General features: G+C 41.4%; 1 protein-coding gene across 2 annotated transcripts; it reads left to right on the top strand.

The window, feature by feature from the left end:
• Positions 1-42,261: 42,261 nt before the first annotated feature.
• Positions 42,262-68,867, top strand: EGLN3 (egl-9 family hypoxia inducible factor 3). Of its 2 annotated transcripts, none has more exons than XR_012415702.1 (5): positions 42,262-43,145; positions 62,115-62,234; positions 64,163-64,299; positions 66,624-66,697; positions 67,817-68,867. XR_012415702.1 is itself a non-coding variant. In XM_045396275.2 (5 exons), exons 1-5 carry the CDS (start codon positions 42,589-42,591, stop codon positions 67,846-67,848), a joined length of 720 nt encoding a protein of 239 aa, XP_045252210.1. In that variant the 5' UTR covers positions 42,262-42,588; the 3' UTR covers positions 67,849-68,867. The 2 variants fall into 2 exon arrangements, 1 of the variants encoding a protein (XP_045252210.1); XM_045396275.2 differs by having other exon boundaries at positions 42,262-42,945.
• Positions 68,868-72,089: the final 3,222 nt, after the last annotated feature.

Below are 72,089 nucleotides of genomic sequence, written 5' to 3'. Positions count from 1 at the left end.
TACCTCCTAAAAAGCAAGTAAGTCTACTTAGCTCTACTTACGTGGTCACTGCTCTGGGCCAGACCCTCATCATTGTCTCTTACCTATTTTACTACTACCAGTCTACCTGCTACTGGAAGAGATACAGCTCAAAACACACTAGTGTGAAATTTATGATCAGGAGGTTTATGTTTTTAATATCTACTTAGTAGCATATGCAACTGGTGAGGACATACACACACAGTACAATACCAAAGGCTTGCATTTGCATAGCATATTATGAAACATCTTTACATTCTTACCACAGTTAATCAGCTCCATAGCCATGTGAACCAGGTACTATTATCCTACTTAGTGAGGTTAGACAACTTAGACTCAGGTGATTTTTGTGCTTAGAGACAAGTCTCATTCTGTTGCAGGCTGGAGTGCAATGGTGTAATCATAGCTCACTGCAGCCTTGAACTGCAGACTCAGGTTTGGAAAAAAGGTCTCATTACCTCCTTAAATTAGTCTCCTTCGGAGTTACCTTGTTACAGTGCTCACTGTCATTTCAAATTCCACATGTTCAGAGACAGATCTTCCTATAACTTATTGATCCTGTCATCAGTCTCCTCCCTACCCCCTTCACCCACCTTCAAATTTACTGTTGATTTACTCTATCCCTATCCTCACATCTAGCCAGACACCAAGACTAGTTGAATTTTCTTTTGACCTCCTAGTTCTTGCTGCTGTCCCCACAGTCCCCTGCATAGCCAAAATGTCCTGTTTTATCTCACTGCTAGGTCAGTTCAGCTGCCTTTCCCACATCTTACTTCATCCTATGTATCACTGCCCAAAATAGAGTGTGAAAACCACTTTTATATCATCACTCCCTAGGTCAAAATCCTTTAATGGCTCCTTATTTTCCGTTACATCAACCTGGAGCCTCTCTGTGTGGCTTTAAAGGCCCTCCATAATTTGAGCCCTTCCTGTGAAGTTTACATAATTCCCACAGTTTTCCAGCCTCGTGCTCTGGGTGGGCTGGCTGCCCCACTGACCACCACTCTGGTTATTCCTTCCAGGGCTGTGTCCCTGTAGATGCCTCACTGGGAATGCTTACCATCTCACATCTGCCTTTCCAAACCTTGTTCTCCTTTAACCTGGTTCAATACCGTCATCACTGAATCCTTCAGCCAGTCCTTAGGGTTCCTATTCCTCTCTGAAATTACAGAGCACAGTCAGGGCCTCATAATAAAATGCTCACATTGTAAGTGTTGTTTCATGCACCTCAGTCTTGTCTCCTCCAACTAAACCACAACCAACTTGAGAGCAAAGCTCAAGTTTTCTGTTTTCTTCTTACTAAAAGTAAATAATAAATTCTTCTTGACCGATTTCTTGAATTATTCCCAAATCATGTTTCTTTCTGCATTGGTACATATTATGGCAAGTTTGCATATACAGATTTAAAAGGCAACTGAAGCCAGGAGCAGTGGCTCACACCTGTAATCCTAGAATCTTGGGAGGCCAAGGCAGGTGGATCACTTGAGGTCAGGAGTTTGAGACCAGCCTGGCCAACATGGTGAAACCCCATCTCTACTAAAAATACAAAAATTATCTGGGTATGGTGGAACATGCGTGTAATCCCAGCTACTCGGGTGGCTGAGGCGTGAGGATGGCTTGAACCCAGGAGGAGGAGTTTGCAACAGAGTGAGACTCTGTCTCAAATTAAATAAACAAAGAAGGCAAATGCAAGCGTACTCTCTTAAAGAGAAGCTATCTTCTTTCAGTGAGTGGAAGTGTTTGACAGAGAAACACCTTTGGAAGCAAACATTGAGATGTTACTACAACATATTCTCTTTGCACTGGTGCTTATTATGCCAAGTTTACATTTAAAAAAATGGAGGCTCAATTCTGGTTTGGGAGTAATTTACTGGTTCAATTACCTTTAATTATTTCAAACTACTAAAACATTGAGGTCTGCTTGACAATTCGGGGATTTATATTGATTGACGGATAGCTGGTAACTGAAAACCCCACTTGAAAACCCCAATTTTTGAAGAGATACAGTATAAATAACTAATCTAAACAAAACACAACCATTATGATAGTCAATTAGCACACCATTTAGTGAGGACTTCTTTGTAAATCAAGTGCTAGATGAGACTGTAAATTTGGAGAAGATGGGAGAAAATGGAAGAGGACCTGACCCACACCCTCAATGTCAGGGAACTTGGTAAGTTTAGGGAGGATGGTGTGCCCAACACAGTCAAACAATCAAACCAAGATAACAGACACAAAAGGAAATCAATCACATGAGGACAGGGTGAAAGTAAAATCTTTTGATAAAAAAAAAAAAGAATGTTTGAATGTCACAAAGATATTGTAAAAAAAAAATGGAGGAAAGAAAGAAAGAAAAAAAAGAATGGTTGGTTCACAAGCTGACTAATTGCTGATCTGAAGACAGTAGTCACAGCACTGTTTTGCAAACATAGCAGCATCATCAGAACCAACGTGAAAGCAGGCAGTTCTGCAACCAGAGTTCCTGTGTACAAGAGCAACTAAGAAGCCCTTCCTGTAAAGACTCCTCTCTGCAAACACATTCCAACACTTTATCAATTTGCTAGTTTGGCAACTCAGTGTTACAATCTGGTCAGATAAGAGATTTTCAGATCTTACAGTGAGAGGAAGAGACACATTTTCTATTCACACAGTGACATTGCCTTTCCACCCCCTGAAAATATATTCTCTCTCGATCTCTCTCTCTCTCTCTTACACACACACACACAGAGACTGCAACGTGTCTAAGTCATTAGCTGTTTGTGCCCTAAATGTGGAACAAGGAATTCCCCAGATGATTTTTAAATTCCAGGGCAATTACTACGTACAGTTTCAAGAGCCAGAAGGAAGAATCAATCTGCCAAGCAACGATTAGGGATGGAATTGCTTGTGCTTCAAAGTATATGCTGGATTAACTTCTAAAGTAGTTAATTACTTTCCAGATCATGCTGTGGTGTCACGTGGCCTAAAGAGAAAACTGCAGCCATCCAGACCTAAGGAGGTGGAAGTAAAGGAAGGTCACGATTTCTATCTTTTAGGCTGTGTCTAATGGGACTGGCTTAAAAGCAAAAGAATCAAAAAGCATTTTTTTGTTGTTGTTTTAGCCAAAACAATATTAAATAACAGGGTTTTTAAATCTTTAAATATATTAAGTTGTTTAAGTGAATCCACTGATGGTTGTTTTAAACATTATAAACTTGTAATCTAAAGTGAAGCTGCTTATCAAAGATGCAGTAACTAAATTTTCTTTGCTGAACTACATTTAGATCCAATACCACTTTGACAATGAATTCAATTTTCCTGGTGGAAAGTAGCAGAATACAGAACCACCCAAATTCCTTCAGCTCCAAACTACCTAATAGGCGATAAAGGAAATATTGACCTAAATGAAAAGGTTGGCAACAGGGATGAGGTACAGGACACACATACTGTTTTTCCATCTTTTCAGGCCCAAGACAGTCACCACTTATTTATCATGGCACTATTAACTCCCATCAAGCTTGGTCCTGGCTTCAGAAACCTCAACACAGTGCTTTGGGAGGCTACTACCTGAAAATGAAACTTATTTGCAACCTCTGATCTAGAAGGAATATAAACTCAGAAAAAGATAGTCTAGAAATACACACTCATCCTCAGAGTTTGTCAATATCTGCCACAACTCGAGGAAATAACCCATGAGATATTTGGTTCATTGACACTACTAATGGTTTCAGTCTTGAGACACTTTATCAAGATATTAAAGTTAAAGGGACGAGACTCATCTTGTTCTATGCCCTCATTTTATAGGTCAGGAAACTGCTTCAGACTTATATACATTGTCAAGCTTAGAACCTAGGCTTCCAGGTCTTCCTGCTCCGATGTTCGTCCATGCTGACCCTCTTCTGCTCTACTGATTATACGCTTGGCTCAACAAATCTTTATCATCTTGATTATATCATCTGTGTTTCTGCATATAGACATATGGAGGACTGTATGAAATGTTACTACATGAAAATGATTCACTAGTAAACTAGGACCTTTATCAATATGCAAAATTCAAGTCACAACCTCAGAGGTTAACTTAATGTTCAAAAAATACAAGATGTAGTTGTCTAGAGATTTTTGAATAAAGTAAAATTTAGCATCTGCCTCTAAGAATAAATGCAAGTTTAATAGGGAGGGAAAGAAATTGAACTAGGTTTTGCAATGAATAATACCAGTTTATATAGATGCAAAATATAGCAGAGATGAGTAAATTGTCTGTGACAGTTTTCTAGAATTTCAGCATTTCCTATGCTCACTAAACTTTCTAATTAAAAAGGAAGAATCACTAGTGCTTTCTAAGGATTCAAAAAATAATATTTAAAGTTCTTTTCAGGACCCAGAGACGTGGCAGAGTACAGACCCCTTCTTTTCAACCTTCCCTTTCACTAAAGGAATTATCCTAGCCTTGCCATTCATTTACTTGTTCACTTTTCACCAGGCCATGTAAATTTTTTCCTCTTTATGCTTAAAGCAAAAATAACACCAACCATCTGTCACATAAATAAGAGATGTTATTACTTTAAGCCAATAGTTATTGACCTTGGCTACACATTAAAATCATCTGCTTTCAACACTCTCAAACCCAGGTCAATGGAATCAGAATTGCTGGTGCTGGAACTCAGGGATTGCTAGTTTTTAAAACTACACAGGTGTTTCCAATATGCAGGTAATTTTTCAACCACTGCCTTTAACCAAAAGGATGAAATGTTATTACAAGAGCATCATAGATCAGATGACGGTAAGGCCACAGGGATAGTTCAAAGATCATCAGAGCCATCCCAAACTTTGTCTTTACTGTTCCTGCTGCATCACAGTAAACTTGGCATCCTCCTCTTGGAGTATAACCAAGAGAAGAAATCGGAAGCAGTCCCAGGCTGAGATAGATAGCTAGATCTCAGTGATGTTCGGGAGCTAAATAGTACTAGCTTGCAAGAGGTGATTGTGTACATTTCTTTCCGACTTTGTGTTCAGTGACATATTGCTGGCTGGAAATTGACCAATGGCAGGAGTATTTACACTATAGAAACTGGCAAACAGCACAAATCAGGGCTGGTTTTCCCCTAGAGAGTCAGTTGTTAAACATTCATAGGCACATTACTGGATGGATCCCTAGACCCTGACCCTGGTTGAACTTGAGAGAGGAAAATGTAAAATCGCACTTGGCTCATTAGCAAGTCTGAACTTCAGATACTATTGCTGGCCTGCGCGGTGACTCACACCTGTAATCCCAGCACTTTGGGAGGCCGAGGTGGGTGGATCACGAACTCAGGAGATCGAGACCATCCTGGCTAACACGGTAAAACCCTGTCTCTACGAAAAATGTAAAAATTTAGCCGGGCGCTGTGGCGGGCACCTGTAGTCCCAGCTACTCGGGAGGCTGAGGCAGGAGAATGGCATGAACCCGGGGGGCGGAGCTTGCAGTGAGCCGAGATCGCGCCACTGCACTCCAGCCTGGGCGATGAGCAAGACTCCATCTCAAAAAAGAAAAAAAAAAAAAAGATACTATTGCTTATCTAATTATGGCAAATAAAGAGGGGGAATAAAGCCAAATAGCAAAAACAAAACAAAACAAAACAAAAACAAGAAAACAATAGAAGTTTGCTGCTGATATTATGATCCTGGTGATATTACAGGTAAGCAGGAGAAGACAATATGAATTTAAAATGGACTGATACATCCCTCTTGTCACTTTGCCTAGGCACCTGCCCATTATTTTTGGGGGTAGGGGCACTAGAGAACCAAGAAAAAGGAAAGGTGGACGTGTTATCCAAGATTGAGTGGTTTATTCAATAAATAAGTTTAAAACTCTCATGGAAATTTCCAGAGATAAATGGTACAAGGCTGATATGGGAGCGTCCATCACTGACTACCAGGTTGCTACTCCCGGCTCCTGTCTTCATATCTGCATACCAACCAGTAAGAAGAGGAGAAGGAGCAAGGGCAGCACATACCTTTCCTTTTAAGGACACAACTAGGTATGACTCACATCACTTCCATTATTACCCAGTTGACCAGACCTTAGTCTTGTGGCTGACCCAACTGTAAAGGATGCTGGGAAATGTAGTCTTTATGGGGCAATGTGCCCAGGCAAGCTTTAGAAAATGTATTACGAAAATGAGAAGGTGAGGGTGAGTACTGATGGAACTAGAAGACTGCCACACCATCTTACTCATTTAGATGCAAGTTTGTGTGTCGATATCACTAGGGGTGGAGACTCCACAGTCTGATACTTTAAAACATTTTTCAGTCTACAGTGGTTTCTCAGGGTTTATGAGTCCTGAGTTTCCAGGAGCCTCCTATGTTAGTAGAAAATATCCTTTTCTGGAAATCCCTATATATTCATTGGAAATACGTTTGAGAGTTAATTCAACATACACCTGAAAATATCGTGTGTTAAACAGAATCTGGTCACAGACCTTGTAATATATTACTAAACATATATTTGGCCCAAGTAATGTTTTCACAGACCATTTTATTAGTACTTAAAAAAATACATTGGATATTTTTATAACAACAGAATAGGCTACAAACATATGCTAATTATAAATAAATAGGAGTTAATATAATTTCTAGTCATTTTACACATAGTCATCGCATTAATCTTTCTTAAAAATCACTTTTGTGTGGCCGGGCGCGGTGGCTCAAGCCTGTAATCCCAGCACTTTGGGAGGCCGAGACGGGCGGATCACGAGGCCAGGAGATCGAGAGACGATCCCGGCTAACACGGTGAAACCCCATCTCTACTAAAAAATACAAAAAAACTAGCCGGGCGAGGTGGCGGGCGCCTGTAGTCCCAGCTACTCGGGAGGCTGAGGCAGGAGAATGGCGTAAACCCGGGAGGCGGAGCTTGCAGTGAGCTGAGATCCGGCCACTGCACTCCAGCCTGGGTGACAGAGCAAGACTCCGTTTCAAAAAAAAAAAATCACTTTTGTGAGGCTGGGCACGGTGGCTTACGCCTGTAATCCCAAAACTTTGGGAGGCCGAGGTGGGTGGATCACCTGAGGTCAGGAGTTTGAGACCAGCCTGACCAGCATGGTGACACCCCATCTCTACTAAAAATACAAAAATTAGCCAGGTGTGGTGGTGCACACCTGTAATTCCTGCTACTTGGGAGACTGCAGTAGGAGAATCACTTGAACCTGGGAGGTGGAGGTTGCAGTGAGCCAAGGTCGCGCCATTGCACTCCAGCCTAGGCAACAAGAGTGAAACTGTTTCAAAAAAAAAAAAAAAAAAAAAAAAAATCACTTTTGTCATAGCATTGTCCTGCTCAAAAACCTTAGTACCTATTATTTGAAGTTAAAATGCTTTTCTTGGGATTGTGAGGCTCCTTGTGCCTGTGCTGGAGGTCTAACCAGGCATCACATGCAGCAGAAAACAGGGCTGACCAGGAACCCAGGAGTCTTGGATTCTAGTTCTCATCCTGCCACTGTCTAGTTGGGGCACATTGGACTCCCCCACATTCTGACTTTGAGTAGAGCTGGCCCTGAAGCTAAGGTTCCAGACAGACCAGCTAAGGAAGGAGCTTAAGGAAGGCCCCTTAGAGTAGTTGTGGAAAGCAGCTCCTCTGATGACTGTCAGTGGTGCCCATCTCCTGGTGTTTGCCCTCTGGTCTTGCGTAATCTCCTCACCTTGAGTGTGAGCTGCACGTAGTGACTGACTTCTAACAAAAAACACACAGCAAAAGTGATGGGATGTCACCTCTGAGATTAGGTGACAAAAGACTAGGCTTTTTGCTCACATTCTCTCTCTCTGGCCCTTCTTGCTTTCTCTCTGATGAGGCAAGATGCCATGTTGTGAGTTGCTCTGTGGAGAGGGACCTGTGGCAAGGAACTGAGGGTAGCCAGCAGGCAACAGCCAGCTGCCATGTTGTGAGTAGCCATCCTTGGTCAACAGCCGGTGAGGACTTAATGGCTGCCAATAGCCACATGAGGGAGCTTGGAAGCAGATCTCCCAGTGGAGACTTGAGATGACTGCAGTCTGGCTGACACCTTGAGTGTTGCCTTCTGGGAGACCCTGAGGTTGGGGACCCACCTAAGCTGCCCAGCTTCCTGACCAGCAGAAACTGTGAGGCAATAAATGTCAGTGTTTTAAGCCACTATATTTTGGGATAATTTGTTACACAGCAATAGATAACTAGTAGAGAAGTGCTAAAGATCGAACACCATCTGAAAAGGAGGGACCTTAAGGAAAATATTATTTAGAAGTTAAAGCTATTAAAGCTGAGAAGGTGACTTCTGAACTGAATTTAATTTTGAAAATCACATATACAATAAAAGAAAATTAAAGGTTTAAATAAATAATGCCCAGACATGGAATCAACCCAAATGCCCATCAATGATAGACTAAGTAAAGAAAATGCGGTACATATACACCAGAAAATACTGTGCAGCCATAAAAAGGAATGAGATCATGTCCTTTGCAGGGACATGGATGGAGCTGGAAGCCATTATCCTCAGCAAAGTAGCACAGGAACAGAAAACCAAATACCACATGTTCTCACTTGTAAGTGGGAGCTGAAAGACAAGAGCACATGGACACAGGTTGGGGCAAAACACACACTAGGGCCTGTCAGGAGGTGGGAGGAGGGAAAGCATCAGGAAGAATAACTTATGCATTAATTAGCTATTAATAGTTTATTATTAGCTTAATACCTAGGTGATGGGTTGATCTGTGCAGCAAACCATCATAGCACACATTTCCCTATGTAACAAACCTGCACATCCTACACATGTACCCTGAAACTTAAAAGTTGAAGAAAAAACAAATACCCAAAAGGCTAAGATTGATTCTCAAACTTCCGCCTGCAAAGGAACACATTTGGTTTTCCAGAGAATGATTGTATTGACACAGTATAAAAACCTGTCTCCTCAAGAACTGGAAGGTAAAAGAGCTGAAGAAAACATTGGTATGTAGGCAGAAAATGATCAGTTTGAACCAATTTCCTAACAGCGGTGATGAAAAAGAAGAGAAACTTCCTTTTTGTGAGTATGATACAGCGGTGCTATCCAGTGCAGTAGCTATTAGCCACATGTAGTGATTTAAATTTAAGGTAAAATTAATGAAAATTAAACAAAATTTAAAATTCAGTTCCTCAATCACACTAGCTATATTTCAAGTACTCAATAGCCTTACTCACTAGTGGTCACGATAGCAGATATAGAACATTTCCAAAATTGCACAAGGTCCTATTGGGCAGCCCCCTGTAAAGCATTTCCACAATTCCTAACCCCATTGTCTCCTTCTGCTGTTCTTTCATATACAGTCAACCAGTTTAAAATGGCAAGTGCTTGGCCAGGCATGGTGGCTCACGCCTGTAATCCCAGCACTTTGGGAGGCTGAGGTGGGTGGATCACGAGGTCAAGAGCTCGAGACCATCCTGGCCAACATGGTGAAACCCCATCTCTACTAAAAATCCAAAAATTAGCTGGGCGTGGTGGAGCATGCCTGTAGTCCCAGCTACTCGGGAGGCTGAGGCAGGAGAATCGCTTGAAACTGGGAAGCGGAGGTTGCAGTGAGCCGAGGTCGCGCCACTGCACTCCAGCCTGGCGACAGAGCAAGTCTCCATCTCAAAAAAAAAAAAAAAAAAAAAAAAGGGCTAGTGCTCCTGAATACTTTGTAGGCATCAACAGCTCAGTGAACCTAAAGATATTCTGAGCACATTGCAGAGCATCCTCACTGAGAGGGGAGAATCTAAAGCACAAGAAGGCTGGTACCAAAAAGCACTACAAAGAACCCAGTCTTAAAGTGAGCCAGTGGGAATCACTGCTTCTGATACCAGCTCCCAAACATAGGCCAACTCCCTTTACTGCCCTGGGCTTCAGTTTCCATATTTGTCAAATGGGAGCAGAGGGCCAAACAATCTTTTAGGTACTTTCAAGCTCTAAAACTCAATGACTTTCTCTATATGTTACTCTGATGAAAGAGTTGTTGCATGTCTAAATTACTTACGACTCTCAGATGCAGGGTAGGGGTCCTATGGTTGGGTAGTACTAGTCTTCCACCTCCCCAAGAAGCTGTCTTAAATGATGATTTACCTGGAATTAGAACATGCTAACAATGGCAGGGTCTTTTAGACTATTCACACACTGCCCTGTGAAATCCTTGGCAGCCTTCTGCATAATGAGAAATTATGATACTTCCTGGATTGTTCCTGAAAATTAGCCATTGGCATATGATTTTAAAAACTGTGAGATACGAATTTCTTTTTGTTTATTTGTTTGTTTATTTTTGGCAGGGTCTTGTGCTCTGTCGCACAGGCTGGAGTGCAATGGTGCCATCTCAGCTCACTGCAACCTCCACCTCCCAGGTTCAAGAGATTCTCCTGCCTCAGCCTCCCGATTCCACATGCCTGCCACCACGCCCAGCTAATTTTTGTATTTTTAGTAGAGACGAGGTTTTGCCATGTTGGCCAAGCTGGTCTCAAACTCCTGGCCTAAAGCAATCCACCTGCCTCAGCCTCCCAGAGTGCTGGGATTACAGGCGTGAACCACTGCGCCCGACCAGATTTATTTCTTGATTGTGGACTGTGACACTCCTCAGGTCACTTGGGCTCTTGGAAATATCCCCTCCACCACAGGGCAGCCGTGGGGAGTCAGTCCTGGTGGTCTCTCAGTGCTTTCTCTACCTGACAATATTTTGGCACCATTTCCACTGCCTTTTGGTTAGCCCATATTGCAGTGGCTTGAAATTTTCCAGAGCTCCTAGACGGCAAGAAACAAGTTCCTGCGCTCTGGATTCTCCCAAGCACATCTGTTCCTTCCTAATATTACCTACTCCCCACTGGCTCTTTGACCCTTAAGTTTTCCCCAGAGTGGGGTTGAGCAGGAGCTCCCACATTCACATTTGATCTGTTGCCCTCCACTTCTTCTCCCCTTCCTACTTCACTTTCATGTTTAACCCCAAACGCCTCTCCACCCTAACCTGCTTCCCTATACTGGTTTTTTGTTTGTTTGTTTGTTTTTGTTTTGTTTTGTTTTGTTTTTGAGACAGAGCTTTGCTCTCGTTGCCCAGGCTAGAGTACAATGGCGCGATCTCAGCTCACTACAACTTCCACCTCCTGGGTTCCAGTGATTCTCCTGCCTCAGCCTCCCTAGTAGCTGGGATAACAGGCATGCACCACTACGCCTGGCCAGTTTTGTATTTTTAGTAGAGATGGGGTTTCTTCATGTTGGTCAGGCGGGTCTCAAACTCCTGACCTCAGGTGACCCACCCACCTTGGCCTCCCAAAGGCCTCCTGGGATTACAGGCATGAGCCACCGCACCTGTCTATATTGGTTTTTAGCACATTTTCTTTTCCTTCCCTGTTAAGGAATTCTGAAACACGTGCACTTTTTTTAGGTTGACATCTAAAAATTTTTTATCATAAATTTCGTAGTTGCAAAAGACATAATCTGTGCTGTATTTTATATTGTATATGTCCTGTAAATGTAACCAAATCCAGCTGCAGCTGCTGGCTGCTCGAAAACCAGAACATTAGATTTTGCTCATTCAATTACGGAAAATGTCTGCACGGATCCTAATGGGCAAAGTCAGTTTTTGTCGTCCAGCCAAATCAGCTGTACTTTCTGTCAGGACAAGTCTTGATTTAATTTTTCGATTTAAGTTAATGTTTCCATATGCAACCATATCCATTGCCATTCCTCATGGCAACCATATCACTTCTGATTTATAATACATAGAACCAAAGATAAGCAGATGAGGCATAGGGCTGCATATGGCTCTGCAACCTGGATGAAATGAGGCCCCGGGGCCCTCGGGATTTTTCTATGAGCTCACCTGGCACTGCTCAGAAACAACCTCCTTCAGGGGCACGCATTCTTCAATTGTCCTGTTATTTGGTGCCCTGGAGGTTTTTGTACCCTGGGAACATGTACTATTTTAGGATTCTGGATGGTGAGAGGCATATTTTTCTTTTGTAAACTAGGAGAGCAAACCATTTGAAAAGACCAGCTGGGTAAGGAGGACCAGCCAATCACAGTCAATTCTAAAGGCAAATTAATTAATTTTAGGAAAGAATACACATGGAAGTTGACAATGTCAAAAACTTTTTTCTTAAAATTCCCAGTGCCCAAGACGTCCTGAGGAAGTCTCCGTGTACTTCCAGGGCTGCACGCACACACCGCAGGAAGACCACAGCCTTCTAGTGAAGCTCTGTGCTCAGACCCCAGAGCTTTGCTCTAAACGTTGGAAAAGAAAATTTTTTGAATTTCAGCAAAACCCTTTTTTCTCTGAACAAAGCTTGGAATGATCTTGCTGTGAACTTAAGAAATTTAGTTTGACACTGTAAGCTGAGTAATGACTTTGTTCTAGTTAGGTATTCAGCCTCTCCCTGAAGTAGTGAAACTCATTGATTCAACGAGCAAGGGGTCATAGGACACCACCAGTTAAGGGGAATGAAAATTACTTTGGTTTAATATTTCAAGAGTCTCATCCTTCTTTTATCTTTCATTTGGAACAGGGATTAAACTGATTCTGTGCTGTAGGACCAAAGAAATGGGGATATACAGAAGCCGATTTTGAGTTGGTGGGAGGGAGGAAGAAGCAGAGCTGTGAAACAATGATGGGATCTGCCTTCTGTGACCCACATGTCACCCGGCGCCTCTGCCTGTTGACACCTAAGTAAGATTGACTCACTTTTATCCCGCAGTTTTCTTTCTTTTGTTCCCTTCCTTCCTCCCTCCCTCCCTCCCTTCCTTCCTTTTTCCTCTTTCTTTCTTTCCTTTCTTTCTTTCTTTCTTTCTTTCTTTCTTTCTTTCTTTCTTTCTTTCTTTCTTTCTTTCTTTCTTTCTTTCTTTCTTTCTTTCTTTCTTTCTTTCTCTTTCTTTCCCTTTCTTTCTTTCTTCTTTCTTTCATTTTCTTCTTTCTTTTTCTCTTTCTTTCTTGTTTTTTCTTTCCTTCCTGCTTTCTTTTTCTCTTTCTTTCCTTCCTTCCTTTCTCTCTCTCTTTCTCTCCTTCCTTCCTTCCTTCCTTCCCTCCCTTCCCTCTTTCTTTCTTTCTCCCTCTCTCTTTCTTTCTTTCTTTCTTTCTTTCTTTCTTTCTTTCTTTCTTTCTTTCTTTCTTTCTTTCCTTCCTTCCTTCCTTCCTTCCTTCCTTCCTTCCTTCCTTCTCTCTCTCTCTCTTTCTTTCTTGATGGAGTCTCGCTCTGCTGCCCAGGCCACAGTGCAGTGGCACAATCTCAACTCACTGCAACCTCCACCTCCCAGGGTTCAAGTGATTCTCCTGCCTCAGCCACCAGTGTAGCTGAGATTACAGGCACGTCCCACCATGAACGGCTAATTTTTGTATTTTTAGTAGAGACGGGGTTTCACTATGTTGGCCAGGATGCTCTCAAGCTCCTGACTTCCAGTGATCCATGCCCCCTGGCCTCCCAAAGTGTTGGGATGACGGGCGTGAGCCACCAGACCCAGCCTATCCCTCAGTTTTCACAAGATGAAAGTCTAGAGCTGTCCCTAAGAGTTTGGCAAGTTATTTTCTTGTGGTTAATGCTGATTCCAGGTGCCTGATTTCAATTGTGCCATTTTGCAGCACGTCAATCCAGATGTAAAACTTATCTCCAATTTTGATTTTCACAAAAAGCATTAGAGTGGGAGAGAACAAAGCAAAGGAGACAAGGAGCTGTTCACATCGAAGAAAAGAAACAAAACAAAACAAAGCAGAGTTTCATGGAGCACTAGGTGGAAAGACTTCCAGCCAGCTTCACTCAGAGATGGCAGGATTGAAGCCTGCCTCTCTCCATCTTGCTAAATGCCCACTTCACTCATCTTCCTCTGCAAGCCTTGTTCCCACTTTAGGCTGGTACAAAAGTAATTGCGGTTTTCGCCCTTACTTTCAATAGCAAAAACCACAATTGCTTTTGCACCAACCTAAATAGTGGTTGGTGCAAAAATAATTTCAAAAGAACACACGTTATTCTCCTTATCCCTTACATAGCACTTTAGCGTGGGTTTACACCCATGCTCTTGGGGTCTTACCATACCCAGAGTACTACAAAGTATTCCATATTCTTCTCCTAAATGCAATTCTGCTGCCATCAGAATTATATTGTTACATTTGAAAAGCTGCGTGTTCCCTATTAATTAAGTCTGGGTGTTCCCTAGTAAATAAGTCTGTTAAAAACCCTCAGAATGGATTCTAGTACTGGATGTTGCAGGGGATTGGAGGGGCGGGGGACTTGGATTAGGGAATCTTCTACTTTCCCTTCTATTTCAAAACTCTTTGACTCTACCCTTTGTAAGTAGATATTTTTCAGCGTTATTTAAAAATCAGATAATAAAAGTATCCAAAAATAAAAATAACTTCTATATTATCTAAGATAATATAGAAATTCAAATAGTTTACCCAAGAAAAGTACCAGTGTTTACAATTGGCATACATCATTTGAAATCTCAGATTCATATAGTATTTCTTTTACTTGTTTTATGAGAACAGGATTGAAATGTGCTGCTTTCCACGTGTGCAAGTTTGTTACAAGGGTATATTTAGTGATGCTGAGGTTTGGGCTTCTATTTGATCTTGTCACCAAAATAGTGAACACAGCACCCAGTGGGAAGTTTTTCAGCCCTTGCCCCACTCCCTCTTTTTGAAGTCCCTAGTGTCTGTTGTTCCCATTTTTTTATGTCTGTGTGCACCAAAGATTATCTCCCACTTGTAAGTGAGAACATACATCATCATTTTTAATAGCTTCATAGAATCTTGTAATTTATTTAAAAACATTGTATTGTTGGACATTTATGTTGTTTCTACTCTTTAGATAATGCTGCAATGAGTATACTAGCACGTATATCTTGTAAAGAGAGTTTTTTAAAAGTTTCATTTTCCTGAAATTTTTGAAACTTTACCATACATTTTACACTTATTGAAATTTTTCTCCACATTTGTAAGTTCTTTAAGATGCAGTTATACAGTCATTTTAGAAAATAATAACAAACAAATAATGTGTTCTTGCATCATTAGGTTAAGGCAGCTTTAATATTTAAATAAAGACTTTATTTGCATACAGTCCAATATAATATGCTATGTTAGAAAACATTTCTCATAATTATTGTTGGTAAACTCCGTAAGTATATATTTTTAATCAATTTGCAGCTCATTCTACCACTCAGGAAATGTGGAATAATCTTAATCTCCGAGAAAGAAACCCAATTATATCAAGTTATATATCCATAAAAAAGCAGCTGGACTGTGATCCAAGTGACTGTAATGAAGCTGATACGATACTGAACAAAAAAGTTTTCTACTATTCAGTTGAAGTGAGCTCCAAAAATTCTACCTAGTAAAAAATTCTCAGATGCTCCCCAAATGTGTTCTAATTGTAACATTTCCTCTGTTTGCAAAAGAGAATTCTCTTTGTTCTGCTTTTGGATTGATTTATCTGAGTTTGCAATATGACCTAGTGGCTGGATCTAACAGTTAGAAGTACCTTTCTGGATACAAGTATCAGAAATCACCTTACGCCAACTTGAACTCAAAGGAGAAAATTTGTTATGAGAGTACAGAGGTGTCTTGTCACTGGGGTCTTGGGGAGGTTCTGACACAAAGATGGGATAGCTGGGTGCCCTTTCTGGCTATAGGTTATCTCTGCTTCTGCTTGCACGTCTGCTCATTCTTTCCTTTCCCTGCACCCTGGCTTCCCTGCTCCGCTTTGGGATAGCCGCACCACAAAGCTCAACCTCACCCTTTACATGTCCAGCTGTCTGAAGAAGGTAAATCAGTGAAACTTTGGCCCTCTCTGCCAAAGGGTGGTGGTGGAAGGTAGTGGAGGAAGGCAGTTAGAGTGATCAGTGTGTGCTGGGAAATGCTTCATAAGAGTTCCCTGTGAGTATGAAGCTTGAGAGAGAGTCCTAAAAATATAGATAAAAGTCATTAGATTATAGGGGTTGATTAACATGGAAGTAGATGAGATCATGTAGTCAATTGCTTAAGTCTCTAATTGAAGTTACGTGTAGTTAATTTTCAGTTGTGCCAAGTAGGAGGGAAGGACGTGGACAGAATCCTAAAGAATATGATATGAAGATGGAGCAAAGGTGGAGAAGCCATTTATCCCAAAATGAACCTGACTTGTCTGTCAAGAGAACTCCAAAAGTGTGTGAAGAACTGCCAAACCCATTTGTTTTTCATCTCTGGAATTTATCAAGTTTGCTTCTTGTTTCCTCCAAAAGATTTTCTACGTCTTTGTCCACTCCCCTTCTCACGTGGTGTGGGCTCTATCCATTTTCCACCAACTGATGACTCCGTTTGTGCTTCCCATTTTGATATTCCTTCCAGATGGGGATGAATCAGGGTTTGGATGGGACCTTGAGTTTGCACAATGGTGGGGACTCAGTTTAAGAAAAAGAATACAAAATTATAAATACAAAATTAGGCACAAAGATAAGTATTTATTCACAATGAGAAAATAATTGATAATAATTACAAAATTTTAAAAGTTAACAAATACCACAAACATCACAAAATCTAGAAAATCACATTAATTTAAAAAACTATCCTTAAAGTACTTTTTCCCCTAAATTTTTGACTTCATAGTCGTTAATCACTTCTTCATATGACAATGATTTTATAATATTTTTCATAGAATAAACAAAAGGGTGATTTAGTATTTTCTCCCATATGGTTATTTAAACTTAAAAATGGATAATTAAGAAGTTTCTTTCAGCATCACAATTATTGGTAGTGCCATGAAATTTGTTTAAGATTGCTGTCAAATCTGGGGAAGCGATTGTTGTCAAAGCTGGGAAAGCTATGAGGTTTCTTTCTGTATGAGTTGTAAAATTCTGAAGAGTTTTCCATAAACTAGCTTTTGGCTTCATACATTTCAAATCTCTTTCTCCTCCACTAAAGACATGTATTCAGTGCCGAGTTCTGTAGGATCTATTCATATTGCAATACAGCCTCTGGCTGTGCACTTTTGTGTCAGGACATCTAATGCAGGAGATGGGCAGGGAGTGGGTGGTCCTGAACAGGCCAGTAACTAGAGTGGGAGAGGGACAGATGAAGATATGTCTTCAGGTAGGTAAAGTTGTAGAGGAGATGGCAGGAAGATGAGGAAGTTCCAGGTAATGACTTCAAATTTTACTACAAGATAAAGTTAGTTAGGAGAGGAAGAGAGATTAGAGGTAGAGTTGCCAGATATAGCAAATATAAATACAGGACATGGTCAATATTGCATAGGACATACTTACACTAAAAATTATTTATTACTTATCTGAAATTCACATTTAACTGGGTGTCCCATATTTTGTTTCACAATTGTAGATGGGACCTTGAAGAGAAAACAGAAGCTCTGGCATAGTCATTGAGAGAATAAAAGAGCTAATCAAAGATTAGTATCATGAAGACCTACTTAAGAGTAGAAATCAGAAAACTCAGGGCAGGTGGGAGTGTTTTTCCAACGAAGCTTAGATGTTCAGGTGGCTTGACATTAACATAGCCTGTGATTACAGAAACAAGATTTAAAATATATGATCAGGCTGGGCGTAGTAGCTTACACTTGTAATTCCAACACTTTGGAAAGCTGAGGCGGGAGGATTGCTTGAGTCCAGGAGTTTGAGACCAGCCTGGGCAATATAGTGAGAACCTATCTCTACAAAAAATTTAAAAAATAGCCAAGTGTGGTAGTGTGTGCCTGTGGTCCCGAGGTGGGAGGATCGCTTGAGCCTGGGAGGTGGAGGTTGTAGTGAGCTGAGGTCGAGCCACTGCATTCCAGCCTGCCCTGTTTTAAAACAACAACCACCACCACCAGAGCAACATAAATAAATAAGAAAACAAATAAAATAAATGATTGAAGATATGATTCAACTAGGTTTCTCTTCTTTTTATTCTTACCATTTATTCTTACAATTTGACTTTCAAGAAAACCAAGGCAGAAATTTTAAAAAGAAAGATGTACTGATTATGGATTGGAATCCAAATCACAGAATATGTTAACATAAGAATATTTTATTCTACACTATTCAAATATGCCATAATATATTCACCCAAAGCAATAAATCCCATGCTGCACAAGCAAATTATAAACAAATGATAGAAGCTGAAGTTTTCTCTCAAAAGAGGCTAAAGAACAGATAATTTAGAAAGAACAGATTTTATTGGAACGTCAATAGTTTTCATGACACAGATACTTAAACTACTCATTTCAACATACCCATATGAAGAAAATTATGAAAAGGTTTTTTTTTTTTTTAAGAAAAGATAATTTGACAGATGGAGTCTTTTTATGGGATCAGTAGAAGTGATAAAATTGAATAAATTACCAAGATTTTATCTCCGTTTCTGTAATTCTCCCTAAAGATTTAGAGATGGCAGATTGAATCAACTGGAAAATAAATTTGCAAGTTTATAACATTTCTAAAACAGGAATTAGACACAAACTTCTGACTTTTTTCATGAGTGGTTTGCCTTGAGGAAACCTGCTCTTACGGGATTCCACATTTCCTAACTAAGTATCAAGGTTCATCAAATGGGCATGCACCACATAAGTTACACAAATATAGGTTCTGTGAATGGTTTACTGTTTATTATTACCATTAGTGTCAAAGAACACATAAAAATAATTGTGAGCTAAAAAACATTTGGAGCAACTCAAAATCTAGTTGCTCCAAATGATTCGTTTATGATCAGGCTAGATTAGATTGCAAATAAAATCAAGCCATGGCCTTTTGGTTCACAACATAAATGACTTTTAAGCTTCTTAAGTTGTGTGATCTTATCACAGAGATAGCAGTTGTGCCTACTTCTAGGAGAAGGTGCAGAAAGGCACCGCTTGGGTACTGCTGGGATGTTTTACGGACAGAACATATGTATATTACTTTAGGAGAAGCACCAGCAGACCAGATGTATCTCCTTCTACAGAATCCTAGCATTGCTTGAAAATTCAACAGCTCTTTCCTAAGCCATAAAATGAATGGAAAAAGGCAGTGGAAAGTAAAGTTTTCATAGAACCATAGGAGACAGGATCTGGGAGAATCCGTCAAATCCTGTGTCCCTCAATAGAAGAAGATCCTGAGACCCAGAAAGGGGAAGTGATTTGCTCCAAGTCTCACATACTCACCAACTGAGAGTCAGAACTGGGGTCATGTTGGCAAATAGTGAATAAAAGAAGTCTTAAATTCAAAGCCTTAGAAAGTAGAAACTTTTGGCCGGGTATGGTGGCTCATGCCTGTAATCCCAGCACTTTTGGAGGCTGAGGCGGGTGGATCACTTAAGGTCAGGAGTTCGAGACCAGCCTGACCAACATGGAGAAACCCTGTCTCTACCAAAAATACAAAAAAAAAAAATTAGCCGGGTGTGGTGGCGCATCCCTGTAATCCCAGCTACTTGGGAGGCTGAGGCAGGAGAATCACTTGAACCCGGGAGGCAGAGGCTGCAGTGAGCCAAGATCATGCCATTACACTCCAGCCTGGGCAACAAGAGCAAAAGTCTGTCTCAAAAAGAAAAAAAAAAAGAAAGTAGAAACTTTTTCAAGGGCCTAGCATAGGTCAGATCTCGACTGGGTTTTGGTACTCTAAATTCAGGATTTACATAGGAAATATTCATTATGTTCTGTATTTTTTTCTTTTTGTTTGACCTTGTTCTGTAATAACAATTTTGTACTTGTTTTTTAATGTACCCATTGATAAGAAGAATATATGGTAAGCAAGGAGTAAAATGAATTAGCTGTCATGTTGAACGAATTTTCAGATTTTTTTTAAAAGCAGAAAATCAACTCCTGTTTGTTGATATTTTGGGCTGCTTACCCCTCCTCCCCATTTGCTAATGTTTTCCTTTGCTCGTGTATGCAAAAAATTGTAAAAACATAAACAGGGAGCAAATCATAAAACGTAGGATTTCTTATGCTTGTGTATCTAATTGTACTAAATGTGTCTGAGGCAGGACAACTCCCATCTCCCACAAAATCCAGGGTGGATTATTTATTTATTTATTTATTTATTTTTTGAGACAGAGTCTCGCTCAGTGGCCCAGGCTGGAGTGAGTGGCTCAATCTCGGCTCACTGCAAGCTCCACCTCCCGGGTTCCCGCCATTCTCCTACCTCAGCCTCCTGAGCAGTTGGGACTACAGGCACCACCACCGCACCCGGGTAATTTTTGTGTTTTTAGCAGAGACGGGGTTTCACCGTGTTAGCCAGGGTGGTCTCAGTCTCCTGACCTCGTGATCCGCCTGCCTCAGCCTCCCAAAGTGCTGGGATTACAGGCGTGAGCCACCGCGCCCGGCCTGGGGTGGATTTTTAAAAAGCATTTTAGGACTTGTTTTCTTATTGGGCATCTCCCAGTTTTTAAGGTGTTCCTGTGCTAGAGATCTCATGGATGTTTTCTTTATTTTTATGCCTCCTTGTACTCACTCTATTGCATCCTGCATTAGTGATTCCATCCATAATTGTGACTTTAACTTATCTGTAGGGAAGGCTTCCAAATCAGTTTCCTATCCTGATTCCTTAGGGCATTCTTTACCCTCACCGTACCTAGATCTCAACTGTTAAGAGGAAACCATACTGTCTGTAATTAGCAATTTTGCAAAAACAGCCTGTAAATGCATATTAGCATCACCTGATTATTGAGCGCCTAGTGGATCCATATCTCTGTACCTGGATACAACATAGGAGGGAAATGATGTGGTTCCTGTCCTCAGAAACTCCCGGTCAAAGAAGGTTCCTGCGTCAGGTATGTGCAAGATGTGAAAGCCATAGATATAAACAGGTGTCACTGAAAATAGAAAGATATTTCCATGTAAACAGTATATAAACTTGGCCTTCAGTGGTATGGGTGGAGCCAAGAATAAACCATTGGCAGTACTATCACATGGGGGAGGATAATAGAAAGAAAGAAAGTATATTTAAGAAGAGAAAATGAGGGAAACCACAAGGAAAGACAAATGCAGGGGCATACACATCACAGAAAATCTCGGAATCTTGGTAAGCTTAGACTGGAGATAGATGTCAACTAGTCAAACCTCCAAGTAATGCTTGAGTTCCTCTACAGTGTTTCCACACAGGTGTGTTTTACACTGCTGCCTGACAAGTTTCAGGGACAGGAAATAAGCTGACAAATACCCCTGGAGCCCACTCCACACTGGACCGTGATAATTATTGGAATGTTCATCTAAAAGTTACATAGAACCTAAAATTGCCTTAACGTCATTTTTCCCCCCCATTGATTTTGATTTCTCTCTGGGGTCCAAAAGCTAGCTCATGTCTGTCCCTGGCTTTCAAACCTCCCGGCTTGGGCCTGGTATGACTCGCTGCTTCATTGTGTATTGTGCGCTCCAGGGCTCCTTCAGTTCCCCAAACACACCCAGCACATTCTTGCCCCAGAGCCTCCTGACTAGAGCACTTGTCTCCTGCCTGTGGCGTGAAATTTAGGTTTTCACTCAAATGCTACCTTTTCAGAGGAGCCTTCATTGACCACCAAAGCTAAAATAAGCCCACTCCTGGAATGCTAAATTTAATGACATTAAAAAATATATATGTATGGCAAACGCCCTATAAGCCAACTCAAAAGACCAGTGAAAGTCTGGGGAAAATACTTCAAACTCACATAATAGGCAAAGGACTAAATTCCCTAAAATATAAAGGATTTCTGCAAATCAGTAAGAAAAAATTAAATAACCCAATAGAGAAAAACCCGGCAAAGGGTATGAATGGATCATCAAAACAAGAACATCAAGAAGAACCTTACATATGCGGCTCAGACATAAGGAAAAGTGCTCAGACTCACTGATGGTGGAAAACAAAGGAGAGAGAAATAATTTTTTTAACCTGTCAAAGTGACAAAGATAAAACAACATTGATAATAACGTTGTATCAACAAGGGTGTGGGAAACAGCTTCCCTCATATTATGCTGATGGGACTATAAACTGGAACAATTTCTTTTCTTTTTTTCGAGACGGAGTCTCACTCTGTCTCCCAGGCTGGAGTGCAGTGGCGCGATCTGGGCTCACTGCAAGCTCCGCCTCCCAGGTTCACGCCAGTCTCCTGCCTCAGCCTCCCGAGTAGCTGGGACTACAGGCGCCCGCCACCACAACCGGCTAATTTTTTTTGTATTTTTAGTAGAGACGGGGTTTTACCGTGTTAGTCAGGATGGTGTCAATCTCCTGACCTCGTGATCCACTGGCCTTGGCCTCCCAAAGTGCTTGGGATTACAGGCGTGAGACACCGCGCCCAGCCTTAAACTGGAACAATTTCTATAGAGAGTGATTTAGTAATATTTACCAAAATTAGAAATACACAAACCCTTTAACGCAGTGATTTCACTTCTAAAATTTGCCTTTCAGATATGCTTCTAAGTATGGGAATTGATGTATGTACCAAAGTACTCATGGCAGCCTTGGATGTACAGTAATAGCAAGAAACTGGAAACAATATACAGATCTATCAGTGGGGGTGGGCAAGTAAATTATAGTGTATTTACATGATTAAACATCATGCCATTACTAAAACGAATGATGCAGATCTGTATGTGGCCCTGAAGTGCTCTGAATGAGTTTTATGTCGACTATAGGCATTTATTGTATTTATCTTCTTTTTAATTTTTAATTAAGTTTTTTTAATTTTTAACTTTTGTGGGTAAATAGTACACAGTGGAGTACTATTCAGCCATAAACAAGAATGAGATCCTGTCATTTGCAACACCATGGATGGAACTGGACGTCATTAAGTATGTAGGTGTATATATTTACAGGGTACATAAGATATTTTGATATAGTCATACAATGTATAATAATAAACATAACATAAGGGTAAATGGGGTATCCATCACCCCAAGCATTTATACTTTCTTTGTGTTACAAACAATTATAGTCTTTTAGCTATTTTAAAATCTACAATAAGCTATTGTTGACTGCAGTCACCCTGTTGTGCTATGAAATTACTAGCTCTTGTTCGTTCTTCTAACTATATTTTTGTACTCACTAACCATTCTGACTCTCCCTACCCCACTCTACTGTCTATCTCCATGAGTTCAATTGTTTTTTAATTTTTTTTGTTTAGTTCCCACGAATAAGTGAGAACATGAAAAGTTTGTTATTCTGTGCCTGGCTTATTTCACTTAACATAAGGAGTTCCAGTTCCATACATGTTGTTGCAAATGATGGGCTCTCATTCTTTATGACTGAATAGTACTCCATTATGTACCACATTTACTTTATCCATTCAACCGTAGGCAACACTTAGGTTGCTTCCAAACCTGGCTATTGTGAATAGTGCTTCAATAAATTTGGGGGTGTAGATATCCCTTAATATACTGATTTCCTTTCTTTTGGGTATATACCTAACAATGAGATTGCTGGATCCTATAGTAGTTCTATTTTTAGTTTTCTGAGGAAAACTAAACTGTTTAACTAAAACTAAAAAGAAAACTGAACTGTTTCAAACTGTTCTCCATAGTGGTTATTCTAATTTACATTCCCACCAACAGTGTACAAGGTTTCCTTTTACTCCACATCTTCACCAGCATTCATCATTGTCTACCTTTTGCGTGAAAGCCATTCTAACTGGGGTGAGATCATATCTCATTGTAGTTTGGATTTGCATTTCTCTGATGGTCAGTGATGTTGAGAACCTTTTCATATACCTGTTTGGCATTTGTAAATCTTCTTTTGACAAATGTCTATTCAGATATTTTTCCCATTTTTAAATCTGATTTTTGGTTTTTCCCTATAGAGTTATTTGAGAGCCTTATATATTCTGGTTATTAATCCCTTGTCAAATGGATAGTTGGCAAATGTTTTCTCCCATTCTGTGGGTTGTCTCTTTGCTTTGTTGATTGTTTCCTTTGCTGTGCAGAAGTTTTTTAACTTGGTGTAATCCCATTTGTCCAGTTTTGCTTTGTTTGCCTGTGCTTGTGGGGTATTACTTAAGAAATCTTCACTCAGTCCAATGTCTTGGAGAGTTTCCCCAATATTGTTTTGAATAGTTTCATAGTTTAAAGTCTTAGATTTAATTATTTAATCCATTTTGATTTGATTTTGCATATGGCAAGAGATGGGGGCTAGCTTCATTCTTCAGCATATGGATATCCAGTTTTTCAGCACTGCTGATTGAGAGACTGTCTTTTCCCTGATGTATATTCTTGGCACCTTTGTTGAAAATGAGTTCACAGTAGATGTGTGAATTCGTTTCTGTGTCCTATATTGTGTTCCATTGGTCAGTGTCTGTTTTTATGCCAGTACCATGCTGTTTTGGTTACTATAGTTCTGTACTATAATTTGAAATCAGATAACGTGATTCCTCCAGTTTTGTTCTTTTTGCTTAGGATAGTTTTGGCTATTTTGGATCTTTTGTGGTTCCATATGAAGTTCAGGATTTTTTTTTTTCTATTTCTGTGAAGAATGTCATTTGCATTTAGATAGGGATTGTAATGTCTAGATTGCTTTGGTAGTATGAACATTTTAATAATATTGATTCTTCCAATCCATGAACATGAAATTTCTTCATTTCTGTGTGTCCTCTTTAATTTCTCACATCAATGTTTTATAATTTTTATAGAAATTGTATTTATTTTCTTAAAGTGGCTCCCTAAAATTGTATCAGTTTCAGGACCCACAAAGCTTGGATACACTCCTAACCTTAACACAACTGGGAGATAGATAATCTCCTATGAGTAACAGAGGCTCCATTGCACAGTGATAGGAGGGGGATATGGTAGTACTATTTTTAGTTTTCTAAGGAAAATTGATCTGTTTAACTAAAAAAGAGAACATGGGCAGTGGGGTGCAATAGAGAACAGGAATGGAACAAAACTGAGAGTTTGAAAAACGTACCACAGGTCATTATGATATGCTCCACCACTTTGAAATCCACTACTACTCTGTTCAATGCATGAGTCCCCAATCCTGCATAGCCCTCCACCCCATTCTCCTTAAGGCTTCAAAACCACTCTCACTTTCACATGAAGACTAAATGCTGCAGGTAAAGTTCAGGTGTCCTTCATCCATTTAATCACAACTCCCTGCCTTTATCAGCCTAGTTCTCCCAGCCCTTGAAGTGCCCCTAAGGAGCTCAGACTAATGGATCCTAATTCCAGAGTCGTTTCCTCTCCCTGGGTTTTCTGATCTCTAATTTGAAATGCAGCTACTCTTCTTCATCTCATGTTTATCAAGAAGATAGCAATACGCTGAAGACATTCCCAGATCATTCTCTAAGCTCCTCAGTCTTCTTGGAGGCAAGCAGCCTCTAAACAGTTCTTATCTTTTAAAAGTGGCGTGAGTATTCACTTTTTATGTGTTTCCTTTTTGCCAGTTGTCAGACAAAACTGATGCTGCTTCTGGGAAGTTTTGGAGAAATTTTGAGGAGGCCAAATGAGTAGTAAGCAGGCTAGCAGGAAGCGTCACAGTCACGTAAATCAAGAAGTGAAGTTATGCGGGGTTTGTTCAACCACAATTTTTTTAAAAAGCAAGGGAGGTGAGGCATGGAACATTTGAAAAATGGAGAGGCAGGCTTAAGAGTAGTGCCACTGTGTTTAGTAAGACATGATTCCATTTACTTTTCTAATTTTCCTTCTTTCCTTCCTTCTGATGAAACAAAAACTTCAACTGAGCTTGCCCAGGTGCGGTGGCTCACTCCTGTAATCCCAGCACTTTGGGGGGCCAAGGCGGGTGGATCACCTGAAGCCAGGAGTTCCAGACCAGCCTGGCCAACATGGTGAAACCCCATCTCTACTAAAAATACAAAAATTAGCTAGGGGTGGTGGCACGTGCCTGTAATTCCAGCTACTCGGGAGGCTGAGGCAAGAGAATTGCTTGAACCCGGGAGGTGGAGGTTGTGGTGAGCCAAGATCACGCCACTGCACTCCGGCCTGGGCAACAGAGCAAGACTCCATCTCAAAACAAAACAAGACAAAACAAACTTCAGCCAAATGCAATTTAAAGACGTCTAATTGAGCAATGAATGATTTGCAAATCGGGAAGCCTTCCAAGCCAGAATAGACTCAGAGACTCCAGCACAGCCACGTGGTGGAAGAAGATTTGTGGACAAAAAAAGGAAAGTGACATACAGAAAATGGAAGTGAGGTACAGAAACAGCTGAATTGGTTATAGCTCAGTGTTTGCCTTCTTTGAACACAGTCAGAGCAGTTGGCTACATTTGATTGGCCAAAACTTGGTGATTGGCACAAGTGTAGGCTACAGTCTGTTTACACCTCTTCTTGTTAGTTTATGATATACAGAAAAACCTTTAGGCTGAACTTAAATATGTAAGGAGACAGCTTTAGGCTAAATTTGTTTTAGTCCTTCCTTCCTTCCTCCCCGGCTCCCTTCCTTCTTTCCTTCCTTCCTGCCTGCCTGCTTTCCTTCCTTCCTTCCCCTTCCTGACTTACCTTTAATGAATAAAAATACCTAAAAATATTTTATATAAGTTTCTTTTGTTATTAATATGATTTTGTGGTGTTTCTGAGGCTCTGCCTTCATCTGATTTGCCTTCAGACTTATAAAATGAAGGCACCTTCAGGGGGTGCCCACACTAAAGATTCCAATTCAAATCCACAATGATTTGGGAGAAAGTGGTTTATTCCTTTAAAATTGAATTCCACCTTGAATATAGTTATATTGAGCGTGAACAAAAGAAATATGGCAGAAACCAGCCACTCCTGATCAGTCAAAGAATTTTGTCAGACCCTTCAACCTCCATCATCCTCTGCAGCCCCCTCCACTTTTTTTCCCAATCGTCTTCCCTCTTCATCTGTGGGGTGTTGGTTCCAGGACCCCTGCAGATACCAAACTCTGAGGATGCTCAGGTCCCTGTGATATGGTTTGGCTGTGTCCCCACCCAAATTTCATCTTGAATTGTAATCCTCATTATCTTCACATAATGTGGGAGGGACACAGTGGAAGGTAAGTGATTCCTGGGGGCAGTTTTCCCCATGCTGGTCTTGTGATAGTGAGTGATTTCTCATGAGATCCGATGGTTTTAGAAAGGTCTGGCATTTCCCCTGCTGGCACTCATTTTGTCTCCTGCTGCCCTGTGAAGGGGTGTCTTCTGCCATGATTTTAAATGTCTCGATCCCTCCCCAGGCATGTGGAACTGTGAGTCAATTAAACCTCTTTTCTTTTTCTTTCTTTCTTTTTTTTTTTTTTTGAGATGGAGTCTCAGTCTATCGCCCAGGCCAGAGTGCAGGGGCACGATTTCAACTCACTGCAACCTCCGCCTGCCCTGTTCAAGCAATTCTCGTGCCTCAGCCTCCCTAGTAGCTGGGACTACAGGCACATGCTACCATACCTGGCTAATTTTTGTATTTTTAGTAGAGACGAGGTTTCACTATGTTGGCCGGGCTCTTGAACTCCTGACCTCAGGTGATCTGCCGTCCTCGGCCTCCCAAAGTGCTGCGATTACAGGTGTGAGCCATCACGCCTGGCTAAACTTCTTTTCTTTACAAATTATGCAGACTCAGGTATTTATTCATAGCAGCATGAGAATAGACTAATACACCCTGTTATAAAATCATGTAGGATTTGCATATAATTGTGAAAGGAAAATATATCTCAGGACTCCAAAATCACTAAGCCAAATGAAGTCAGGCAAACCTGCCTCTCATTTTATTCCTAAATAAGATAGCTACAAAGATAAAAAAGCTACACACCTCCCTCACAATTTCTTCACAAGGAAATTCCTTGTGGGCGTCGAGTTCTTTTCCCTAAAATGGTTCTGTTGAATTTTACCCTGGCAATGTAAATTGATAATTTATCTTAACAGGCACAGACAAAGGATAGAACTAAAAAGTCATTTCTCTGCTCACCCGATATCTGCATATCTGATTGATTCGATTCCTCCTCCCTATTGTTTATGTAAAAATGCAGATTCACTGAGCCAGACTAAGGCATAAGTGACTATTCCACCACTCCCCTCTCAAATATAAATTGCGTATTTAGTGCAAGGCTGACCAAAGACTCAAAAGATTGCAACCTTTTGTCCCTTATCTACCTATGACCTAGAAGCCCTCACTTTGAGATGTCCCATCTTTTTAGACTGGACCAATATACATCTCACACATACTGATTGATGGCTCATGTCTTCCTAAAATGTATACAACCAAGCTGTGTCCCCACCACCTTGGGCACGTGTCCTCAGGACCTCCTGAGGCTGTCACGGGCGTGTCTTTAACCTTGGCAGAGTAAATTTTCTAAATGGATTGAGACCTGTCTCAGATGCTTTTGGGTTCACATAACCTACGCACATCCTGCTGTACACTTTAAGTCACCTCTAGATTACTTATAACACCTAATACAAAGTGAATGCTATGTATATAGTTGTTGTATTGTTTTGGGAATGATGACAAGAAAAAAGCCTGCATATGTTCAGGACAGTAGCAACCATTGCAGGTGTAACTACATTTTTGACCTGTGATCAGTCAAATCTGAGGATGTGGAACCCACAGGTATGGAGGGCCAACTGTACTGGCAGAAAAAAGTAGAGGCAGAATGAGGTGCCAGCTGTATTAGAATAGACTAATACACCCTGTTATAAAATCATGTAGGATTTGCATATAATTGTGAAAGGAAAATATATCTCAGGACTCCAAAATCACTAAGCCAAATGAAGTCAGGCAAACCTGCCTCTCATTTTATTTCTAAATAAGATAGCTACAAAGATAAAAAAGCTACCCGACCAGAAACGTGGTCGACTCAAGTTAGAGAAAAGAGGCTCCGTTGCTGGGGATCACACTAAAGGGGCACGGGCCTGCCTCCCATCAGGACTCAGTGCTCGAGCAGGGAAGCCCACACAGGTAGGTGCATCCGCCAAGCCCAGAAGGCTGTGCGCTCTGTCATGAGGACCTTGGAACAGGGGCATAGTGTGGGTTGGGGTGGGGTTGGGGTGGCAAGGAGTAGTCTCAGCACCAGCCCCCAGGGTTTTCACGAGCTTGTCACCATGAGGAGCTGAAGAACGAGTACCAGCAGCCACAGTGTGTTCCTTGTGGCTCTGAGGGCTTACAGAGGCTCTAGGGGGCTTTTCAAGACATCTGTTCCTGAATGGGATACCAAAGTTTCAGAGGCTTTTCCTAAGGCCTAAAGTCGGCAGAAACACTGTCAAAGGCCTCTAAAATAAGAGGGCTAATCAATGGGAAGACTCAAAAGGTATTTGTGGCATAAGAAGAAATAAATTCTTATAGAACACCAAATAAAAGTTGCTTAGTTATACCAAGTAAAAAGAAAAAATATGTATATTTGATTCTTGTCCCCAGTACCTATCATAGGCTCCTAAAACCCTTGGAATTTCCTGAGTGATAAGAGCATCTTTTGTTATTCATAAGGAGCCCCTTTTGATCATACCTGAGATGAGATAAGTCAGGGTGGGGCCAGTCACCAGAAAGACCAAGTGTGGAGAGGATTAGAGAGTAGGATATTTTAGCCCCACCCACCAGCTTCCTGGAAGGGGAGAGGGGCGATGGAGATTAAGCTCTGTAGAAACGCTTGAACAATCCTCAATGAGCTTCCGGGTCACTGAACATGCATAGGTGCTGGGAGGGTGGTGTTCCTGGAGAGCACTTGGGAGCTCCGTAGCACCTCCCCCATACCCTGCCCCCTCCACCTCTTCCTCTGGCTATTCACAAAGTGTGCTTCATTGAGTTCTGTGAGCCATCCTAGCAAATTAGTCAAACCGGAGGAGTGACTGGTGGGAACCCCGATTTATAGCCAGTTGATCAGAAGTATAGGTGACAACCAATTGCTTGCAAAGTGGGAGCAGTCCTGTGGGACTGCGCCCTATACTGAGAAGAGCTGGACACTGTGTGAAGGACTCTGAGAGCTCTTTCAAGAGAAAAATGAGCCCATGTTGTAGCTACATGAGGGTTGATCCCTTCAGGAGATTTGATGCTTATAGCTCTCACCCAACTCCAAGCCCCAGCAGCTAGCACCAAACCTTCATCCTGTTCTCTTTGCCTCTGTGGTGCCTACCCCCAAATCCATTCTCTACACTGCGACCAATGCCACTTTTTAAACAATAAAAATGAAGTCCTGCATCCTCCACAACTGAAAAGTCTCCAACAGCTCCTAATCTCACTTCATAAATAAATAAATAAGCAAGCCCAGGGCTCAGCAAATATTTTCTGTAATGGACCACATATTTTAGGTTTAGCCCGATACCGTGTCTACTGTACTGTTGTGCTGCAGCGATTGACTACACGAGAGTGAAGCCATAAAAGAAACAAAGTTTGAGGCAATCACTCTCAGGGTCATGCAAGTGAGAAAGTAGCCACAGACAACATGTGAAAGAACAGGCAAGGCTATTTCAAGGAAACTTTATTTGGCCCATGGCTGTATGCACCAAGCTCTCACGTCCATCTTTGCATTTGCTCTTCCCTCTTCCTGGATGCTCTTCTACAGATTTTTGCATGGATGACTCCAAGTGCTAGGTAACTCAGTAAACAGATTAGACATATATTTGGAGAATCAGCAGGGTCCTAAAACAAGAAAATAATTTTAAAAGAGTTTTTAGATATTACCATAGAAGTATTCAAGTAGTTGCCATTGGGAAGAAAGCAGAACTGTGTTGACCTTGTTTGCAACTTTTTTTTTTTTGAAATAGGGTCTCACTCTGTCACCCAGACTAGAGTGCAGTGGCGCGATTATGGCTCACCACAACCTCTGCCTCCCAGACTCAAGCGATTCTCCTGCCTCAGCCTCCTGAGTAATTGGGATTACAGGGGCACGCCGCTATGCCTGGCTAATTTTTGTATTTTTGGTAGAGATGGGGTTTCTCTACCATGTTGGCCAGGCTGGTCTTAAATTCCTGAACTCAAATGATCCACCAGCCTTGGCCTCCCGAAGTTCTGGGATTACAGGTGTGAGCCACCACGCACGGCTGTTTGCATTTATTTTAAGGCTTGGTTGATTATTTTTATTTTGAATTACTTGGGGTAGAAGAGAGAGAAGACCCTATAATATCATCATGTTTAAGACATCGAAAGTCTCTCTTTAAAAATAATTGTTTTAAACTTTTATTTTAGGTTTAGAGGTACATGTGAAAGTTTTTTTACATAGGTAAACACATGTCACAGGAATTTGTTGTACGTATTATGTCCTCACCCAGGTATTAAGCCCAGTACCCAGTAGTTGTCTTTTCTCCTCCTCTCCCTTCTCCCACACTCCCCCATCAAGTAGACCCCAGTGTCTGTTGTTTCCTTCTTGTGTTCATAAGTTCTTATCATTTAGCTCTCACATATAAGTGAGAACATGTGGTATTTGGTTTGCTGTTGCTGCATTAGTTTGCTAAGGATAATAGCCTTCAGCTCCAACCATGTTCCCACAAAAGACATTATCATGGTATATATGTATTCCATGGTATATATGTACCACACTTTCTTTATCCAATCTGTCATTGATGGGCAATTAGATTGATTCCATGTCCTTGCTATTGTGAATAGTGTTGCAATGAACATTTGTGTGCATGTAAGACCTCTAAAGTCTCAATGTGGCCCTGCTGGCTCCTTCTGGTAACTCTGGCCTCACGGCAAGTGTTGCCTTCTCAGGCAAAGTTTTTCCCACTACAGACTTGGTGGTATCCCTCCACACCTATTGCATTTAGCTGTTTCACTTTCTCACAGCATTCAATCAAACTTGAAATTGTTGTGTTCATTCATGTACTTTCTTGTTTGTTTATTTATTTATTTATTTGAGACGGAGTTTTGGTCTTGTTGCCCAGGCTGGAGTGCAATGTCACGATCTTGGCTTACTGCAAACTCCGCCTCCCAGGTTCAAGTGATTCTCCTGCCTCAGTCTCCCGAGTAGCTGGGATGACAGGCATGTGCCACCATGCCCGGCTAATTGTGTATTTTTAGTAGAGACGGGGTTTCTCCATGTTGGTCATTCTGGTCTCAAACTCCTGACCTCAGATAATCTGCCAGCCTTGGCCTCCCGAAGTGCTGGGATTATAGGCGTGAGCCACCGTGCCCGGCCCCTTCCTTGTTTATTGTCTTTCTTTTGCATGTGGTTCTCAGAAGCACAGGGATCTTGTCTGTCTTCTTTGTGTGTGCATCTGGCACTGAGTACGGTGCCTGGCACATGGAAAGAATGAAAGAAAACATTTGTTGACTGAATGAATGGGACAGATGCCTAACTGAAGAACGCAACAGCTAAAACTGCTTCCAGAACTTGATATGATTATAAGTGAAAATCTCTGGTTGTCCTTCACAGAGCCTTAAAAGTGACTTAGAAACCAGTTTAGAGAACCGCATCAACTTTACCTAATAGAGTTAAATCAATTTAGGTCAAAGCAAATTTGTCAACCGAAAAATTGGATTTAGGCCAAATTACACTTGGTAGAAAATTTTGCTGTGACATCTTCAGAAAATGTTTTCAGCTCTTTATTTATCTTTTATCCACTTGGTCTATTTTCCAAAAATGTTTATTTTTTAAATTCCTGCTTTTTAAGATTTTAATTAACTTGTGGCTTATTCTCTAGAGAAACACAGCAATCGAAGCATCTAACAAATACAGAATGTACTGAAATTAAATCACATTTTCTTCATTTCTAGGCATGAATATGTAAAGAAACATGCAGAGCATTCATTCAGCATATAGTGAACAGCTGATTTGTGTCAGGCACTGTGTTGGGCACTGGAAATACTGTGGTGAACAGGTCCCTGCCCTCATACTCCCGTGGGAGAGAAACATAAAAAGATCCATTTAACCAAACAGACAAACAAAAATGTCATGTTTTAGTAGGGACTACATAGGAAATAAACAAGGAGCTGAGATGGACAATGCTGACATCCTATTAGGTTGGTGCAAAAGTAGTTGCTGTTTTAGCCATTACTTTCTTTTTTCTTTTCTTTTTTTTTTTTTTTTTTTGGAGACGGAGTCTTGCTCTGTCACCCCGGCTGGAGTGCTTGGCTCACTGCAACCTCTGCCTCCTGGGTGCACGCCATTCTCCTGTCTCAGCCTCCCAAGTACCTGGGACTACGGGCGCCCGCCATCAAGCCTGGCTAATTTTTTTGTATTTTTAGTAGAGACGGGGTTTCACCGTGTTAGCCAGGATGGTCTCGATCTCCTGACCTCGTGATCCGCCTGCCTGAGCCTCCCAAAGTGCTGGGATTACAGGCGTGAGCCACCACGCCCGGCCTCATTCTAGTATTTTTAAATAGAAGGAATTTAACATAAGAAATCAGTCTTAGAAGTGTTGGGAAGTTTGGAGGAACCAAAAGGGGAAGATGTGTTAACCTAGAGATAAGTGTCTGCAGAAAATCACTGCCACTTGAAGGGCAGGAGGAATACCAGGGAGGGGGTGATGTTATCAGAGCCCAGGAGTGTCTGGCATCTGACAGTGCAGGAAGCTACCGATGCTGCTGGAGCTGGCCAATGCCTGACACCTATGCGGCTGCTGGAACTGCTAAAGGCTACTGGAGCCCCTGCAGCTGCCAGTCACTGCGACGCCCCTTTCCAGAAGAGCCTAAAACAAAACAACAACAACAAGAAAAATGGGTCTCTCATTTCATGCATCTTCTCACCAGTGCTTCCCATTGGAGCATCTAACTGGGCCGGCTGGCAAGGGAATCTGGGAAATGTAGTTCACAGGATTTCAGCCACCTCCAGCAAAGCAGTGCACAGGATGCTGGGAATGGTACTTAGCTCAAATAAGCCAATGACCCATGGAGGAATGAAACATTTGTTTTTAAGTAGCAAAACAATCCCATATCCTTAAAAAAGTTCTTTTTCTTTCTTTCTACAAAAGCAATATGTGCCCATTAGAAAAATATTAGAAAACATAAACAACAGAACATAAGAAGGTCCATATTCCCACTTACTCAGAAACAATCATTAATAACATCTTGGCACCTCTCTCTGTCTCTCACACACGGACTCTTACCTTATATTCCATCTTATAACCCATTATACTAGATACATTCAATAAAACATTGGCTTTGTTTCATCTAGCTTCCAGTGTTATTTATGTTCTACCAACATTTTCCTATTATAAATTATAAATATTTTCCTATTAAAAATATATTTTATAAATATAAAAATTTCCTATCTAAATATAAATATTAAGAAAGGAATTGTCTGGAAACAAATTTGCTATTTAAGGAAGCCATTTGTGAATGATACAATTGTAACCTCCAATTTGACTATTATGTGATTGTTTGCTTAGGTAAAAGACAAAAAACTATTTATTTTAACTATAAGGTAAAATGTCAGGTCTTATCCTGTTCATTTCCTTTCTGAGGAAGAAAAAACGCCATTAGTAGAATTTCTGAGCTGGAAATGAGCAGGCTAGAGGTGGAGAGGAGCTGCAGCTACAGTCTGCACTAGAACCACCCCGTTGCCCCATCTGGTTTCCATGGAGTCAGACTTCTGATGGGGAAGCTGGTCCTCTGGAATGTGCAGAACGCAAGACACCCGGGCAAAGTGTCTTTAAGGGCAGGGACTGTTTATTATGGCTATGGGGTGACTACAGATTTCTTCGGTGTTATCTGTTAGAATGCTTTTGAGTGCTAGTAGCTGAAAGCCACAACTTAATTTGGCTTTACAAATAAGGAAATATATTATACAAATATATTATACAAATAAGGATATATATATATATATCACATAACTGGAAGTCCAGAGGTAGGAGAGGCTCCAGGGACAGTAAGATAGGCAGCTCAGTGATGTCACCAAGGTCCCAAGTTCTTTCAGTACTCTGCTCTGCCTTCCTCCATGTTGGCTGCATCCTGAGACTGGCTCCCTTCATGGGGATGTGATGGCTGCCAGAGGCCACTGGGCTGTTTCCCTTCTTCATGTGCAGCAAGAAAGAGAAAGAAAGGGAGAGATGTCTCCCTTTGTATCAATTCTCTTCAGTTCAAGCAGGCCAGTAGTTCTCAGCACTGTTGCACATTGAAGTCACCAAAGTGCTAAAGCTGTATTCATTACAGTCATGCTCTGCAAAATGACATTTTGGTCAACGACAAACCACATGTAGGATGGTGGTCCCATAAGATTATAATATAGTACTGCATTGTTACTGTACCTTTTCTCTGTTTAGATATGTTTAGATACACAAGTACTATTGTGTTACAGTTGCCTACAGTATTCAGTACAGTAACATACTGTACAGGTTGGTAGCCTAGGAGCATTAGGCCATACCACAGAGCCTGGGATATAGTGCGCTGTGCCATCTGGGTTTGTGTAAGTGCACTCTATGATGTTCTCAACAACGAAATTGCTTAGTGATGCATTTCTCCAAACATATCTCCTTTGTTTAGTAATGCATGACTGCACTTGTTTATTGCTATTATTTTATTTTTATTTTGTTTATTTAATAACATAGTATGTAGCATTATTTATTTATTTTTTCTTTTCAAACTGCAGATACCTAAAGCTTTATCTTCAAAAACATTAATTTATTAATCTGGGGTGGGGTCCAGCTGAGAGTCATTTTTCAGAAGCTCCCAAGTGATTCTAGGGTACAACCAGGGTTTTCAATCACTGGATTTGGCTGGTGCAGGTCACCTGCCCATCTCTAGATCACTAACAGTTACCAGGGTAATGACATAAACTGATTGGCTTGGAATGGTGGGTCTCAAAATATGGTCTCAGGCTAGCGGAAGCAGCTCCTGGAAACTTGTCAGAAATGCAAATTATCAGGCCCCATCCCAGATCTACTGAATCAGAAACTAAGGGTAAGGCATAGCGCTTTGTGATTTAACAAGCTGGCCAGGTGATTCTAATGGCCACTGGAGTTTGAGACCCACTGCCTTAGAGCAATCAGGCTCTTTCTCTGGAGGGAGGGAGAAGGTAAATATATGGCCAAAAGCAGAGAGGTCTGTCGGAACTGGGAAGTCCAGGGCCAGTGGAGCTTAGCACTGCCTACTCCCACTTCCAGGCCAGGAGCAGGAAAGGGCGGGATCAGCTACCTGAACCCCAGAGACCCCTGGCTGTAGAAAGAGGGCCCCACAGCAATGGTGCCACTGACCTTCAGCCACTGATATGAACTGTTAGGAAAGGAAGAAGGCACATTCTGTAGGTAACCATTCATTTTGACCCTGGGGATTTTGGGAACCGTTTCTGTAGGGCTAAAGGGCTACGAAGAATTTAGTATCACTTCCCTAAAAACCCTACAAACTTATTTCTACCTCTGCAAACTTCAACAGGATCCGGGAAAAGAAAAAGGCCACTAGGTAAAAAACAAAGAAATCTGAACAAAATCAGGACTTTGGTTAACGATGTATCAGTATGGGTTCATAAAATATGACACACGTACTATACTAATGTCAGATGGTAACAACAGGGGAAGTGGGGTAGACAGGCACTCTGTGTATCAACCTTCCCGACTTGCCTGTAAGTCTAAAAGTGTTCTAAAATAAAAAGTTTACTCCAAAAGAGATACAATGAACACTGTACAAAGACACAATTTGACAGTATTTTAATGATCTATGCAAAGGCTTTTTAGACACTTTCAGCTTAAATGAGAGCTGAGTTGGAAAACATTAATGAACATTTCTGATACTGTCACACTTCCCAGAATCTGCACACGGCCAGAATGATCAAAGAGCAGATGAGAGAGGCTGAAACTTGTCTATGTGCTGAGAAACAAGAACTGATAGAGAAAGTAACTTTCTTTGCCATCCTCTTAGACCTGGGAAAGGGTAGGATAGCTCAACTCCTCAGAGAGAAAGGGACATAATCAGATCCTTCCTTCTCTAAACCCACTTTATACCAGTGAGCTCCAGACCATAAATTTACTACAGGCACTTTCTTCTTATTTCATCAGCTCCACTAAAATAAATTCACTCCTGCGTCCTGAGGGGTGGACCACACACTCCACCACACTGAGGGGCAGCTTATTACCAACCGTTCTCCACAGACCTGCGCATCACTAAATCTATGTTGATTCCTGGAAATCCTGGGCCATAATTGGAATGGAGCAGGGAGCAAAACCTAATTTGTAGTTTGGAAAATGACTCTTAACGTAGTGTACTATATAATTTACGGGAAGTTTTGCTTATCTCCCTTCTGCACCAAATATCAGTAAAGAAACCAATAATTAAACTAGTCATACAGGTGAAAGTGTTCTAACTGGAGTTACAACAAGAAATAGAGTACTTAAGGGCAGAAACATTTTTATGCCAGACAGGTGGCTCAAAATGGTTCTCCCTCCGCACCCCCATGTTACTACCTTGGAATCTCTCAGATTTTGTCCTACATTGTTATACTCTTACAGTGTGACCTTGGGCAAGTTCCTTAGCCTCTTTATTTCCCATTTTTGTCATCTTCACAATGGGGAAGAATAATAGTACCGATTTCTTGGTGGTGCTATAAGAATTAATTGAAGTAATGTTTGTAAACTTTTAGCACAGTACCAAGTGTTGCAAAAATGTTTAATGGACCAATAAATAAGATTGCCTTTGCTCACAATGAAGTCATGCAAAATAATGATAAACCTTCTGATGATCTAGGATGGCAAACACACACACAAAAAATATTCAGGTACCAGCTAGGAGGAAGAGAACCTCAGGTATGGCAGTACTTTGATGGAAAAGAAGATATGTGGACAGTTTTCATTAGAAATAAAAAACGACATGATGGAACCTTCCCATATTTCTGTTGGAAATGTAAAATGGTGCACCTATTGTGAAAAACAGTTTGGTGGTTCCTAAAAAGTTAAACATTGGCCGGGTGCAGTAGCTCATGCCTGTAATCCCAGCACTTTGAGAGCCCAAGGTGGGTGGATCACTTGAGGTCAGGAGTTTGAGACCAGCCTAGCCAACAAGGTGAAAGTTCGTCTCTACTAAAAATACAAAAATTAGGTGGGCATGGTGGCAGGCACCTACCACCCAGCTACTTGGGAGGCTGAGGCAGGAGAATTGCTTGAACTCAGGAGGTGGAGGTTGCAGTAAACTGAGATGGCACCATTGCACTTCTGGCCTGGGCAACAGGAGTGAAACTCTGTCTCAAAACAAACAACAAACAAACAAACAAACAAACAATTGGCTGGGTGTGGTGGTAGGTGCCTGTAATCCCAGCTATTTGGGAGGCTGAGGCAGGAGAATCGCTTGAATCCAGGAGGTGGAGGTTGCAGTGAGCCGAGATTGCGCCATTGCACTGTAGCCTGGGCGACAAGAGCAAACCTCCATTTCAAAAAAAAAAAAAAAAAGTTATAAAATTACCGTTTGCCCCCAAAACTGTACTCCTAGTTATATTCCCCAAAAAATTGAAAACAGGTACTCAAAATACTTATGCATGCCTGTTAATAACAGCACTATTATAATAGCCAAAAAGTGGCAACAACCCAAATACTCATCAGTGGATGAGTGGATAAACAAATTGTGTTCTATCTACACAACGGAATTATCACTCAGCCATAAAAAGAAAGAAAGTCCTGGTAAATGGTACAAAACATCATGCTAAGTGAAAGAAGCCAGTCACAAAAGGTTGCAGATTATATGATTCCATAATTAGGAAATATCTAGAATGGGCAAATCCATAGAGAAAGCAGATTGGTGGTTGCTAGGGGCTTGGGAGAGGAGGCAATGGGGAATAACTGCTTAATAGGTACAGTCTTCTTTTGGGGTGGTAAAAATGTTTTGGAACTAGAGAGAGGTGGTGGTTGCATAACATTGTGAATGTACTAAATGCTAATGAATTGTTCATTAAAACATCATAAATTTTATGCTTTGTGAATTTTACCTCATTAAAGTAAGAATACATACATACATACATAGGACAGTGTTATAGTTGAGAAGGCAGAAGCGTCCCATGCTTCCTCTTCCACTCAACTGAGACTCTTCGGTTTCCTCATCTGTAGGAAAATGAAGTTGAATTAGGTGACCACTAATATCCCTTCCAGTTCAAATTTAAAGGTAAGGAAACTCAACATTTTTCTTTCTCCTCTACTCCTCCACATGCTTGAAAATGACTGCATCTGTACTGCAGATGCACACTGGAAGACAATGTTGCTATAATTAAATTACAGGGAAATTAATTTGTTTTAGTTATTATGGAAAGGTATTTTAATATTCATTATTATGACACAAATTAGTGGACAAATAACTAAAGCAAATGCACTTTAACAATTAGCTTGGGTTTTCCCTCTCTGATGCTCAGATCCAGAGCCTGTGCCTGGCTCCAGCCTGTCTGTGTTCCTCCATGCAATCACACACTATGATTTTTGCCAGTCACAGTATCTCTGATTCCTCTGCCAAATGCAGTGCTGGCAGCCCTGAGCTGATCGGGAGGTCCTTGATTGATTAATGAGTGCCCTTGCCAAGCAGGGATGGTGCCAAGGGACTGAATTCCTCTCTAAACTGCCCATGCTTTACAACCAATGTAATCTAGAACGGTTGTCACTAGAACTCGCTTAGACTATTGCTCTAGTTATAACTAGTTACAATTTTACTTTGAAGTCTTGGGTCAACATGTTCATTCTGGAAGGTGGGTGTATAATTTTCTGTATTTTATTGACCACCACCCCTCTACCAGTGATTGTCGGCTTCCATTCCTTTGTAAATTCCCTCCTTCTCATTCCTAGGAATATAAGGTGTATCTACAAAAAACCTTCAGCTAGAAACATTTCAGCCAGTTACTAAGGATTATCTGTCACCTTCCCCCTTTTTGATTCTGTCCCTCTTCAGGGATATCTACTTCTGAGATTTACACAGTCCCCAAAGCTGCAAAACGCACAACCCAATGCCAACCAGGGTCTACATTCAGGCTGCCTTAGACCAGGTTTCTCCTGGTCACCCTGTTATCCAGAGTGCCCCTGGAGGAGATCACTGCAGGAGGCAAATCTGTTCCTTCTGTGCAGGGTTCAAGCAGAAGTGGAGAGGAGGGCTTGCCTCCTTTTTGGTACTGCACTCCATTTCACTCCTTGCTGCAATTTTTTTTTTTTTTTTTGAGGCCAATTTCACTTTTGTTGCCCAGGCTGGAGTGCAGTGCCATAATCTCAGCTCACTGCAAGCTCCACCTCCCGCGTTCAAGTGATTCTCCTGCCTCAGCCTCCTGAGTAGCTGGGAGTACAGATGCCTACCACCACTCGTGGCTAATTTTTGTATTTTTAGTAGAGGCGGGGTTTCACCATGTTGGCTAGGCTGGTCTCAGACTCCTGACCTCAGGCGATCTGCCCGCCTTGGCCTCCCAAAGTGCTGGGATTACAGGCGTGAGCCACTGCGCCTGGCCTCTTGCTGCAATTTAACAGTCCTCCAGCTTTCACTTGACGTCTCTGGCTCCCACCACTCAAATGTCCACTGCTCAGACAAAGCCGAGAGACAAATGCCCTGTAGAACTCCTAACTGCTCCCTCCACTGGCCTCTGTTTTGTGCTGGGTCAGGCTAATTTGCCTGACTCTTTTCCAGTGACTTCTCTTTGGGGAGGCTCCCAGCCCCTTTTGCAAATAGATCCTTCCAGATAAGCCCAGACATACTGAATCCCAAGTGGAGGCTGCTATGGCTCAGGGTTAGACATTGAGTTCCCAGTAACTATTTATTAGCCATCCACTATGTGCTAAACACTGGGGTTCCAAGGATGATGGTCTCCTCTCATCATGGAGCTGCCTTGGGAATTTAGACAAGAGCTCTTTGAGCAGTGATGGCCTATTCAAGCCTTTACCCCAAGGAGGGGTACCTCCTGCTCAAAGGTAATACCAAAGGTGCCAACTAATCACTGACTTGGCAGAGAACCTCTCTCAATATAACTAGACGTTTCATCAAAGTTTCTCAAGCACTCCACCATTGACTGCTCCCCCTCAACATCCCCCAGGTTATTACTCAACCACGTGCCTCTGTCTCCTTCTTTCCAACTTGTAGCAGTACCTTTCCTCTTCTACTCTTTGTTCTTGTCCTGGATGTCATTCCCTTTCTCCCCTCAGAGGCAGAGAGGAGAGGGCTGCTGGAGGAAGAAGAAAAGTGAAAAAGCTGTAGAAATTTGTTTCCACAATAAACAATATCTGAAAAGCCTGTACATTCTTTTCTTCAACTTAAATAAAGAACCTGAGTGTACACTAATATGAAGTAAAAAAGGTGCAAATAGGCCGGGCACAGTGGCTCACGCCTGTAATCCCAGCACTTTGGGAGGCCGAGTGGGCGGATCACCTGAAGTCAGGAGTTCCAGACCACCCTGACCAATATGGAGAAACCTCATCTCTACTAAAAATACAAAATTAGCCGGGCCTGGTGGTGCATGCCTGTAATCCCAGCTACTTGGGAGGCTGAGGCAGGAGAATCGCTTGAACCTGGGAGGCAGAGGTTGTGGTGAGCAGAGATCACACCACTGCACTCCAGCCTGGGCAACAAGAGCAAAACTCTGTCTCAGAATAAATAAATAAATTAATTAAAGGTCCTTTTTTTTTTTCTTTTTTTCTTTTCTTTTTTTTTTTTTTAAAAAAAAGGTGCAAATAGCTTTGCATGCAATTTATGAATTTTTCTTTTCTTTTTTTTCCTGATTCTGATCGCTGGTGTTCAGTAGGAAAGGGAATCAAAACTCCATAAAGCAAATTGACTTATCTGTAGATAACCAAAGTCTTTTCAGTGGTGTCTGTCCCTCTTGTGAAAGTACAGCTGCTTGTGGGAAAAGTAAGAGACCTAGAATACAGTGTACCTTTTGGGGGACATACTTCTGTTACAGAAGCATCTGATTAATTTTGAAGGTAGAATTTCGGAACATCATATTTTAATAGGAAGCTTGAAAGATAAGTAGAGGAAAACATCAAGCAAAACAAAATACACCATTTGCAGAGTTCAATCAGATATGACTCAGCATTTCTTCACTGTGCTCATCCCCAGCTCCTCAAGCACATAGTGCCTTGCACACAGTAGGGGCTGAGGGAAATATTTGTTAGTGCATTAATTGTAGTTAAAACTAGATACCTCCTAATCTCTCAGTGGCTTGAACTGGGTCAAACAGCAGAGGAATGGGGTAAATAAGGAAAGACACCAGGTAAAGGTAGAACAAGACCACTGCTTAATAAATATATTTGTTTTTGGGGTTATTATTTTGCTCAAAAGTCTATGAGATGACCAGCCCAGAATGTGGCAGTTAATTCCATTTACATTTTCAGTGTAGGATCCAGGTTTTCAAGTTTATTATGTGATTTTATGCAAAACAATATGCAAATCCAGCGCATTCTAAAAATTCAGTCTGTTCTCCAGCCGCTCCCCTGGTCACAAACAACTAAGGTTGGCGCCGGTCTCTTTGGGATCCTTCGCGGAGGGGCAGAGCAGGCGGGGGTGACGGGCCGAGGGGCGGGGGAAGGGGCGGTCTGGGAGGCGGTCCCGGGGCGGGGCCCGTGACGCGCGGACTCGGCCGGCTTAAGGGCCGGACCTCAGCGTCTCCCGGAGTCTGGCCGCAGTCGCGGCAGTGGTGGCTTCCTATCTCCAAAAGGCGCCCTCCGACTCCTGGCGCCGCGCTGCTCGCCGGGCCAGTCCGGAAACAGGTCGTGGAGCCCCGCACCACTCCCGCTGGTTCCCGAACGCGGATCCCTTCTTCTGAGAGTTGCGAGCAACTTTCCCTTGTCCCCGGCGCTGCAGCGGCTCGGGGACCGTGGCAGCCGCAGGTTTCTGAACCCTGGGCCACTCTCCCCGTGCCTCGGCTTCGCGCTCGTGTAGATCGTTCCCTGTCTGGTTGCACGCTGGGGATCCCGGACCTCGATTCTGCGGGCGAGATGCCCCTGGGACACATCATGAGGCTGGACCTGGAGAAAATTGCCCTGGAGTACATCGTGCCCTGTCTGCACGAGGTGGGCTTCTGCTACCTGGACAACTTCCTGGGCGAGGTGGTGGGCGACTGCGTCCTGGAGCGCGTCAAGCAGCTGCACTGCACCGGGGCCCTGCGGGACGGCCAGCTGGCGGGGCCGCGCGCCGGCGTCTCCAAGCGACACCTGCGGGGAGACCAGATCACGTGGATCGGGGGCAACGAGGAGGGCTGCGAGGCCATCAGCTTCCTCTTGTCCCTCATCGACAGGCTGGTCCTTTACTGCGGGAGCCGGCTGGGCAACTACTACGTCAAGGAGAGGTCTAAGGTAGGACGCGCTCGGCGCCCTGCCGCAGCTGCCCCCGCGGGGACGGGAGGCACTCGGAGTCCGTTGTCTGTCGCCTTCCCAGGGCTGCAAGCGAACTTTGTTTTTTAACCAAGAAGTCAGCCTGGTTTCTCTCTACTTGCTGCTTCACCCCACCCCTCGCCCCAGCTCCTCTGAGCGAAAGTCCACGTTAAGGGGCTCAGGTGAATCATGATGATGACCTTCTGTTGACTTTGAAATATTGGCTCTTGTGGGTGACAAAAGCCAGACAAGCTGTGGCTTTGGTCCGCTTTTAAGACAAGAGGTTCTCAAAGATCCAAAGGAGGGAAAGGGTATTAGAAACACTGTGTATCATCTGAGACACACGTGTCCTTATGATCTTAAATACCTACTTTAAGGCCACCTAATACTGCCCTTCATTGTGGTCAGAAGAGATTTCTACAAAAGCACTCAGAATTCTGGAGGCAGTTGTGATTTTGCCATGTGGCAGTTGGTTTGTGGAGTTGGGCAGGTGTGAAAGGGTAAAACTCTACTCCTGAATGCTGCTTCTGCCCTCTGGGACCCAGCACATTGTTAGACCATCTTCTTGACCGAAAATTCTCTCCTGGTGCTTAGCCCTACACCACCACCTTCCTTTTCCTAACTATCAATTGACAACAAAGTCCACTCAAAACAACCAGTTAAGTGCTCACGAGAGAGTAGTCAAGCACCTCCGGAAAGAAACAGTGTTTTTGTTCACATAGCAGGAAGTGACTCCCTGGGTGGTAATTTATCTTGGAAACACAGGTAGATTGGCAGGAAAACGGGAACATGTAGGTACCGCGATGTTGGTGCATGTACATTACTTTGGGATAGGCTTTCTCAGCCTTTCCTCAAATGATAGTTGAGCCAGTTTTCCAGTGGCAATTCTGAGTGACTTGCGCTTGTCTTACGGTGTGGTCAAGGGACATTCAGAACTATGGAAAACTTTTACTGAAACAGCGAAGCAGAGTATACCATGGCATGAGAGGTACCACTCTCTGACACCTATGTACCACTCTTTGACAATAAATATAGTATTTCTCAAATCAGTCTCAAGACTGATCCTGTCTCAAAACAGACCATTGTTCTCTCCTTTCTCTAGTACACGGAGAGGAACACTCTGAATAAAGGCTAAGTGGTGAGAATTGGAAACGTGTGGGAGTGAAGGGTGGAGATGGATGAGTGCAGTGGGGAGTCATAGTTTGTTGTACAACTTCCAAGCCAAGAGGCCATGAATAGAGTATCTGAAAGCATCGTTATTAGTGCACCCAAGTAAAGTAAATCTTAGAAGATCCTGCTTTCTAAATTTTACTTTGGGGAAAAAAATTATGTTAGCGGAACTCTGTAGAAGATTGATGTTAAAGTGTTTCTTCACTCTTCTTCCATTGTGTTGGTGGTGGACTAGTCATTTGTCTTTGACTAGTTTGGTTTTTGCATTAAATGACCTTGCTGTCTTCTGTGGTGGGGTTGGGGGGGAGGGGAAGGGTCAGCTTCAGTGTTGCTGAGGTGCTGGTAGTTTTACCTGAAGAGCAGAGGGCTTCTTATAGGGTTTTTGAATGTCTCTTGTAAACTCAGGTGTTAGGAATTTTTCTTCACCATTCTAGGAGCTGAATTTGCTCTGAGGGACATCAGAATTAATTGGTATAGAAAGAGGCCACTGACATTGAAAGTTAAATATTTTTATTTAGCTTTGACTTAATGGATAGGGATAGGAGTTCAGACTAGAATTTAACTCAAGTGGAATGAAAAACACTGTGTAAGGGTAAGGGAAAGATCTTGTAGATATGATTCATCAATTTTAGGTTATCTTTTGGGTGGAATGAAAAACTTTTCAGGTGACCCTGTCAGAAGGTGATCATGAGTTGAAAAAATTTATCCTGTCCCACCCCCAGATTTCTAGGTTTACTTTGGCTGGTTTGTCACAAAACTCCCTGCCCTTTAGATAAATCACCTTTCGATTGGAATATTCCCTGGCCAATTAGAACCAAATGCAAACCAGGCTTGAGCAATTAGTGTAGCTAAATGTTTTTTAAGTGTGCTTTGCTTGTATACAGAAGTCTCCTTAGTGATGTCTTGTGGTCTTGGGTTTCTTGTTTGAAGTTCATTATTAAAGTCATCATAGAAACACTTTCCGTTTCTACATGATTTATTTTGGTTTCACCTTAATTTATTCCTTCTTTTTCTTCACTCACTTTTTATCCCTCAACTGAGCTCCTTATTTTGTGCTGCTTTCCAGAGCAGTGACAGAGACCCAGTTTACTGGTGCATCCTTCACACATGTTTTCAAGAAAAACTAAAGTTTTAAATTTATTTATTATTATTATTTTTTGAGACAGAGTCTTGCTCTGTCCCAAGGATGTTGTGCAGTGGCGTGATCTCGGCTCACCGCAACCTCCGCCCTCTGGGTTCAAGCGATTCTCCTGCCTCAGCCTCCCGCATAGCTGCGACTACAGGAAGGCCACCACACCCAGCTAGTTTTTGTATTTTTAGTAGAGATGGGGTTTCACCATGTTGGTCAGGCTGGTCTCGATCTCTTGACCTCATGATCTGCCCGCCTCAGCCTCCCAAAGTTCTGGGATTACAGGTGTGAGCCACTGTGCTTGGTCCTTAACTTTATTTTTAACTTTTAATTAAGGTTATTTTCAAACACACATAAATATAAGAGGCTAATAAGCCCCCATCACCCAATTTCAACAATTGCCAATATGTACATTTATTTTAGAACAATTGTTTTTTAGCTACTTAAAATTTCTTGAGGTTTTGCTTATTCATACACTTACCTAAATTTGGGTTTTTTTTTTTTTTTTTTGGTTCTTTGCTGGACTTTGAAAGGTCATTGGATAATATAATATTGTCCTTTATCTCAATGAAGCAATAGCAAAGGCATTGGGAGTAAAACAGAAAGACGCACTGGACCTAAAATTGAAATTGTGGAAGAATATAGAAAGAAATATTAGATGGTTCCGCTTCCTGCCAAGAAAGTGGTTAATGGTCAGAATTTATGTACCTCGTCTTTGCTGGAGAAAATTCCAAGGGTGTTGAAGACCCCTTGGGAAGTGGTTGCTGTAATGTACAGCAGTATGGCGCCCCCTAACTTCACGCATGATCATTGCTTTCAGGCTAGCAATGGATTTATCTGCTACTCCCTTTTGGAGATTTTAGACCATATCCAAGATAAATATTGGTCATATTTTGCTCCTTTTTCTTTGGCTGCCTAGGTCTTGAAAAATGGCTGTTTTCCAGAGAATGTATAATTTTTAGAACCAAAAGTCCTTCTGCTTCAAACAGTTCACTGTAGGCTCACTAGTTAGTGACACTAATAATAAGAACTACCTTTTATTGAGCAGTTTGTATTGTCTGGCACTGTGCTAAGCACTTTACAGATGCTATCTTGCTTAATCTTCAGAAACACAGTCTTAAACACATTGAGTGATTAAATACGTTGCCCAAAGTTTCAAAGTCAGTGGTAAGAAACAGTTTAAGTGGGGGCTACCAGCTTAGGCTCAGTGTTACTAACCTTGTGGCTTTAGGCAAGTTGCTTGGTTTACACCAGGTGTAAAATGAGGGGAAATAATGCCTTAAAGCTGCTGGGGGAAGAAGCATTCAATAAGATGATGTATATGAAATTTTTAGCAGCATTCTGAGCCTTCATCAGTGTTTTAAGTCTCCAGAGGGGAATTTTGGGATCCTAACCTAGATTTGTCTAAATCCAGAGGCTGTGTTCTTTCCTTTTATTCTCTCCTACTTCTGACTTTTCATTTATTCAGCAAATGTTTATGGAGTGTTCACCCTGTGTGGGGTACTGTGCAGGGTGATGGTGCAATGATGAACGAATTTATACTTTCGTATACTTCGAATTGTAGGATCATCTCATTCACACTTGACTAATTCTCAGGCTTAAGAAAACCCTCAAACATTGAAGTGGGTCAGTTGAGTACATCTGAAGAGAAAATGGAGTACTGTGCTGATGTTTTCCTACTGTTATTTTTATTTATTTTTTGAGACAGAGTTTTGCTCCTGTTGCACATGTTGGAGTCCAATGGTGCAATCTTGGCCCACCGTAACCTCCGCCTCCCAGGTTCAAGTGATTCTCCTGCCTCAGCCTCCTGAGTAGCTGGGATTACAGGCGTGTACCACTACGCCCGGCTAATTTTGTATTTTTAGTAGAGATGGGGTTTCACCATGTTGGTCAGGCTGTTCTCTAACTCCCGACCTCAGGTGATCCGCCTGCCTTGGTGCCTCCCAACATGCTGGGATTACAGGTGTGAGCCACCGCGCCCTGCCCCTACTGTTATTTTTAGGAAAACATTTATTAATAGGGTTTGTTTGTAGGATTCCTGACCAGACTAGCTCTGGAAGATGACATTGTAAGGACTGCATTGTGAACAGACAGATTGGTCCTCCCCTGGAAACAATAAAGAGGAATGATGAAACAGCAAAACATTTATGAATAAAAGAAGATGTGTTGCAAGGTGGTGTGTTTATTCCTTGCTGTTGAGCAATAACATTTTTGGCCCACCCTTCTCATGTGAGGTCAGGAATATACATTATTTAATGGAGCTTATTATGGTTGCAAGCTACTTTAAGGGAAAAATGAGATACTGTACTATGAAGTGATCTCTCAGGACCCAAGTGCAAGAAATGCAGCCAGGGTTCTCACAAGCTTAGAGGTATGAACTAGGAACCAGAAAGTCCTTAACATCCAGGACAGCTGGTGTGTTCTTTTCTCAGGAGCCTCATGACCTCCATCTTTGCTTCCCTGCTTTTGTTCTTCATTTCTTCCTCTCTTTTCAATCCAGCTTTTGCTGACCTCCCATGCACATGGGCTCAAGATGGCTGCCCCACAATGGCCACCTCAGCCTTTAGTTCCAGATGAGCAGAGACTTGAGTAACATTCCCGAATCCCTATTTTCATTGCCTGGGAGCAAGTCTGATTGTCTCACCTTGGCTCAAGGGACCTATCAGCCGTAGTCAGGCACGGTGGGAGGCATGTGGAAACCATGTGTCACAAAGATGGTTGCCAGGGCCCATGAGAGTTAGAGTTTTTAAAGCACAGAGTTGGAGAGATGGATACCATAAATGGTATCTCTGCAATTAGAATCTTAAAAATCTATCTGTGAATAAGGTATTTTGGGGAGAAGGAGTGTTGAGTTTGAAGCTCTGGATCATCTTTCTGTAAGGATGTAAGGGATTCCTATAAAAGCTTTTGTATTAAAAATAACTTAGCTCCTGGAGGAAGGAAATTACTCCACAGTAATTTACAGAATACAGCCCCAGTGACAGTGAAACAAGTCTCTCCAATGGGCAAGTTTTCATGGGGTTTTTTGTCTACTTTGTGAATGACAATTGGAAACAAAGAAGGCAGGGGGGTGTGTGTGTTTAATTTGTAATTTCTTTTGCTCAATTTTGGGCCACTGGCCACTTCACTATAACCTTATCTGCTTCAGTGAAGTGGATAATCAGGGATATCGATTTAATTCATTCCCAGATGACTCAGTGCTGTGCACTGCGGGAGACCTGTCCGTGGATGGGGGAAGGGAGGTGCCGAGTGATTATAAAACTACCTGAAGAACTAAGCTGAGAGTTGAGTGTAGGGTGCAGTGGTTGTCACCAACTCTTTCTCTTTTTCTGGTTAGAAAGTGCACGTTTACACTCATTAGTCATTGTTTTTCTTTGGGTTTTCTCCAATTTCTCTGTTAACTTAAAATGAAGCAACCAGAACAAGTGATCAAAACTATACAAGATGTTAATAATATGGGTTTTTAGGGCTAGAGAGATATTAGAAATCACATCTATCCAATGTCTCAGTCATTCAGCAGTTGTTTTCATATTTGGAGAGATGATATCTCGAGCAGGTCCTTGGGAAGGGATGGGTAAAAGGTACTTTAATAGAGAAGGGGTGGCCCGGTGTGGTGGCTCATGCCTGTAATCCCAGCACTTTGGGAGGTCAAGGCGGGCAGATCACAAGGTCAGGAGTTCCAGACCAGCCTGACCAACATGGTGAAACCCCATTTCTACTAAAAATACAAAAACTAGCCAGGCATGGTGGTTTGTGCCTGTAATCTCAGCTACTCAGGAGACTGAGGCAGGAGAAGTGCTTGAACCCGGGAGGTGGAGCTTGCAGTGAGCCAAGATTGCACCACTGCACTCCAGCCTCTGTGACAGAGCGAGACTGTCTCAAAAAAAAAAAAAAAAAAAATAATAATAATTAAAAAAAATAGAGAAGGGGCTACACTGGCTGGGGTTGGTCCATGAGTCAGATAGACTGGGCCCAGGGTCAGTAGGTTAATTCAGTGGCATCACCATTTTATTTGGGAATTTTAAATATAATTCTGACTGCAAATCGATAAACACCCTTAGGTGGAGTTTATGCAAGCCTGTCTCTGCATTAGGCTTTGGAGTATCATGAATTATTTCCCTTTCTAACCTTTCTGCTTCAGCTCAAGCAAAACTGGTAAAATTTTTCCTGATTCCTGAATCTGGCTGGAAAAACTTGTAACTTCATAAGTAACAAACAGCCCTCCATTTTATGACCCTATCCCAAGAACACACCATGTGTGAAAGACTTCTCTGAGGAAGCTTAAAGGTCAGGGTGCAGTTCTACCCAACCTCTGATGAGCAGAGTTTAAGCACCCCCAGCATCTTGTGTATTCCAGGATAAAGCTGGGAAGGTTGCTCACCTGCGGGCCACGTTTGGTTTGGCAAGGCCTCTGCTTTTGACCCAACTTTGCAGCCGTAGGTAAATTAAATTACATTTTGATCTGTGCCCACTGAAGACCAAGGAGTAGCTTGCAGGTTACCATTATGGAGAAGGTTATTAATTTTTTGTTAATTATTGCGGCAACAGACTCGACAATTCCTTGGTAGCAGCACTTTGTAGCTGTTAACTAATATTGCTCTAAGAAACGGGTGTCGCTTTTCTCTAGTGTTTGTCAAATGCACATGTTCTGACAGTAATGATAGTTCAGATGTATTTTGCTGGGCATCTGCCAGGGGTGCCCAGCGGGTAGCTGAATCCAGAGGCACTGGAATTGTAAATACAACAGACAAATCATTTTATGATGCCAGACTAAGGAGTTCAGCTTTGGCAGATTGCCAGGAGCCGTTGATTTGGCTCAGATTCAGTGCTATGTGTCTGTTTGCCAAGCAAGATTAGTTGTCTTGGTTAATTATACATAGAATTTGTACCCCCTTTCTCTCGATTATTTCCATCTTAAACCAGTATGACACTTGCTTTAATTTTGCATCTTGTTTCGATATTGATTTGTGAGTGAGTTTCTGTCCCTGTTTTTGGTGAGTCTGTAGTGACTACATGTTTTCCTGCCCCGGTCCCAACACAATCCCAGCCTTACAGGCCCTGGGTTTGCTGGTGTATAATGCAGGCTTTCAGATCTTGTATTGGATTCATTTGGTACCTTGTTACTTAGTGTTCTCCATGTTCAGTACAGTGTCAATACCGCCTTATTAGATCAAGCTAATTTTTGATTCTTTAGAAGGTACAATGATTCTCAAGTTCTGGAGTACATGTGCCTATCTCATATTAAACATTATTTTTTCTTTCCAAAATGAGGCCAAAATACTTACTGTTGCTATACAAAAATAATTCCAGAATACAAAGAATCAAATAATATGATAGTAACCTCAATTCTTTGTCAGTGGGAAGAAGACAAAATGAAAAACTCAATTCCAGGTGCCAGTAACATCTCTTTTTTATTCTAATATGAGAACCTGAAGTTGTTTTGAAGTTGTCAGGATAATTGCATTTGAGCATTGCTTGGAAGCTGTAAGGATATACTGTTTGGGACAGTTTGTACATCTTAAGGAGCTTGCTGTGTGTTCTCCGGACACTGAGAACAAAGATTCAGCCCATGCCCTCACTCTAGCTTCCCTCTCATTTCTACTCATCTATCTGGTCATACCTAAGGGACCATCATTCAGAAATCTCAATGCCACCCACATGACTGATGAGTCCTTTTTTTGGGAAGGAAAATGACTTCTTTAATGTTCATATTGTTTTGCAGGTTAAATTGAATGACTGGAGTGGAATAAATAAAACCCCTTTTACTTATTTTTATAGAGATGGGGTTTTGCCATGTTGCCCAGGCCTCCCAAAGTGCTGAAACTACAGGGGTGAGCCACCAGGCCAGGCCAACAAAACCCCTTTTAAACACAAAATATTGAAGACTCAGGCAAGAACATACAGTATTGCTCGTGAAGGGCCTATTGTGCTTGTTTTGTTTAGTTTTGCTTTTTAGGTTCACTACAGAACCTCAAGTTGTCTTTTTTTTTAAACTAAATTTTCATCCCTTTCTTAGTAGAAAAATCCTTGAGTGGGGAATTTTTTAAAAAGTAACTTGCTGTAACCATAAATCACTTGCCATTGGTTCTTGTTCTCCCTGTAATCCATTTTATGTACTTTAGCTAGAGTGTAGTAGTCCCAAACCCAATTCTAATCATGCAGTCTCCGTGCTTAAAACAAAATAATCCAAAAATCCAATCATGTTCTTTCTTCATTATCTACTGTACAGCACTGTAAAGACTATAAACTTAGCCAGTGTTGACAGCCCTCTATATCTGACCACATCTGACCTTTCTACACTTACTTTCCCACCACTGCCTTCCTTTCCTCCCAGTCCCTGAAATGCCAGAAACTAACTTGCCAGGCATAATGAGCTTCCCCATTGTCTCCCACTCATCAAAAATCCATCTCTACCGCCTTCTAGTACCTGTTCCCTGAAGTCTTCCCTTCTGCTCCCCAGAACTCTGGTGGCTCAATCCAGGCTGCCCAGTTCCTGGGTTTGTTGGGCTGTTTATGCTGCCCACCGTGTGCTCAGAAATTCCTTGAATGCAGAGACTGTTACGCTTTGTATCTACTTTTAGTGCCTAGAACAGTCCCTTATACTTCATAGGTGCTTGTTGGCTTAATTTCATCTTCAAAAGGAACTTTGATTTTGATGGATATTTGAGTGTTAAAAAAAAAGCTAGAATTTTTTTTGGGGGGTGGGGGGAAATGATGGGGGAAGATGGGTGGCTGCAGCTCGGTCTCTAATTTGATGCCTAAGTATTTAAATATTTTATTAGAGTGACATGTTATGTGAGACCATCTCAAAGGAGGACCTTAGCTTTGTTAAGTTTTTTTTCCCTCCATTTCGAAATCCTAGGCTTCACCCTAGAAATACCTGAGTCACACCTGGATCCTGGCAGCTCATACCTACAGGTCTGGCTCAGAGATGCCAGGGCCATGAGGCTTAGGGCCCCAGGTTCTGGTCCTAGCTCAGCCCCTGGCAAGTTTCATGGTCTTCCATTTCTACTTCTTTATGGTTGAGTTAGATATTTGTTTTCATTTTTGAACTTAAATTTGGTCAGCACCTACCACTTGACACTAGGATGGACACTTCAGATTTTATTTCGTCTTCCTATGGTCTTGGGCAAGTCAGTTCTCTGAGCCCATTTTCATCATCTATGACATAGGCACAATAATACTGTATGTCTACCTCTAGGATTATAAGGCATTAAAATTGAGATGACATTTCCATTTGAGAAGGAAAATAGTTGCTTTCAGTGCCTCTTATTTGATTCCTGGAGAGAGTAGACTCGCACCAACATTCAACCCCAGCGCTGATATGACAGTAATCCTCAGAGGCAGAGGCCCACACAAAACAGCAATGCTAGAAAGTTACAATTGGAAAGTTTCCTGCCAGCTTCAGGAATGACACTGCAAAGCTGGTGCCAGAAACTGCCAGAGTCATTCTCCTCATTACTGTTCTACCCACCCACTTTCAGCTCCCCAAATTAATTAGTGCAGTTGACTAATTCCTCTTTACCTTTATCATTTAGGGTGAGGCGCTGCACAAAAACTCTTGACTTTGCCATATACGGCCGTTGTTCTCTGTGGTCCCTGGATAAGAAGCATCACCATTATCTGGAAACATGCAGCAAAGTCAAATGCTTCAGCTTCTCCCCAAACCTCCTGAGTTGGAAATTCACACGTTCTCCAGCTGATCTCATACATGCTAAAGTTTGAGAACCATTGAGTAAAGTTAATGCATTAAGAAGAGATTAGATAGGGACGGTGGCGTATCTTCCTACAGTTTCCTTGTTAACAAGAAAGTCAGACGTCAGTTGATCAGACTTTAGATTATTTATTGCTAAAACTAAAAAACCAAAAAACAGATTTTTAGTTCACTTGGGAAATCTTTGAGAAAAATCTACGTGTTGAAACACACACATTTATAGCCTATTATTTGTACCAATATATTTAATTTTCCAGAACTAGAATTGAAGCAAATTTTGGAACCAATTCCCTCCTGTTATGGTGAACGGAGGTGAATGTCTGGCCTTTGGCAAGACAACTGCATTTGAGACCCATGTGGGCCCTGCAGGGGCTACAGAGAGTTTTTGGTGGGCTTGAGGTTGACCTGCACTGGGAATAACCAAAGCAAAGACAAGACAACTTGTACAAGTGTCAATTTTCTTGGCCTCTTGCCTTTGTTAAAATTTCCCCTTTGGACCTTTGAGTTTACAGACTGAATACCAAGCATACTCTTTTAAAAAATATTCTTGCAATTTTTTGTATTTTGTGATTTTTCTGTCACTCCGGAAGGGTGATAGGCAAGGATGAGGTAGATGGAGTCAAATATTTCAAGTAGAACCAAAGATCTTAGTTCCCTCAAAAATGAGGTGGGGGTGAATTTGCCAATGTTAGACATTAGATAAACTGAGTTGGTAAAGCATGACTTAAGACCTCGCACTCTTCAGCCAGACCGACTGGGTTCAAAAAGGCAACTTACCCAAGCTGTCTGTGCCTCCATTTCCTCATCTGTAAAATGGAGATAATGTTCCTACCTCCTGCAGTTGTTAGGAAGTGTGAAGGAGGGTCCGATCTGTGAAGCACACAGAACAGTGTCGGGCACATAGTAAACTCTATACAAATGTTTGTTTAGTAAATAAATATAGCCACTGAATTTCATGAGTTCTAATCTACGCTGACTTGCTGTGTGTCATTTTTTTCATTCAGCAGATCTGTTTTTCCAAGTGCCGAAATGCATATGTAGGTTTCTCCTGTTTTAAGATGATTGTTTCAAGGCATTTTTCATGATGTTTTGATTGGTAACTTCATTTTTTGGTACATTATCCATTAATAAAGTCTTGTCTTACCAATTATTTTGAGTTATGGATTCTTTAAGTATTTTAGGATTAAGTTCAGATGAAAATTTCAAATACTCCATTCTCTGATGGGCCTGCAGTCACAAGTATTCCTTGTCTCTGTTAAGCTCAAAGCCTTTAGAGAGCCATAGGTGATGTTTTATTGTTCTGATAAGGCTGTTTTCTCATATCAAAGGAAGTTGAATATTATGTTTCTCTAAAGAAATAACCTGTGATAACTTCTAGGTCCATAGGGTAACTTCTAGGGTTAATGACTTCAACCAAGGACTTGTGAGCGGTGTGACTCAGGGCACACACTGCTGCTCACCTTCCCAGTAACCAGGAAATTAAACAAGGTATGTGCAAAATGCCACCCGGCTACATGAATTCCCAGGAAACAGCAGCTGTTAATATTTGGGGAAAGGCATCAGAAAGGAAATGGTTAAATGCGTCTCGATGTCCTTATCCCTGGGCTGGACTGACCTTTGCTGATTTTATAATTGTGAGGAAGCCTGGTTGAAAACATTTCTCTGGTGACTGGGGTAGCGATGGGGGAGGGGGATGGTTCCCAATGTCCGTTCCCAGCTTAGGCTGCCTGGCGGTGTGCTCGGGTGTGGGCTGGCTGCCACCCTCACGCAGCGCACGTAGCCCTGTCACTCAGCCATCACCCTGCTGGCTTAGAGCCAGTCCTCCACGGGAAGGGCGGCCTGCCCAAACCCAAACACCCTGTATTAATATGGCGATGTCGCCGGGCCTGTTTACTGTGCCTAATTGCATGGGCTCTGGCTGAATCCCCTCCAAGGAGAAGAATTAACCACAATGCAGAAAGGAATGACAATAGTCTCTTAAATTCCTGGTCTCTGAGCCTTTCAGTGGCTCATTGGGGGAGGGTGATTCACTCAGAAGGTCGTGCATGAAGTGCGAGATCTCCTGGAATAGAATCTTGATCCAGCACAGTTCAACTTTAGAGGCCTTTGAACCCCCTGGACTTTTGTGCAGACTTCTATGTGTGCATGCATATTTCTTACATCCTTTTAGTGTAAGAATCTCAAAGGGCTATTGTGCCTGGTAGAACGATCATCACTGACCCAGGAGAACTAGATGGATGCTTCCAGTCTCTGGGTAGTTAATGATCCTGAAGCTAGGACCAAGTTCATCTGAGGACAGGTTTTAAAGTGAAGATGGTAAATTGTCTGCTATTCAGGCACGGTGCTCTCACCTGACCAGGAGGGCGTGGGCAGACCCACTTCACTAAAGCAACCAAGAGTCGGTTATTACTTCTTATTTTTTATTTTCAGAAGTTCTGAAGTTTCTACAGTATTAGAAAATTCAGGTGTAGGTGTATGATGACTGTTGTTCTACATTGGGAGGGAGGTCATGTGTAGTGTTCTGGGTAAGTAGGTTCTGCGAGAGGAATTATTTTTAGTGTGGATTTAGGACAAATGAGGAAGGCAGAAGTAGTCTGCATTGTGGAAATAGAGTAGTAAAAAATATTTTCATGAATAATTTGGGGTATATTGAAAGGATTACCTACCTGACAGGGATTTGTCTGGTATTCTGAATCTTCCAAATAGTCTGGTGAGATGGTGAAGCTTTGGGAAGGTGCACATGGTGGCTGGACATGGCTTGTGTTATGGCCCACCAAAAGTGTATTTTCTCTTTCCCCCTCATTTCGTTAAATCAGTCTGTAACTAGAGGCACTGGAAGTCAGGAAATAGAATAGCTAGGCTTGCTCTTAACCAACAACAAAGATAACCAGCAAGATGCCAAGATAACTGATGACAGTTTACACAAAATTTCCTACCTTTCTAAGAGCTCACGTTAGCTACAACTATTTTCTTCATGCCTGTCTAGGTGAAGTTTGAATGCATAAAAATTCTAAAGCACTTTTAATACTTACTAGTTAGCACTGCTTCATCATCACATTGAGACCTTTTTTGTCCAATTCTGTATAAAGGATAAATCCAACTGGCAGCAAATGTGAACTTTGTGTCAGTGACATTTTCTTAAAACTTGGAGAAAGCTTTGCATAGTTGCCATCGTCTTGTAAAGAGGCCCTGCGAACATTGTTCTGTAGGAATTTAATTTATTTGACAAGAGTAGATCCCACAAAATGTCCTTGAAGATCACATATCCCTGGACAAGGGAGATGATAGAAGGCTAAAGTAGTAATTCCAGTTTGCTCTTCATGTCCTCCAGATTTAAGTGGCAAATAATTTTTTGAGTTCTTTTCTCTTACTGCTTGTCAGAGCCAAGTGGAAAATAATGGAATTGGACATTTTGGCTTAATTTGTCTTTAGATTTTTTTTTTTTTTTAATAAAACTTGTAAAGAGCATGTCTCTTCCAGGTTTTTTTTTCTCACTCCAGCCTTTCCTCCAGTATGCCTGCATATAGCAGTTTGAATACCTAAAGGGTTTTTCGGTTTTTCTTTCTTTTTAAATAGGAGAATTTCAGTTTTAGAGCTGTCACTAGCACATATAGTGCCTTTGTTCCAGTTACTAATCCCCTTTCTTCTCCCTCAGATGAATTACCAAATGGGGCCCCTACTGCAGCAGGGTGCCTTGATGAAGGCAGGACCTAAAGTATGTGATCATGGGGCTGCCCTGCTCACTGGCTGCAGTCAAGGTGTGTGTTAAAATATGTGCTGAACATAAACCCCCCAGAAAAATAGCCCTGGAAGTGCAGCCTTTAGCTCCTCTACCCACAGCTGACTAAAAACATTGGCAAGTTTGTCACCTAGGCTGTTTCACCCGAATATAAATGAGACCCATTTCTGGCCAGAAACCTCAGCTATCGCATTCTACATTGTGATGAGTTGCTTGGCTGTTTTACCAAGCAAAAGAAGGTGCATGGTCTCATGTATTTCTTCCCAACTCTTATTTATTTATTTACTTATTTATATTTTTTGAGACAGAGTCTCGCTCTGTCACCCAGGCAGGAGTGCAGTGGTGCGATCTCGGCTCACTGCAACCTCCGCCTCCCAGGTCCAAGTGATTCTCCTGCCTCAGCCTCCTGAGTAGCTGGGATTACAGGTGCGCCCCACCATGCCCGGCTAATTTTTGTATTTTTAGTAGAGACAGGGTTTCACCATGTTGGTCAGGCTGGTCTTGAACTCCTGACATTGTGATCCACACACCTTGGCCTCCCAAAGTGCAGGGATTACTGCGCCCAGCCCCCAACTCTTTACACATCTAGTTGTCTGTGTCGTCGTACCTTATGGTGAAGAAGGGAAGGATCCTGGGTCTCTGTTGCTCTGTACTGGGTGGACATGGGGGAAGGACTTGATGGAGCGAGATATGAGGATGCAATTGGAATGTGGATGGCATTAAGGATGAGGCATTGTCTTTGGACAGGATGTGTTTGAGTCTGGTGGAGACAGATGGGGAAGGTGCCCACTCAGCAGCTGTCTCCAAGTAGCTTCACTTCTTGGAAGGCCTCACACAGTGATCTCAAAATATAGCCTGATATATATATATATGTATATGTATATGTATTTATATATGTGTATATATTTTATATATATGTATTTATAGCCCTGATTAAAAAGTTGGGATCAACAACATTCAGGAGAGTTTACATAAAAATCTGATCACCTGCTACTCTCATAAAATTGGAAGATTTGCGCTCTTTGAAAGTAACAGCAAGTCCCCTCAGTGTAGGTGGCATAACACACACTCCAGAGTTCTGACTCATGTAGACCTGATTGGCTTCAATCATTTGTTACTGGCAAACATCAAAAGCTATTTTAGTTTGCCAGTCCTGGATTCAAAACTACAAAACACTTAAGTAGAATTGGATCTCTGAAGAAGAGACATTCTACAGCTTCAGTTGAGGGGAAGACAAACATAACACATCATCTTTAAAAATAGCTAACATTTATTAAGCACTTTGTGTGCCAGGCCATGCACTAAGCATTTTGCGTGGATTATCTCCTTGAGTCTTCATAAACCCATTTCACAGATGAACAAACCAAGGTGTAAATAAGTTAAATGCAGATTTTCCCGTACTTAGGTTGCATTTTATTTAAAGTACGCTTTGCTCGAGACCCTGCTTACTTCGAAATGAATCCTCACAGAGGTTGGCTGGTATTTCTGCTTGGCAGCTAGAGGGGATCTAGTATTTGTCGGCAGATCAGAATACTAGTTTAAGGCTCCTTCAACCACATAGTTTGTTTTTTTTTTTTTAACCACATAGTTTTGAAATCATGCTATTCTCAACAAATCTTAAACAATGGATTTTCATTTATTGCAAATTTTGCAAATAAAATGAGATGTAATTAATACTTTAATTTGGTAGGTTAAATTTTGTATAAAATGCCACTTTATTATAACTTGTTCAAGATTGAGTCATACTAGCGAATCTGTCTCACATCATGAGCAATTTAAAATACATTTCTATGAAAATACATGTTGTAACTATTAGTAGAGAAGTGGTAAGTCTAACCGCAGGGTGGGTGTACCCCCTTCTCACCTGTGGGTCTGAAAAAATGATCGGCATTGCTGAGTGGATGGTGGAGGTCATTGATGCTGAGTTTTTGAAGTGGCTTTTATATGCAGTCAAGCTGCGGTTGATGGCATTCAGGAGCATTCTGTTTAGGCATTGGAATGGAAATCCTGGACTTTTATTTTTCAACTTTACCTTTGGACTTGATGAGATAGGTGTTTTTTGTTTGTTTGTTTGTTTTGTTTTGTTTTTAATGAAGTCAGCTTACTGGTAACTCTTACCAGAACCAGTTTTCTTTTCCACCTGTGGCATTTGGGGACCACATTTTTATACTGGGTTTTGACTGTTATGGTTCTATATATCTGTGTATATATTCAAAGAATACATACACATTTCTTGTCTGGACATGGCTGCATACGTGTCTAGAGCACATATTCTGGTCTAGAGCCAGCCTGGGCCTGCCTGATTCACCTCTCCACTCATTTCTTATTGCTACAGAGCTAAGGGGAGGCCTCTGGGAATGGGGATGGTGGGAGGTGGGGTGGGTACACTGTATAATGTCAGTGGACGGAACGGTAAATGTGTAGGGGGACACGTGGATTTAGCAGCATATCCAAGAATAGAACTATAGGACTATACTGTATTGGCTGCTGGAGATGACACTAAAGTGTTAAACTTCTGTAAATTTCAAATATTAATCTAGTCAGGAAGTTTTAGAAAATAAAAAAGCCTGTACTAAAGTAGGCATCCTCTTGACATGTGTCAGTTTATTGCTTGGCATGTTTGTTATATGATCATTAAATTGTTCTGGCCCGTTCTTTTAACAATACAGCATTGAAGACTTCTCTTCTGTTAAACACTAAATCCCTTCCCCGGCTTGATGAGGTTTAGATAGCAACTCAGTTGGACGGATCTGCTTCCGGAGTTTGTTACTGCCCCGTGCACAAATTGGCACAGAAGTGAATGGCTAGTTATTGAAGTCAGGCTTGCTTCTTGGTGCATCCTTAGCCTCATGGTTTTAGACCCTGTCAAAGACGAGCAAATAGTTGGGAATGTGCCCAAGCAAAGACCCATCTCCTATGGCACTCATCCAGAAAACACACTGATAAAATTGGCCGAATGTAGCCTCAACTGGCCCACTGATGCTTGAAATGATTTCCTTCCATTGTTTCCAACTTGATGCATGTGGTTTCTGGAACCAGGAGAGAGGGTGAATATTCACTCTGGCCAGAAAAATTATCTCTGTTCCTCCCTCTTAAGCAGACAGATACTTTGCTGACATGTAGGGGTTTTGTCCTAATAGTAAGTCCTCTGGAATTGGCTGTTTGTCTCTGTGTGTTTTATAGATGCAGCATTTAGTAGAGGGTGTACTTTTGTGAGTTTGTATCCATCTTTTTTTTTTTTTTCCCCAATATTTTAATCTGAGCTGAGTTCTGAGGCAGAGAAACACTCCTTAATGACCTGAAGAACGATGTTGCTTTTTCAAGGGTTGATGCTTAGATCAAGTCTTAGATCTTCTTGGGCCTTTGACAGATGTGTAACCCAATCCCCTCTTTATAGGAAAGAGACAGCCTGGGATCACAGTTAGTTGCAGAGTGAACTATGGTAGGCATCCAGACCACTGACCTTTTCCTTAGAGAAGAGCTGTTTCAGCATATAAGATTATAGCATTGATGTCGTACTTTTTCTTTTCAGACACACTCAGTGGGGGGAGCGTGAGATAATAGTGAATCCAGCCTGTAATTGTTTGTGGCTTAAGCGACTTTCATTATTGGCTCTGTGGTGGCTCTTATAATCCTAATAGCTGCTTCCAGGGGTGGGTAATTCTGTAGTCATTATAGGTGACTTTATTTATCTCTTCTTCTCTTGCTAGGCCCTTCAATTCTGTTTGCTACCAATCACCCTTCCTCAAGCCATGCTTTGCTTAGTGGTACCTTCATTTGTTAAACCTTTATTGCTGATGTTGCCTCACAGTTTCACCTTCTGAAAGATGCTCAAGCTAACAGCCTAACTTGAGCTCTAAGGATGACATTGCATTGACATTTTCATGTTCAAAGGCAGGATATGGGGATTGTTTGCTGCATGAGGATATGGAGTTTGAGGGAGATGGTGATTTAAGATTTAAAATTGTTGTGAAGTCAAGTTACTATTCAGCCTTATTGTCGATCTGGTATGCACGATCTAGTATGCAAGGTGTGTGATGCCTAGTTCCATGTCATAGGAGCAGTAGTTTCATGCTACTATTGAGAGTGACTCGGCAGCCACGTTCAAGTTGATTCATTGAACCACTAGCCCATTAGCTTGGGGCTGTACTCAAATGGTCATTTTACCGATGAAGCAATGCTGCCATTTATCAGGAAATCTATGGACTGGATCCTTACATGTATGTTTGAAGATAGGTCTTTTAAAATGACAGAAATAGCTATTGATCTTGGTAAAACGTGAATTTACTCTTTAGAGAAAGAGCCATTCACTAGTTCATTGATTTATTTATCACATTTTAGATGGATACCTTCTATATGTCAGGCACTGTCCTAGGTGCTAAGAATACATCAGTGAGTAGAATAGGAAAAAAATTCCCTGTTCTCATCTTATGTTGTTGGTTCCAATATTTTCCTTGCACCTACTGCATCCCTATAAAAAATATTGTTAAAACATGGCAGTATCCTGTGAAGAAAAGAACTGGCTTTCTGTACTTTGCCTTCTTCCCTCTCCCCACTCTCTGTTACAGTTTTTCCCATGGAACAATTAGAGGTTTGTTTTCTCTAATAGTAATTTTCAGTAGGATTTTTGGTATGGCTTTCTACTTTATTCCTCCACCTGATTGATACAGGTAGCAGTTAGACAAAGAGAGCTTCAGATTATCACCTGATTTGATAATTATTAGGAAGAAGACATGCATTAAGAAACACATATTAAGATACATGCATGGCTTTTTTCCTGAAAGGAATCTCCCTGTATTGTCTTTGTTAACAAGTTAGGGCGTGGCTTCCTATTGATCTTCCTCTGTTCCTTCTATCCTAAGCATTTTATTGAGTAAGCCTGACCTTTTCCTCCTTTGGTGATTGGTTCTGTCACTTTGTGTATGCAAGTACCTTTAGCCATTGTTCTGAAACAGTGTGAGTGATTCAGGGGCACTTGCTAAACAGTCATAATCCTTAAGCTCCACACCTAGTGACTCTGATTTTGTAGGTCTAGCATGGGAAACTAGAAACTGCTTTTCTAAAAACGAGTATTGAAGAAAGGCAGGGCATCCAAATAGGTTATGCAAATAGGGCATGTAGTTAGGTTACTTTAAGAAAGACTGTGTAAAATGTTCTAGAACTTTGGGAATATTGTTGAACTACTTTCTACTGGACAGAGCCATAGTATGACCTGGCCATTACTCTTATGCACAGAAGGGTCCAAATTTATGTACCATACATGAAATTAAGAAGCCAGCAACTACCTGTAAATGTCACATAGCACCCAAGGAGACTGTGTTACTTATCTGCTCACCAGTGGGAGGAGAAGATTGTCTGTCTCAGCTTTGTTAACCAGCTTTCTTGGGATTTCTCCATAGGCAATGGTGGCTTGCTATCCGGGAAATGGAACAGGTTATGTTCGCCATGTGGACAACCCCAACGGTGATGGTCGCTGCATCACCTGCATCTACTATCTGAACAAGAATTGGGATGCCAAGGTACTCTTGAATAATGGGAGTAGAGTGTGGGGTTAAAAACTATAGGAAAATGATTCAGATAACTTAGAGGAGAGTTTATATTGGGTTCATAGTTGCCCTATCTCCCACTGATGAAACATTTCTATTTCCACTTCATAACCTCCTGCGACAGTGGAATTAGTACTAAAGTTGTTAAGAAGAAAATAATGAAGTTAATTTGAAGGGGGATAGGTAGGGTGATTATTAACCCTACCTCTGAGAAGGGTGGTTGATGAAGAGAAGGTAATTTGATATTAGAATTAATGATTAATTTTTTTCAGTTTAAATCAGAGTTGCTCTGACTCTCAATGCAGAATAAGATGTACACTTTTCCCTCCCAGAAGCAGCATTGGGAAAGTTCCACAAAAATAGAACTGTAGGATATAAAACCATCCCCAAGAGAGATTTCCCACACAGTCCTCTCCCTCAGGGTGATATGTCTCATTGATCGCTGCTTGCCATGGCTTACTATGGTTTGTGAATGCCAAAGGCTTTGTGGCTTATTTTTGTATTATAGAACTTATAGATAGATGGAGATATGAAGCCTGGTTCCATGCTCACAGACATTTGTGTGGACTCTGTATGCTTTCCGAAAGTTAAGAATGATTTAGGAGTCTGGGAAGTCAGATAACTTTTCAAGCTTATTTGGCTTTTGAACCTTCTGCATCTCCATTTCCTGTTCATTAGGCAAATACTGGCTGTCGTAAAGCAATAATATTTTATCCAAAGTCAGAAAAACGAAACTTGGGAAACCATCGAATCAGTGAAAAGGCCTATCTCTTCTCCCTGTTTGGTAACATCTCTGGAATACATTGGTAACATGACTGGGGTACATCCATTAGGTCGTCTTTAAAATCTTGAGAAGTGCTAATAGAGACAAGAGAATAAAGTTATCAGATTGGTAATGACAAATTGGAAGGTCTGCAATCATTCAACAAATATTTGAGTTCCTGCTAGTGTCAGTCATTGTATTATGAAGAAACATTGATGTGTGAGGCCTGAACTCTACACTGAATAATGTTATTCTAGTAGGATGAAATAGGTTGACGTGTAAAAGAAAAAGTAATTCAAGGAAAACAGTGATATATGTCATAAAAGGTGCAGATTAGGTGGTCTGAGAGTTCAAAAAAAAGAGCATGTAACTTCCAACTAACGAGGTCAGATAGGAGTTAAGGGAGTTCAGAAGAGCAGTAAATTCTAATTGAAGGGGAAGTTACATGTGATGATTTTCTTAGAAAGTTGTTAATGGTTAGATGGAACCATGTGAAATTGCTGGGTATTTTTTTTAAAGTCAAAAACACTCAAATATTAGCAAATCTGTATGATTCAATCTAATAGTACTCTATTTTACGTCCATGGGCTTTATGACTGGGGGGGGTGGTGGGAATGCTTTTTTTGGTTTAAGGTGAATAAGGAGGTATCTCTAGCCAAGTTTGGTATAAAATTTGGTACAAAGTGGCCAGGCGTGGTGGCTCATGCCTATAATCCCAGCACTTCAGGAGGCCCAGGTGGGTGGATGACCTGAGGTCGGGGGTTCGAGACCAGCCTGACCAACATGGGGGAAACCCCATCTCTACTAAAAATACAGAATTAGCTGGGCATAGTGGCACATGCCTGTAATCCCAGCTACTCAGGAGGCTGAGGCAAGAGAATTGCTTGAACCAGGGAGGTGGATGTTGCAGTGAAACGAGATCATGCCATTGCACTCCAGCCTGGGCAACAAGAGTGAAACTCCATCTCAAAAAAAAAAAAAAAATTTGTACAAAGTATGAGGTTGAAGTAAAAATCTGGGGTACCATGCATTTGGAGTGGTGGTTAGCAGATGGCATGTTTCTAAATGGGGCTGAAATATGGTTGTCGATAAACTACATGAGAGGTAAGAAGTAATCCCCCTTCTTTGTGTCTTTAAGCTACATGGTGGGATCCTGCGGATATTTCCAGAGGGGAAATCATTCATAGCAGATGTGGAGCCCATTTTTGACAGACTCCTGTTCTTCTGGTCAGATCGCAGGAACCCACACGAAGTGCAGCCTTCTTACGCAACCAGGTAATAGCCGGAGCCATGATTCCTCTTCCGGAGTTCGTTGTATAAACCCTAGTTCCAGGGAACTCTCTAAACGTGTCCTGTGCATGTGGGGGATTGATCACACCCCATAGCTGATAGCGAACTTGTTTGGAGTCTACAAAAATTAAAGGGGAAGCTTTGCATTCTTTAGCATACCAAAGCTAACCTCAGTTTGAAAGTACTATTAACAAGTTGTTTTCTATTAGGTGAGCATATTGGATTCCAATTTCTCAAGAGTATTTTTCTCTTCTCTCCGTTCCTCCTTTCTCTTACCTCTCTTTCCCTTTTTAAAAAAACCTACTGTTGAACTATGCCTAGAGAATGTTGGCTGTCACATATCAGGAATTCTGTCTGGTTACTTTGGATGAGTTTACAAGCCACTAGTTGCAAGCAGAGAAAGAACCTTGAGAAAAGAAAGAGTAATTTGTTTTGACTTTCTCTTTTTGTCTATTCCTTGGTTTGAAATTGGCTTGGGCTTGCTGTATCCATGGTCCAACAGTTGAATGTTTTATTAATCTTTTCTTTATGTGCACATGAAGATTCTCAGAGTAGCTGAGCACCTTAGTATTGTTTAGGACCAATTTAGACAATCTTGATAAAAATCTTCATTCTCAATTGTGCTTCTTATTTACCTTTGTCTGTGTCTAAAGCAATAAACCAGGCAGCATTGGAGGGCTACGGAGTGCAGCTTATACTGAGACTAGCATTCAGGGGCAGGAGGAGAGAGTTTTGATAGGATGATGATTAAACCCTGACAAGCCTAATTAAATTAAGATCACATGTGTCCTCCCGAAATCACACAGCTTAGCCCTAAACCCAGTTACATATTAACTGCCACATTGGAATGTCTTCTAGATGAGCAGGGAACGAATTCTACCACTGAAGTCAGCTTTTGTGTTTTATGGGGTATGTGACTAAACCCTGTTGTTTGTGGCAGAAGCCTTTGGTTATTCCCCAGTATCATGATGACTGGCCTTACAGGGAAAACATTAGCAAATTTGATGAGAAGCCCTTGAAAAAGACTCAAGTGCTGTAGAAATTTCAGTAGCTAACAATCATTACAAAATGAAACTTTTAAAAAAACCAAGTATGAAATGGTTCCCATTATAGTCTATCCAATGAATGGGATAAAGCAAATTAGTGGGGGGATGCAGTAGAAAGCTCTGGGGCATTATTATTATTCAATTGCAATTTTGCCTCAATGTCCAAAACTAAAGAAAGCAAGCCAAGAGTTTTAAACATACTGTGATTTACATAAGTCGTTTTTCAAAGCTTCACTCAAATGTCATCTCTCCTCTATGTTCTCGCTACCAACTTGGGTCTCCCAGTCTTTAGCAGAATGACTCCCTTCTAGTCCTTTCTGTAGAGACCATGTTTACCTGTTACATTATTGCAAAATCACCTGTCTCCCCTACTTTGAGCCTGAGATCACAGAGGAAGATCTGATCACAGGGTCATTTGAATTCCTAATGCCCAAGAAAATTTCTGGCACATACCTGGAATTCCTTATGCATTTTATTACACTGAAATAGAATTAAAACCAGAGAAGTTAATTTTAAATTAAAATCAGGGTAGACAGGCCGGGCACAGTGGATCACACATGTAATTCCAGCACTTTGGCAGGCCGAGGCGGGCAGGTCAAGAGATCGAGACCATCCTGGTCAACATGGTGAAACTCCATCTCTACTAAAAATACAAAAATTAGCTGGATGTTGTAGCATGCACCTGTAGTCCCAGCTACTTGGGAGGCTGAGGTAGGAGAATCGCTTGAACCTGGGAAGCGGAGGTTGCAGTGAGCTGAGATCGTGCCTCTGCCTGGCAACAGAGTAAGACTCCATCTCAAAAAAAATAAAAAAATAAAAAAATAAAAAAAATTGGCTGGACGCAACGGCTCATGCCCGTAATCCCAGCACTTTGGGAGGCCGAGGCAGGTGGATCACAAGGTTAGGAGATCAAGACCATCCTGGCTAACATGGTGAAACCCCGTCTCTACTAAAAATATAAAAAATTAGCCAGGCATGGTGGTGGCCGCTTGTAGTCCCAGCTACTCGGGAGGCTGAGGCAGGAGAACCTGGGAGGCAGAGCTTGGAGTGAGCCAAGATTGCGCCACTGCACTCCAGCATGGGCGACAGAGCGAGGCTCCATCTCAAAAAAAATAAATAAATAAAATAAAGAAATAAAAAAAATTAGAGTAGACTTACAATAATATGGAAAACTTTAAAAGTTTTAATGTGAGATTTATAGGACATTTGTGTTTTTAGTAGTAGTATTAAACCTCTTTCCTTATATCTGCTTATCTTTCACAGATATGCTATGACTGTCTGGTACTTTGATGCTGAAGAAAGGGCAGAAGCCAAAAAGAAATTCAGGAATTTAACTAGTATGTATTTGATAATTTTCTGTGACTTTTGATCAAGTTAATCCTTGACTTTTATTCAATTTTATATATTTTTAAACATGCTCTGTTCAATCTGTTACAGCCTAACTTTATATATAATGACATCTTGATGGGTTTTATCCTGAAACCTTGGCCTCAGGGCTCTTAGAAAAATCAGAAACAATGCAAGGGGCTTCCCCTGAGAATGCCCACTGAATGTATGATGGTTTATGATAGATGGGAAATAGTTAACTTTTTCTTATTAGTGTTAACCAGTCAAATGTAACATTAAATTTTGCCCATGATTTTTGGCATATTGCAAAGGAAATGTAATGGAACCCAGTTATGATGGCAAAATTTATTATATTGGGTGAGACTGTGACTCTCAGTATAACAGCAGGGCTCATGTAATATAAACTGAATATAACATATTCCTATCCCATATAGCTCATATAACTATTCCTAATATAACATATTCCTATCCCATATAACTCATATAACTATATAAACTCATATAACTATTCCTATCCCATCCAACCAGTATTAGAAGGCAGCATTTCCCAAAATATGTTGCATTAAAACACAAATCCTGCCAAGTTGGTAAATTCCTGGTCCCAGAAATGTGGGAAATGTTGCATACTGTATGCCTGTCTTAAAGAGTCACAGTGCTCACTAGCATATTAAATTAAGGCTCTAAGAGATCCTGCGGTAAGGACACATATATAATATTGCCTAGCCCATAGCCCATTTGGACTGTATACCTCTCAAATACCAAAGTGGTCTCCAAATTGCACCCAGGATATCTGTTTGTTTTCTCTTCCAGATGGCCTCCACTGCTTAACTCTGATATGTGAGTGAGGCCACATTTCATACAACTTATGCTCAACACATTAGCCCAAGAGGCCAATGCTGGATGTAAACCCAAAGTTCCTTCACAATCTGTGAGGCATATGGGAAAGATCCCATTGCAAAGTCAAGAGAGGATCCTTTTGCAGAGCTCTATTAGGGGGCTTATATAAGATGGGAAGTGTTTACTGGAGGCTTTTTGGTGACATCTGTGACATAAAACTCATCAGAGCTGACTCCATACCCTCTTTATTCTCCTTTCTATCCCCAACCCAGGGAAAACTGAATCTGCCCTCACTGAAGACTGACCGTGCTCTGAAATCCGCTGGCCTTGTTCATTTTAGTAATGGTTCCTGAATTCTCTTAAATTCTTTGAGATCCAAAGATGGCCTCTTCAGTGACAACAATCTCCCTGCTACTTCTTGCATCCTTCACATCCCTGTCTTGTGTGTGGTACTTCATGTTTTCTTGCCAAGACTGTTGATCTTCAGATATTCTTTGCCAGATGAACTCATTTGCTAACTCCAGAAATTCCTGCAGACTTCTACTCGGCCAGCGGTTGAACTGATAGATTCGGTAATACTGACTGTCAAGAGAAGAGCCTAGGAGCATAGCGAGGGAATGAACCTTACTTGCACTTTATGTATACTTCCTGATTTGAAAGGAGGAAGTTTGTAAAGAAAAAAATGGAGGGGGTAGATGCCACAGAGAGGCATCATGGAAGTCTTAACAGCAGGAAACAGAAATCTGTGTCATCTGAACAATTTCCAGATGTTCTTAATCCAGGGCTGTTGGGCTTTCTGGAGAATTATCACAACCTAATGACATTAATACCTCTAGAAAGGGCTGCTGTCAGAGTGAACAATTTATAAGTGTCCCATGGGGCAGACACTCCTTTTTTCCCAGTCGTGCAACCTGGATTTTCTGCCTCAGCCCCATTTTGCTGAAAATAATGACTTTCTGAATAAAGATGGCAACACAATTTTTTCTCCATTTTCAGTTCTTAGAAAAACTAAAAAACTAGATATTAGTTGTTTTGGTTGCTTTGTTGGAATGGAATTTGAATTTAAATCAAAGGAAAAATATCTCCCTGGTAGTTTTGTGTTAACCTCTGATAACTGTGGAAAGAGCTAGGTCTACTGATATACAATAAACATGTGTGCATCTTGAACAATTTGAGAGGGGAGGTGGAGTTGGAAATGTGGGTGTTCCTGTTTTGTTTTTTTTTTTCAGTTTTCCTTTTTAATGAGCTCACCCTTTAACACAATAAAAAACAGGGTGCTGTATTTTAAAAAAGGAAATGGAAATAAAAAAAATCTCAAAGCTATTTGAGTTCTTGTCTGTCCCTAGCAGCCTTTCTTCGCCCACTTGGCTCTCCAGATCCGCTGTGGTTGGCAGTATGGCCAGAATCATGGAATTTGCTAGAACTGTGGAAGCTTCTACTCCTGCAGTAAGCACAGATCGCATTGCCTCAATAACTCGGTATTGAGCACGTATTTTACAAAAGCTACTTTTCTTAGTTTTCAGTATTACTTTCATGTTTTAAAAATCCCTTTAATTTCTTGCTTGAAAATCCCATGAACATTAAAGAGCCAGAAATATTTTCCTTTGTTATGTACGGATATATATATATAGTCTTCCAAGATAGAAGTTTACTTTTTCCTCTTCTGGTTTTGGAAAATTTCCAGATAAGATATGTCACCATTCATTCTCATGACTGCTGTATTTTGTTGTATGGTAATAGTTACCACCTTCTAAATCACTACGTAATTTACTTATTTATTATGTTTATTGTCTTGTATCCTTTCTCTAGAGTGTAAGCACAATGAAGACAGGAATTTTGTGTATTTTTAACCAATGCAATATACTCTCAGCACCTAAAATAGTGCCTGGAACATAGTGAGGGCTCAGTAAATACTTGTTGAATAAACTCAATCTCCTACATTAGCATTCTATGGTTTGATTAATCTATTCCATCTTTGGCAGGAAGGGCTTGCTAGAATTTTTACACATATCTTTGTAACCTTGTTGACTTATACATTTACGCTAAGAGTTTTAGAAAGCTTTGGTCATAGTGTCACTTCATATTTGTTTACCCATGAATAGGTTATTCACTGACCACTATGAATCTGAAAATTGAACAAATTATATTTTGCCCTTCCATATCCTGGAAACAACATTAGTAGAATAACATTAGTTTCAGATAGGACAGAGTAAATTCCCTTTTTCAAACAATTTTGAAAAATTTCAATAGGAAAGAAAGGAAGTTTATTAAGAATTTTATATTCTGTAAAATTGTAACTATGTATTTTTCATGATTCCTAATGTCATAAGAATGATAGTGACAGTATTCTGAAGGAGGATCATATAGTTCCAAAAGCATGTCTTGTATCTTTCACTTTAGTCAATATGCCAAAAGAGCTGACCTCCAAGGCTTTGCTTGTTCCTTCCAGACAAAGGTCCTACAAGCTAACAAACCAATTTTTTTATGTGTACTGATTTTTTTTTTTTTTTTAATGGCTCAATTTGAATCCTGGAAAATTAAGCTGGAAAATACAACTTTAATGCTCAGAGTCTGTTTTTTGCTCCTCTCTTTGACAGCCCACTTAGGGGAGGAGTTAGCCCTGCTAAAGAAACATTATTTGGCAAATAATCTGATCAATTTTATTTATATTCCCGGCAATGAAATATTAAGAGCCTACCTCACCATTATGTCACTTATATAGTCCAGAGTTCTTGGTAGGAGATTAAATTTTGAACCAAAGATCCAATTTCATGGAAATAAAAAGTCTTACCTAAGTGCATTAGATAGATCCTTAGTAGAGTGCTTAATACCACTAAATGCTGGACTGTCAGAATCATGAATTATCCATTCAGACATGATTTTGTTTTTCTTTAACTCAGGTTTTTTAGAGGCTGGCTTGTCCTAATTTCTTTTGCCCATTCAGTATTGAAATTTCCTGTGTTTTAAAAAGCAATGATGGGAAACACCACGCTGGGTCAGCAGTTTGTATAAGATAGGAGTTTGGACATGTCAGGTACTTATATATTTGATTGACTATGAGGACAAGCAGAAGGGATATTCTTAGTAAAGTTATTTTAAAAATGATACAACATTGACTTAGCTTCAGTCTTGAATCTTTTGAATGGCATGAAGAGTTGGTTAGTAAGGTGGTTAGAGACTATTGTTAGAACAGAATAGAAATAAACTCTTTTTTTTTGAGACAGAGTCTTGCTCTGTCACCCAGGCTGGAGTGCAGTGGCGTGATCTCGGCTCACTGCAACCTCTGATTCCCGAGTTCAAGCAGTTCTCTGCCTCAGCCTACTGAGTAGCTGTGATTACAGACGCCCGCCACGACGCCTGGCTAATTCTTGTATTTTTAGTAGAGACGGGGTTTCACCATCTTGGCCAGGCTGGTCTCAAACTCCTGACCTCGTGATCCACCCGCTTTGGCCTCCCAAAGTGTTGGGATTACAGGCATGAGCCACCGTGCCCAGAGGAAATAAACTTTTCAAATGAAGCTGTCTATAGTTGAACTCTGTTGGATAATATATGCTGGTTTATATTAAAGACCCAGTCTACTTTCAGACCCAATCTACTCTCATCCCAGTATGGGTTTTAGTACGCTGTTTTCTTGTTGTGTTGCTAGGTCAGGATTTACCATGGTTCACCACCTTTACATTTGCAAGGCCATGGCTAGAGAGGTTAAAGAGTTGTGATGTAAAGAAGCTGAGAACAATGGGTAAGATGACTCGCAATACTCAGGGAATACCTATATGCCAGGCCCTGTGCTACGTGCTCCCACATATTTATTCTTTGCAACCACTGTGAGTCAGCTCTTCCTCTTTCACAGCTGAGGAAACGTACTCAGAATGGTTAGGTGGCTTGTCCAAGGTTATGCAGTGATGGAGTAGCACACCAGGATTTGACAGAAGACTTCCAGCTCCTCAGTATTTGTTGTCTTTGGAATCTCCTTCCTGCCAAAAGAGCAGGAATGAGTGGAGTTGGGAGAGGGGGAGTTTTAAATGCTTGCTGCTTGATATTTTTATATAATGTTATGGTTATGAGCAAGGGTGTCATGCCATCCTAAAAGAGTGTCAGTCATTCAATAAAAACCACACAAGCAGAAAACATCAGCTGGATTCTCTCCTGACTTTGCAATGGGATCTTTCCCATATGCCTCACAGATTGTGGAGGAACTTTGGGTTTACATCCAGCATTAGCCTCTTGGGCGAAACCTGAGCATGAGTTGTATGAAGCGTGCCCTCACTCACGTATCAGAGTTAAGCAGTGTAGGCCATCTGGAAGAGAAAGCAAGCTGAGATTTCCTGGGTGCAATTTGGAGGCCTTCCATCAGGCCACAGCACACTGGGACAGTTAGACAATGTGCAAGCTGCTGCCCTCATGTCCTTGTGTCAGATGCACTTAGGGGGAGGAAGGGAAACAGATTTCCTTTCTTTTTGATACATATAACTTTCCAGCTTGCACTTAAGGTAGAGCTGAGATGTCAGTGGAGTTCTGTTACAATTCTCCATCAAATAAGTTAAA

The sequence above is a fragment of the Macaca fascicularis genome, chromosome 7 (genome assembly GCF_037993035.2).
Source record: "Macaca fascicularis isolate 582-1 chromosome 7, T2T-MFA8v1.1".
Lineage (NCBI taxonomy): Eukaryota > Metazoa > Chordata > Mammalia > Primates > Cercopithecidae > Macaca > Macaca fascicularis.
Note: the sequence above shows the minus strand (reverse complement) of the source record. Positions and strands in the feature narration are given on the sequence as shown.

What these genes read in the sequence shown, in the direction of transcription:
- EGLN3 (XM_045396275.2), top strand. Translation starts at nt 42,589, where the DNA reads ATGCCCCTGGGACACATCATGAGGCTGGACCTGGAGAAAATTGCCCTG. An exon ending in CAGCCTTCTTACGCAACCAG is followed by an intron (nt 64,300 to 66,623) that starts GTAATAGCCGGA and finishes TATCTTTCACAG; the next exon opens with ATATGCTATGACTGTCTGGT. An exon ending in GAAATTCAGGAATTTAACTA is followed by an intron (nt 66,698 to 67,816) that starts GTATGTATTTGA and finishes TCCCCAACCCAG; the next exon opens with GGAAAACTGAATCTGCCCTC.